This window comes from Crocodylus porosus, unplaced genomic scaffold, assembly GCF_001723895.1.
Source record: "Crocodylus porosus isolate Cpor-Errol unplaced genomic scaffold, CroPor_comp1, whole genome shotgun sequence".
Taxonomy (NCBI): domain Eukaryota; kingdom Metazoa; phylum Chordata; order Crocodylia; family Crocodylidae; genus Crocodylus; species Crocodylus porosus.
The window spans coordinates 152,701,634-152,773,291 of record NW_017728906.1 but is presented as its reverse complement, the minus strand read 5'-3'; the positions used below and the strand labels follow the sequence as shown (position 1 = coordinate 152,773,291).

Below are 71,658 nucleotides of genomic sequence, written 5' to 3'. Positions count from 1 at the left end.
GGCTCATTTGTGGGCCAAACCAAGCCCCAAATGCCAGGATCGGGCCATGGGGCCAGCTTTACCTCCTCCCTGCCTCAAGTGCTAGGACTGGGCCCCAAGGCCTGGCACCACCATGTGTGCTGGAATTGATTTACAAGGATGTGCCCCCTCTTATCCCCACAGGCTGGGATTGGGCCCTGGGGATTTGGCACCACTCCCTCCCACCTCACAGGGCTGCATTGGGTCCCAGGGGTCTGGTGCTGCCACCTCCCAGACCCTCACACTGGGATTGGGTATTGGGGCCCAGCACTGCCCCTACTCGGCCCTGTGTGCTGTGATCCATTGGACCATGGGGGGGCCCTGTGGGATGGATGACGTGGTGCTATGGGCTGGATTTGACCCATAGGCCAGAGGTTGAACACCCCTGGTTTAGTTCATCTATGCCTCAGATGAGATCCATGGAAATCACTAGTGGGAAATCTACTTCAGTAGACAGTTGAAGAGTGCATCCCAAATTACTCAAAATCAACCAAACGGGGGAGCTGAGTAGGATTGCATGCCCCCACCTAGAGCTGAGAATCAGATCCTTTTAGCTAAAAGTGTCCACTTGACCAGGGGAGAATCCTTTTTAGTTATGTCTGGTTATGACATTATTTCTTCTTTCCAGTCCAGAAGCAATATGCATCACATTTCTAGAACAGCTCAGGGTCAGAATCTAATCGTGTTTGTTGTTGAAGGGTAGATGGCAGTTCCCACAGTGTTATTAGGCAACCTATCTCTATTAGCAATAATAGGAATTACATATGCACAAAGATTTGACTGCTTTCATTTTTTAAATATTTGCCTTTTGCTACAGTTCAGTAACACTCCACTAGTGCTAGGTGATTGTCATTCTTATCTCAGATGACATGCTGGGATATAGGAAAAGAGCTGCTGGAACTTAAACTAGTGATACTGGAAATGTATATATGCCCAGGTCTCAAAGGGCTGAGATGTGAATATAACTCTTATCATCCTAAGTGAATTAATCTATTGGTTTATTGCCATTTCTCTTTCATTTAAAATAGATCTGAACATCAGATGTGGGTCAAAAACATTCCATTGAATCAACTGAAATTGGACTTATGTGGCTGATGGAATTAGGCTGAGGGTTATGTTTCTCATATTACCATAGATGTTCTTTATTTTACTGCCAAAATAAAAAGGCCAAAGAGTATTTCTTTCAGCAGTAGAAGTTATCCAGAAAACTAACTAAAGGCTTTAAGCTTGCCTGCTGCTGAGTCACAAAGGCTGGTTTGACTTGAGCAGAATTATTATATCTTCTCTTACCTTCTCCGTCTCTCCTAAAGCAGTGTGATTGAATGAGCTGCTATGCTGAGTTTATGTAGCACTGAAGATCAAAGTACAGACTGTAGAAATTAATGTTCTTTAAGTGACTTTTAGTCAACAAACTAACAAAAAATGTTCATTTGATTAAAAGATTGCAGCCAGCTCAAACCATCACCATCCCCCTTTAACTAAGATACAGTGAAAGAATTAGCTGTATATTCAACTCCTTTTTAGTTTGATCCTGTGAGTTGCTTTTAAACCAAAGGGTGTCAAAGGCCATTACCGCTTTAGTAAAGAGGCACCCAGTGCCTCCCAGGATGTGGCCCATTATTTTCAACAGTTTTGGGCATTATACCCTCAACATTAAAGGACAAAGTGACCATGGATAGAAATGAACAGCTCGTCTTAGAATGAAGGCATATTGAGCACATACATCTGATGATAGACCTTACGTTCTAGTTTGGCAGTAGCTTCGTAATGTATGAGAGGCAGGCACACTGTGAGACTCGCAAGTGCACTACTTCATGCTAAGCTCCTGTACATGTGCAAGCCGACAGTAATTGCTCCTGAACTGATGAACCACCCTTTGACAGGGAAAGGGGAACCACCCTTCACATGCATGTTACAGTTTGTCTCTGCAGAGAGTGGAGAAGCTGCAAACAAAGAGGGAGCCAAGAACTTGAGGGTAACATGGGCTGGCTTAGAAGCAGTGCCAGGTGGATGGGGCACAGGACAGAAGAATAGCTGTGAATACATTCTTTCCATTCTTTCCTCTTGTTCCTTTAGATCTTTGAGGACTACGAAAAATTGCTTCATTCTGAAAATTATGTAACAAAGAGACAATCTTTAAAGGTAATTATAAAATCACCAGACTCCTAACTTTTTTACTTAGCTCCATAGTGCGAAGTGTGTGTGTGTGTGTGTGTGAACGTGCATGCACCTGTCTCCATAACATGCAGAAGATGCTATAACAGGGTAACTGTGCGGACTTTGTTACAAAATAAATTACTTGAAGCAAATCTTAGTATTTTTGGATACTGGGAAATTCCATGCATCTATATTATGGCTAGCATTGGAGAGTCCCAGCTCCTGAATCCAAAGAATAAAGCTGGGGCAGCAAGTTTTTCTGAAACAAATGTTTCATCCTGTTTTTTTCCTCAAGGACACCTGAGCTTTTAGGGCATTTATAGATGTGCTTTGGGGACATTTTAATTAATGGAGCTCTGAGAGCCACACAAATTAGTGCCCAGAGCATCACGTGTATCAGCATCCCTGTGCTGAAAAATTTCTGTGGAGTTCTTTGAACTAAAGCTTGTCAAACGACCTTTAGTTTAAAGCACCCTGCTACCATTTTTCAACATAGGGATGCTGATACATATGACACTGAAGTCTGCTGGAGTGCAGTAATTACCGTGCAATTACAGCATGTCGGAGCAGCCTCCCTGCACATGTATGGAGGCCCTTAGAGCCTAGTTCAGGGTGCTCATGAGGGAATTTGGTATGTTCACCAGAATTCCCATTTCATCCATGGCACTGAAGCATCAAGCTGTTGAGTGCAACCCTCCTGACTGGAACCAAAGGGTGTGTTGCATGTTGAGCCATTGTTAACAATCCCTTGATTCAGGGGTGATCTCTACCATGGCTCGTTGGTGGGTCATGAGGTGATTTTACTGTCCAATCCTTGAGTCACAGATCTGCCTGCAGACATTGCAGGTCTTTCCATAGGGGAAAATAGGCTGTGGCCTGGGAATCCTTTCCTTTTCTCTCCTTTGTTCTCTGCATCAGGCCAGAGATATGTTAACTAAACTACCTTATGGGTGGCTGTACTACGCTTACTTCTATATCTGGCTTGGGCCAACTCTTAATACATACTCTAAGATGGCATCCATTTTTGCAGTATCTGAATGATCAGTGCTGTCACACTGTACCTCATTACATTAATTGCAAATTCAACTTGGGTTTGGTTTTTTTGAAAGGAAGCTATATTGAAACTCTTATGAGCAAAGGTGAAAATATGGTGCTTGCATCTGACATCAAAATACTGTGGATCTATAAAGTCTTGTTCCTTGTGAATGTTTCCACAGCTGCTGGGTGAATTGATTCTGGACCGACACAACTTTGCCATCATGACAAAATATATCAGCAAACCAGAGAACCTGAAGCTGATGATGAACCTGCTGCGAGATAAAAGCCCCAACATTCAGTTTGAGGCTTTTCATGTGTTCAAGGTAAATCAGCATAAGATGGAGAAAGAAAGACCTTTTTTCTTTTGTTCTCTCAGGTTGGGTATGAGGAACTTGGAGAAAAATGAGAGTTTATTCAAAAAACAATTCAAACCCTTGACAGTGCTTGTTTGGTCTTTTTTCTCTCACAGTTTGGTGCTGTCTAATGCAGGGTAATTTGAATCTGGCCTTAATGGTATGACGGGACCCTGACGTACCGATGAGTTGCATGTAACAGGTGGAAATATACATGGCTGCTTGCAAAAGGCCAAACTGTGCCTTGTTCAGCCTCTTTACTCCTGTCACAATGTAACCCGGGGTAAAGATGGGGAAGGTCAATCATTTTGAAGCTGTGTGTTCCTAGCTTATTTCAACACAGGCAGATCAGATCCCAGAGTGGTGGCGCTCGGAGGGAGGCTGCACAAGTGGTTTCAAAGCTTTACAAAGATGTGATGAGGCAGAGCCCAGAGTAGGCTTAATCCTTCTATTTCTGTTTGTCTTATGCATTACTTATTAATGCATGCATCCTTATAAGATTGTCTTAAAACTATTATCAGCCCAGTCATAAAAACTGCCTGCCCATGCTTTGCTGTGATTGATGATAATGAAAGAAATTTCACTTGCCTTGGGCAAATGGAGTAGAATTTATTACTATGCAGAGCTACCTTTAATTCAAAATTGGCTTATAAATATGCATAGTCCTATTTTCATAGTTTGCAAAATGTAAGTTGTAGTAGAGTGGGGTAAAGCCAATGCAGAAGGGGTATTCTCTTCTAAAAGATGTCTGTAGAATAGATTAGCATCATCAAGTGACAGACTCTTTCAAAACCCTTCCCTTGCCTTTAAATGTTTTTTTTTTAATTTTTTTTTCTAATTTTGCAGTGCTGGCATTCTAGTTTGTTTAAAAAAAAAACCAGACTTTGCATGGCACTCAGGTCTCCAGCCTGTGGCATGAAGGATGGCATGGCCTCTTCATTTTCTTCTGTTACATAAAGAAATCTCAGTGAAAGTCTCAAAATATTTTAAGTATTTCCTTTCCTGCAAGAATCAGCACAAGAGATTCAATTAATTGCTTCTGTAAGATATTATACTGTCCCTTCATTGGCTTACTGCTTAGACAACCAAGCTACTGTGAGTAGCTTATGCTCTGACTCCTTATCAGGAAGTGTGCAACTCAAAGATAAGCTGAGGAGAGCTAACCGAAACCACTTATAGTGTTTGAGACTTTGGACATAGTTGAGAGGGAAGAGAGGTTTCATCTCTCTTAGTTGCTTTTTCATATTCACAAAGGGCCACATTCTTATATATGAAAAACTGTCCCTAAATTAATCCATTAGGCCACTACATATACTACTGCAGATCCTTCTTTACTACTTAATTCTGTTGTGATGTTTCCAAGTCATGGCCAGAGGCATTGCAGTTGAGACTAGTTGATTTTATCTGAAAAGAGATGCCTCAGAGGCTTTGAAATGTGCTAGAGCTGTAACCATGTGGTTTTATTACTGTTGTCTTTGCTCTTCTTCCCTACTGCCACCCTCCATTTATTTTTTTTTAAATTAATCGTTTCCAGTGTTCATTTCAGAATGTAGATACTTTGGGCGGGGGGACAGGAGTCATGTCTGCTCTGTGTTTTGTGCAGCACCTAACACCCTGCGATCTGGTGCTAGGCAAAGCGAATAGGAAACACTTGTACCCATTCAAGTTAGAGGGCCAAATTTTGCCCTCTGATAAATTAGTCTGTTTGTTTAACAGTATCTGAAAGTAGTCGTTAAAGCTGAAGGCAATGCGTGCGATATCTATCTTCCAGGTATTCCATGGGAGTTGCCCCATGTGATTAAGCAGACTCTGATCAGTTGACATGACACATTTGTAAGTAGAAGTAAAATTCTACCTTCAACTTGAATTAAATTCCTTTCTCTAAGTAGCACTGTAAGATCTTGATGTATTCAGGGATCATTCTATGTTTACAAAACAATTACAGAATAAATGCTAGAGAAGTGCACTGTGAATTAAAAGCTTTGAAGAATAGTTCAGACAGAAGCATTTTGTCCTTAGAATTTCTTAATGCAGGGAAAAAAACACTGATGGAAACCAATCAAGGAAATCTCTGAATACCAACAAGAACATACGCTTAATGGAAAACTGTTACTGCCTTGTCCTAAGGCCCTTTCTGGCAAGTAAGGAGAATCATAGAAAATTAAGGTTAGAAGGGACCTCAGGATGTCATCTAGTCAAAGCAGGACCATGCCCAACTGGATCATCCCAGCCAAAGCTTTGTCTACTTGAGTCTTGAAAACCTCCAAGGATGAAGATTGCACCACCTCTCTGGGTAACCTGCTCCAGTGCTTTAACTATCCTCCTAGTTAGAAAATTCTTTCTAATATCAAACTTAAACTCCCTTGCTGCAACTTGAGATTGTTGCTCCTTGTTTTGTCATCTGCCATCACTGAGAACAACCTAGCTCCACTGTCTTTTGAACCCCACTTCAGGTAGCTGAAGGCTGCTATTAAATCCCCCCTCAGTCTTCTTGTCTCTAAACTAAATAAACCCAGTTCCCTCAGCCTGTCCTTTATAAGCCATGTCCCCCAACCCCCTCACCATTTTTGTTGCTCTCCACTGGACTCTCTCCTGTTTGTCCACATCTTTTCTGTAGTGGCAAGGCCCCAAACTGGACACAGTACTCCAGATGTGGCCTCAGCAGTGCTGAATATAGGGGAATAATCACTTCCCTTAGCCTTCTTGCCGACAAGGGCACACTGTTGGCTCATATCTGCTTATTGTCCACTGTAACTCCCAGGTCTGTTTCTGAAGAGCTGCTGCCCAAGCAGTCAGTCCCCAGCCTGCACTGGTGCATGGGATTGTTTCATCCTAAGTCCACGACTTTGCACTTGTCCTTGTTGAACCTCATGAGATTCCTTTTGCCCCAATCCTCCAATTTGTTTAGGTCACTCTGAATCCTAGCCCAGACCTCCAGCGTAACTACCTCTCCCCCCAGCTTGGTGTCATCTGCAGACTCGCTGAGAATGCACTTTGCCATCTTCCAGGTTGTTGATGAAGACATTGAACAAAACCAGCCCCTGGGGCACTCCACTTTATACCAGCTGACAACTAGACATTGAGCCATTGATTACCACTCTGAGCCCAATGCTCCAGCCAGTTTTCTACCCACCTTACAGTCCATTCGTCCAGTCCATACTTCCTTAGCTTACACACATCTGTGCTGTTTGAATTGGGGGAAGAATCTAGTCTTTCTGCCTTTGATTTTGGATAGTTTGAATGTAATGAAAATACCTATTCAGTTCTGGTTGAAATTACAGCAGACTGGCCATACTGACTTGAAATTGAAGATTTGCTGAGTAGCTGGTATTTGCTACTCACTTTGAGCTGCCAGGAGATTTGGGTTTGAATTACCTGACCTAGATGTTGCAGTTAGGCATATTTGAAATTAAAAAGAAAAAGTGTCTGTTTTGTAAGTATCCAAATTCCAGCTCTCCCATGCCCCAGCTGACCCTGAAAAAGGCATATGACTATCAGCTTTCTTCCCCAGTATCTAATTATTGAGGGTTTCAAGATACAGTCCTTTCACTGACCATGAACATCTATATTTTTAAAGATTTTACAGTCATGCTTTATGGCAGTTTAAAATACAGTTAACTCTTTGAGTCCTGGGGCCAGTTACAGTCACCCAGAGTGTCCAGTCTGGGGAACTGATGGCAAGTTATGAGCAGGGATCCTGGTTTTCTCAGATTAAAAAAAACAAAACAAAAAACCAACTTTCAGATATAAAAACGTAACCCAAAATCCACATTTTTCTGTGATTAAAATGAAACATCATATGTATGTATATGTGTGTGTGTGTGTGTATGTGTGTGTGTATATATATATGGTGTTTCATTTTTTTAATCACAGAAAAATATGGATTTTGGGTAGGTTACATTTTTATATCTGAAAGTTGGGGATTTTTTTACATCAGAGAAAACCAGAATCCCTGGTTATGAGTTCTCATTTTCCATACCTCTTCCTCCCTATGTCCTGACAACATGACTTCCTCTTCCCTCAGCATTTCCATCCTTCCCTTGATGTTTTCATGGACAGCATTGGGCCTATTCCCACCCTTAGCCTTCACTCAGTAGTCGGGCTAAAGGTCTAATTTTCTCACCTAAAAATCATGGGAAAATAGTCTCCAGATAAAATAGGCCATAGTTGTGCAGTAAGCATACTGGGCCTGGTAGAACTGCCCCCAAGCCACCTTTTGTGTAGTAAAAACTACCAGCAGAAGAATCAGTGATCACAATTCAAGGTTCAATATTTAAAAAGGCTTTTCAAATTCTGATAGTTAGTTTTTGACAACTGTATTTGTTACAATTATTAGTCCACCCTGGTATGTGATTTTTCTTCTTTGTTCTCTTATAGTCAATCGGGTGCATAGGGTGCTATATCCCATTGCCCACAATGCATATGTAAAATGAGTAACAGTGACCTTTCTTGGCTTTCATGTGAAACAATTAGATTATTTTGAAGAAAAATCCTATAGTGCAGGATCAGGATTATGTAATGTTTTTCTTAATTAGAGCTATAGCAAGATGCAGTTTAGTGCGTAAAACTGAAAATAGACCTTAGGTTCATTTTTCCATTCTCTTTCTTACACATTACCAAGCTTCCTCCTGCACCTTGCTCTGCAAGTGGTTTGACACAATTTAACAATACTGATAATTTCTACTCTGAGTAAAGATGAAGCTTAGTTCATGTGGATGCACTTGCATTATATGCTAACTGTAGAATTTGATGCTTTGGGTAGTAGAAGTTGTCTCATCTTAAGTGCATCTGTCATGGATCATGCCCTTTTCAGGCAAAGCTCTGCCTCATGACTCCAAGAAGAAACCTTGTTTGGTCTCCCTATCCTCAGAGGGCCCCCTGAAGCTAACTTTGGCATGGCTTGACAAGAGGAAAGCCTCTGGCTTCCTCAGTGATCCGTAGCACCACAACACAAGCTCACATCAGAACTGCAAGCTAGAAATCAGTCTCCTTAGCCTCTTTTATCACAGCATACCTGTGAACTTTTAGGCACGTCAGTAGCCTAAAATCCTCATGACTTATATGGGGAAACCATGAGTCTAAGCTGAGGCCTGGTGTAAGTCTGGTGTAAGTCTGTGTCTGCCGGATTTGGCCCATGTCCTCTATAAGCCTTTGAGAGTAGGCGGAAGGTTAGAGAGAGCTGCTGTCGTCAAGATTCTGTGACCTTCTCTAGTTTTAGCCTCCATGGCCAAGAGAACAAAGTGTTTCCAAAAGATTATTTGTGACCACAAGTGAACCTTTCAATGACACTCAGAGCAGTGTTCTCTTTGTCCCCTCTATGTTCCTATAAGGTAACCATGCACTGTCTTTTGTGTTGAGAACCAAGGTGAAACCCCAGAACACTCTACTTGGGTCGGTTTGAGATTATATAGCATATTAATTTGGATGAATAATATAGAACAGAACTGTTGGAAGGCTAGCAATTACATTGCAGAGCAACTCTTGAATTTCCAAATGTGTTTGGCGTTCCACGTGGGAATGAAACCAGAATCTTTCAAACGTTTTTCACAAAATGAAATTGTGTTGAAACATCTATTTTTGGATTGAAAACCCAAGCTTATGATTCATGTTTCTTTCTCCTCTGAAGTTACTAAAGAGCTCCGGATGACATCTTTCCTGATAAAATCACTTTTGAAACAAATGTCTCTTTGAAATGTTTTTTTGGCTCCAATTTAAATTTCATTTTGTCAAAAATATTCCAGTCAGCTTTCATATTGTTGCTTAGTTCAATGGATATACCTATATTTCTTCACGTGTCTTAAAGTGAACTAACAGAACTTTAAAAATCCTTGAAATAGTATGAATTATTAAGAGTTTTAATTGTAAGTATATGCAAAATTACTTTGTTTTAATATTGCGGGAGTGTAAGTGATTAGAAAAAACAGTCATTCGGTGTTATTTCTTTATAAGGCCACTATTTGAAAAACGTGGTTGGTAAGTTGAAACCAAGGCCATCTTCCCATAAAAGTGGAAGTCAAAGGTAATTTAAAATTTGAACTTTCTATCTCTCTATGCTGGTTTTGTGGGAGGAGAGATAAGGACCTATGCAGATTGAGATGAAGATACAGAATTCAGTTTAATTGGAGACATTATGCGCTGTGTAATCTTTGCCATGCTAATACCTATGGTGGACTATGACATTTATTAGTTTTTAAAACTGAGGCCTTTCAGGCTAGCTTCCTTTCATGTTTGTGTGTGTGTGTGTGTATAGATAAAATATGCATACTTGAGTTGTTTTGAAGGATGATTACTCAGCAGACTAGAATGTCAGGTCCTTATAACGTGTCTCCATTTAGGCACCCAAATCACTCGTAGGGTCTTAAAGTGTGGGGGAGTGTAAATCGATTGATATTGCACTCTTGTGATGAACACCCCATGACCAGCAAACAGAAAACTGATACAAGGTTTTCCAGGGTTGCTATGGTTCATGCTGAAGTTGTGTGTTTAATTCATGGTCCCAGTGGGTTGGGGCCCAGAGAGGGGACATATAACAGACACGCACCAGTAGGTTATGCTCTGGTAAACAATACATCTGTTTATGAAAACTGCAGGAAATAACATACCATTTGTAGAATATCATGTGTTCTTGTCTTGGAAGGAATGTTGTTTTTAAATGATCAAGGCAGTGGCTGAGTAAATTGTTGTCTGGAGCTCTTGGTGCACTCAGGGGGGCTGTGACTTGACTATATCTCTGATGAATAAATGTGTCTCTAATACGATACTGTATTTTGAGCTTCAGGCAAGGAAATTGCTGTTAGGAGTGGTTGCTCTGAAGGGGCGCTGCACTGACTCAGAAGTTTACAGGCAGTAGCCACTAAGGGTTTTTAGGGGTTAAAGACATGAATCTTCAGGAAAAAAGGACTAGATCTGTGCAAGGAGGCAGCTGGTGGCTATAGACCTGCAGCTTGGGATATGGTGAAGGCTGCCATAGTTCCTCCTTGTCTCTAGATTCCTGGCTGGCTTTCCTTGGGGTTGGAGGGTACATCTGCCCAGCAGTCAGTTCGGGCTCCTCCTCCACCACGCTGAGGAGCCTTTCTTTTCATGCTGTTCTTTGTGTGCTCTGTCTAATGCAATGCCCGTCTGATTGTCAGCAGATGTTTGTTTTTATTCTGGTTTGCCAGGTTGGGAGGGAACCTGGACAGTCTCCAGTCCTGTCTATCCTTAATTTCTTCTAGTTGAATACAGGGTGGCTGAGTTATTTATGTAGTTCCACAAAATATGACACAGTGTTTTGTTGACCCTCTATGGTAATCCCACTGGAAGCCAGATGCAAGAACTCTTCTTGCTGCTACCTTGTATTTTCCCTGATGTGGAATTAATGACTGATATTTACATAGGTCTAACACACTGGGATCTCTGGGAAGAACTTGTCACCACTGGCTTCTATACAGTCAGGTTAAGTTTTTTCTTTAGCTAGCTGGGGTGTAAGATGTTTTAAAGAAACATCATCACAGTAAGGAGAGGAGGGGAACAAATGGAGATTGCACTGGTCTTAGAAATTGTGTTAACATATTTTTCTTTCAGATCCTCGAAAGCTTCTGTACCTGCACAGTGAATAGTTACTACAAAGGAAAAATCCCAGCCTCTCACCTGGTTGACCCAGGAACAAGCCCCAGGGACTGGGCTGGCCGTGATTAGCACATGTGTGCATGTCATAATATCCCTCTGCTTCACCTCTTGGCTCTGTCCTTGTGAGCTCAGGGGAGGGGCCAGGAGCCTGCTCTTGTAAATTTCCATCCTCTGCCTGCTCACGAGAGCTGTTTATGTAGGGCAGAGGATGACGTTGGTTCCCAACCAAAACAAAGCCGGTTGGTCTAATTTTAGGTCTGGTTTAATATGGACATTATAACAAGGCTACAAGGCCCTTCCATTGTCCTGTTTGTTTCAGTTCTGTGACGTTTCATGTTGCAGGCTCTGGTAGGTAGAGGTAGCTGGGGGTTTGTAGCTAACACTCAGCAGCTGGGTTTCTGATCAAACTTTTTGTTGACAATAAGAGCAAAGTAAGGGGAAGTGTTACCAAAGACGAGTGTAATGTACCTCCTGCTGCTTTCCCACATATACATACATTCAGGGAAGGATTCCCTTTCCTGCTGTAGGCTCTTGGCATCACTAAGGGGCCCAAAGGCTTTTGAATCTTTCCAACTGCTGTAGGGCTAGCACAATCTGTTCTGTGCTCTCCTAGCAGCTCCTGGGGCATAGGTTTTTGTCAGGGACAGACAGGACTTAGTCATGGAGCAGCTGTGGCCAGCCCTTAGAGTACCTGAGAGGCTGTTCTGAAGCATTCTGGACCTTTAATGTCAGCTAGAACAGGTCACAGGATCAGGCATCTGCCACCAACAGCTTTGCAGCCTCTCCCCCAGCATTTCCCCATTGCAGTCAGTGGATGCATAGTCTATTGCATAGAATTAGATACCCCAGATGCAGCTAACTCAACAGAAAAGATTGAAGACACTGTTGTGGCTCTGACTATTTATCCTCTCTCTCTTTCTGTTTCTCTGTGTGTGTGGTTCTATTTGCATGTTAGGTTTTTGTGGCCAGCCCAAACAAAACGCAGCCTATTGTGGAGATCCTGTTGAAAAACCAGCCCAAGCTAATTGAGTTTCTAAGCAATTTCCAGAAAGAGCGGACGGACGATGAACAGTTCACCGATGAGAAGAACTACTTGATTAAACAGATCCGAGACTTGAAAAAGCCAGCACCATGAAGAGCTCCCTTAACTTTCCACTGTAGGCATTAATCTCATTTGCTCAATTTCTATACATGTTCTTTAAAAATCACAATAGTGCTTGAGAAGGCATTGCAAGTGCCTGTTTTTATTTTGAGTTGTTCACATAGATGTCAAGAGTATAGAGGTTTTACATGACAACTAAGAAAAATCTAGAATAATATATTATTTTTAATTAAGTCTCTAATTATTTATGTTGAGTTAGGCACTCTCTATATTAGAAGCTGGTAAAACAGGTTTTTATCCAAGAAGGGTAGACCTCTCTGCTTCGACTTTGATCAACAGACTTGAGCTGTCAGTCAGTGCAGACCAGGAGTTCTGAAGATTGTAGCTATCTTTGCCTTTGCACTTGTTGTTGTGACTTTTTTTAGGGGAGTATGCACATAAGACTGTGAAAGAGGGGGTTTGGCTAAGGATTAATTGGCATTTGTAGTGGATTTGCTAGCAAAAGCAACAGGGGATGGAGCCAAAACAAGAAGGTTCACATTTTCACTTTATTTTTATGTTCTCTCTTCTTTGGTTTCACTCTAGGTCAGAAATTTCCTATGTAGTCTGGGTACATGCGCCAGGTAACAAGTCAAGGACTTTGGCTGGGTCAGCACACACTCTCCGCTTTCCACTTCTCTGTCCATGGTTTAATCACCAGGGAAGTGTAGGCAGTCCCAAGCTCCAGTCTTGTAATAACACTGATTAGGAGCAGCCTTAGCTCTGCTGGTGGTTTGAATGGGAGGTGGGAGCAATGCAGCGTGGCCAAGGAGAGAGGTGTATTACCTAAGGTCTTCCTAATTCTGCTACCATTGAAATCAGTGAAAATCTTGCCATTGACTTCAGTGGCAACAGAACTAGTCATTATTCAGTGCTTCTTATTCAGAACCCAATCCTGCAAAGTGCTGAGTAGCTTCATTTCCCATTGGCTTCCACATGAGTGAAGACAGTCAATACTTCATAGGATTTAGCCCAAGAACTAAGTGCTAAGGGACGCCCAGGTAGAATGCTAGTTATACAAGCCAGAATGGGTACAGGTGCGTGCTTGGGAACCTCTGATGGAGACTCTGTAGTGATTCAATTTCTGCTCCTTCAGACATGCCTGCGCAGGACATACTTTGCCTATATCTTTCAGATCTGGGTTTCTAAAAGTCAGCTTCTGAGTATTTCTAGGTACCTAATGAGGTATAGCCTCAGTCTGAAATGTTGAGTGATTCCCAGCTCTCACTGAGTTGATGGAAGCTGCAGGAACTCTGGAAATCAAACTGCTTATTTAGATTCTTAGATGAGGCTTTTGAAGCCTAATTGGAGGGCCTGTGTTGGGAAATTTGCTTTTTGTGGTGAGCATGTTTCATCCTTGTTCATTTAGATGTGAATTCCATTTGTACACTGACCGTTTTGGAAGAGGAATCATTGCACTGTGATGTTTTCAGTTTAATAAAGCCTTGGGTCCAAAAAAGAGTTGTCTAAGTATACTTGCAGGTGTTTTGTCTTACAGGAAATGACAATATTATTTTGGTTTATTTGGATGAGGAGTTTGTGTGTGGGGAGAAAAAAGAGCTTTCAGTATTTTTTCTGCTAGCTTGAATGTAGGGTTTTTTTTCCTTTTTATTGAATGAGACCTTTAGTTGTCCAGCTGTAACTGCAAAGCAGCTGTGTCAGTAAAAGAAGGAACATCAAACAAGATTCTTTTTCCCCATAAAACTGTTGCATACAAGAGTGAGTGAGAATTTAATTTGTGTGTTTAGAAAAGGGATGAAACCGAACAACTAGATTGTGGACTCATCATTCATTTTCAGATGTCAGGTGTGTACAAAAAATGTGTATCGTTAGCCATCTGGAATTTTTAAATTATATTTACAAGCTATTAAAGGCATGATTACTAACGTCTGCTTTTTAATCATTTCTACCTCTTGGGCATTTCCCTCTTGTCTTTCTGAAAGATGCACTTCTGGCTCCATTCAGTGGTAAATTCTTTCTCACTCCTACACCAGCCATGATTTCTGCAGATGGAGGGAAACAGATGAGTACTTTCTCTAGATCCAGTGCGCTCTGCAGATGTCACTTCTGCAGCTTCTGCTGGCACAGGGCCTGATGGGCTCTGGCTGTGATCCAGTTTAGCCTTCCTGAGATATGCAGTGCCATGCCACATGACTGGTGTGGATTAATCACCGCACTTCATTGCTTTTGGCAAATCAGCAGTGAGGGGTGAGACCACCAGCGCCCCTTGGCCAGTCAGTTGTGGGGGGAAGGGAGCGCTGTCATAAGCCTATAAAAATGGCAGCTGCTGGTACAGTTGGCCCATGAAATTGCCTGTCTGCCACATCAATTTGGGTAGGTCCCTAATAATAATATAAGCCCAGGCATATCTCATGCAGAGGGGCCTGCTAAGTCTGCCAAGAGCCTAAAGCAAAACCTGTGAGGGATGAATGCTCCATCACTCTTAATAGTTTGTTATCTCTGAAATGTTGGACACTGGATGGGCCCATCACCATCATAGTTTTTAAAGGCCCTTCCTGCTCTTTCTATATCATGGCTCCAATACAGGGGTGGGAGTAGCACATGGCTCTGTGTATGTGTAGTGGAAGATGGAGCTGATAATACACCAGCCTGCCTACATTGGCCCAAAGTGGTGGGAGAAGCCACAGTCCACCCCAAATGGGTGTTGTTGAGCATATCAAGAGGTCAACTCTTAGATCCGCAGCCTCTGCAAGTAACAGTGCAACCAGCAGTAACACCCTAGGGAACTAGGATCATGGGGGCTTGTATGGGATGTGCTGAGAGTCTGAGGTTGCCTGAACACAGACCTGTATAGAACTGCACCCAGCCACCCTGTCACTGTGTACTGCACTTGCAGTTAGCTCTGTATTTTCAGTTTAGTAAATATCTCCAACATGTAAAGAACATTTCAGAATATTCTCTAAACTCAACTTTTTTTGCATTTTGTAGAAAAGAGAACGTACCAGAAACAGTAAAGCTGAAATTAGTCTCCAGAATAATATTTCACAGCAGGCTGGGGCACATTCCTCACTAGCTGAAAAATGAGATCTTTTTCTAATTCATCTTCTGGGTGAAGATGGAATTTTCCATTTCCTTTTGTGCATCAATCAGGGTTCTTCTCATTCTGTCTTTGCAAGAGCTCCCAGCAAGAAGTCACAGCTTCTCAAAGCAACTAAAATGAGTATCTGTTGTAACTGGCTGAGTGCAAGACTTAGATCTCAAATGTGAAGGGATGAAAAGAAGACGTGTAGTCAGAAGGAAGAAATAAACAGGAAAGAGGCTTGAATGGCAGAATCCAGATTCCAAATCCTACCCAAATTTCAGTGGTGTTGAATCTTGCAGGTTGCTCCATGCCAACTTCCAAAATACTCAAGTTCTGCACATATAAAGTTAATTTAATACAGCAGAGTTCCAGGAATTTATGAACCATTGTGAGTTGCCATAGCTTTTGGATTGTTGATTAAAATATGAAAAATCTGACTAAAATAGTCATCATGATGCCCTCCTCCTCCCTGAAAGGAGGAGTATGGTAGCCTATCCATCATTCATCCACATCAACAGCTGGGGAAACATCTGTAGGATGTGGAGCTTTGGCCTTTAGTGATTGTGAAATCTGGCACTGTCTAAACATTTCCATCTGAGTGCTACAACAAATAGTCCTTCCAGACGGAGAACAATTTTAGCTTAATGCTAAGGTCATGTACATGGCAGGTGAGAGTCTTGGTTTTCCATGTTTTCCACTGTTTTCTATTGCATATTTATTGGAATTGGAACAGGAACCCAGATCTCCACCTCACTTCCAGTGCCCTAAACAGTGGGCTATAGTTTCTCTTTCTCTGTGGCCGCGTTGAGTAGTTAATTCTTCCATGCACAGTGGAACACTCCAACAGGAGGGATTGAGAGCACTCTGCCTCAGCATACTCTATTACCTAAACCAAGGCTGTCTAACTGGTCATACGCAGGCCATATGGAGCCCAGGAATGGTTAAGTGGTGGCCTGCAGGGCTTGTTGGTGTGGGTCTGGACCCAAAGGATGAACACTGTTGCTGCTTGGCCTCTCTATCCTCTTGCCTTTTGCTGAGTTCAGGGTCTTTGGTTGCCCTTGGCAAAACAAAAAATCAGCTATTGGCAGGGGTGAGTGGTAGCAACATTCACCCCGAGCTCTGGAACCAAGCCAACGCAGTAGCTCTGGCAGCTGTACATACCAAGCTATCACCACCGGAGGTAGGTTATTTGGCCCAGAAGAAGACCTGTGGTCTGGATCCAGCCCCATGGGACCAGATGAAGTGGACACTCCTGACCTAGAGGATCAGGCACTCTTTAGGCCTGTGGGACATGTGCATTCAAATCCCATCAGACAAAGGAGATTTAACCTAGGTTGCTCATGTGCCGATTAGAGATTTTTGGGTTTAAAAAAATGCTGCTATTTATGCTTGACTTGGTCTGTTAGGTGTATTCAGAGCAGATAATAATAAAATCTTCTACAAATAACGTCAGATAGAAAAGGTAAAGCAGCAGTTTTGTGGGCTGCTCAGTGGAGATGGTGAGCTAGCAATGAAGCACACAAGGGGAGCTACTTAGAATCTACTCTGTCTCAGTCTTCACAAAGCTATAAACCATGTCCAGGCAATGAGCAAAGTTGCTATAAACAAAGAAGGGGACGGCCGCAAATCATGATAAGCAGGGATCCAGGTTTTCCGTTCCCCAAGGAAAAACGGAGAAAACCACCGATTCCCTGTTTTTATTGGAGAAAATGCAGATTTCTCTTTTTAGCAGAGAAATCCATGGATTCTCCGCTTTTGCAAAGAGCTCTTGCAGGCTGGTACAGCTCTAGCCTGCAAGAGCCAATTTGCAAAAAGGGCCGGAAACCCCCAGCCCTGGCTGGAGGGGGAAAGAGAGTGGAGAGAGCAGGGCCTGAGCCTCTGAGGCAGCCAAGACCTGGCTCAGGTCCACACTCACTCTTCGCCCCTGGAGCATGGAGGTAAGTGGCGCTTGGGGCAGGTCTAGGGAAGATAGCTGGGGGCTGAGGGAGTTGTGGGTGCTGCTGGCCCCAGGCACCACATCACATCTGGGAGCAGGGCCATGGGGTGAGGGCAGGCCTGTCCCTCTGCAAGGGGCTTAGCAGGGAAGCAATGCGGGGCACAGTGTGGTGGTGCCCACCATGTGCGTGCACACATGGCACCTGGCTGGCTGCCCAGGGGAGAGGGAGGCTGGCATGCGGCCAGAGCACAGCTCCGTGGCTGGCTCTGCAGCCACCGTGAGGGATGGGGGGGGGGGAGGGGGGGGGGGGAGCTTGGGCTTGGGCGTGGGCTCACATGCGGCACTGCTGCTTACCTGGAGGGCCGTGATGGTGGTGACAGCCGCTGCGTACAAAGCTTCCCGCTGCCACTGCGAAGCCATGCCCGGAGCTGTGCAGCTGGCTGCTGGGTAGCAGTGGCAGTGTGGTGGTGGCCAGGTGGCACGCAGCCATCCCTGCCACCACCCCGCACTGCGCCGCTGCTGCCAGCTGCACAGCTCCAAGTATGGCTCTGTGGCAGCAGCTGGGGGGGGGTTGTACACAGCGGCAGTCACTGCTGACACAGGTGTCCCAACAGGTAAGTGCCACCTGCTGCCACCCCATAGGGTGAAAGAGGAGCTGGAGTGACCGTGGGGTGCAGCAGGCAGCTGGTTCCTGGGCACCAAGGTGGAAGTAGCCCAATCACGGGCTGTCTCTGCCCTACCCAGAAGCTATGATGGTGGCGATGGCAGCCATAACACGGTGGCCATGACGGCCCAGGGCAGTGATGGGGGGCAGATGCCAGCATGGGCGCAGGGTAGGGCTGGGCCCGGAGATGGTCTGGATTTTGACTGATGGTCCCTTCCTCTTACCCCACTGGGCAGGCCTCAGGCAGCCCCAGTGAGGCAAGGAGCCAGGCTTGGGGCCTGCCCTCGGGGGTTGTGGTGCTGCAGGAGTCCCCCAGCCCTGGGGACACTGAGCTGGGAAGGACAGGCTGCATAGCCTGGGGTGGGGGTGTCTGGTGCACCCATCCCTGTGATCTCAGACCTCGCCACAGGGGCTGCTGTGGGGAAAGCATGTGTGTGTGCACATGCACATGTCCCAGATGTCTGGGTTTTGTGAGCGTGCAGCTGTGTTTCTGTGTCCTGGACACCTGGGCACTGTGTGTATCCGTGTCCTCGACACCTGGGTCCTATGCATGCATGTATACACACGTGTTGTGTGTGTGCGTGTATATGTGTGTCTGGAAGCCTGGATGATATAGAGAGAGATGGCAGCTCAGTGGGTCTGGGCACTGCAGGGCAACAGAGAGATGATGGGGACAGAGAGAGAGAAAGCAGGAACACAGGGATGGCGAGAGGTGGAGATGGTCTGAGATAGACGGCTAGATGATTGCTGTATGGATAGAGGGAGATAGAGATGATGGATGGATGGGTGGACAAGGTTATATGGTTGGTGTGTAGAGAGGAGTAAGGGATGGATGAATGGACAGGGGTTATGGATATGGATGGCTGGATGGACAGGTGAATGGGTGGATGGGGTTATGGAAATGGACAGATATCTAACTGGTTCATTGGCTGGATGGACAGATAATTAGATGAGATATGGATAGATGAATAGAAATATCTATGTAGATAGAGATTGAGAGAGATGGATAGAGATAGATGGATGGTCTGGTTCACTGGATGGATCGATGGACTGGTTTGAGGGATGGATGGAGATGGACAGATAGATGATAGATGTATGGATAGAGCTATCTAGGGAGATAGAGATAGATGGATAGAGAGAGAGAAGGCAATAGACATAAAGATGGATGGATAAAGAGAGACAGATACATATAGCTAAATGATATGTGGAGAGATGAATAGAAATATCAGGGTAGAGACAGAGATGGATAGAGAGGGAGAGGGATAGAGAGATAGATGAAGAGACAGATAGATGGATAGATGAAGACATAGATAGATGGGTATCTAGGCAGATAGATGGATGGCCAGAGATAAACATAGACAGAGGGACAGAGGTGATGGCTGCTGCATACAAAACCTCCTGCTGCGGCCACAGAGCCGTGCCCGGAGCTGTGCAGCCAGCAGCAGTGGCGCAGTGCAGGATGGTGGTGGGGATGGCTGTCTGCCTCCTGGCCACCACCACGCTGCTGCTGCTGCCCAGCGGCTGGCTGCACAGCTCCGGGCATGGCTCCGTGGCGGCAGTGGGAGGTTTTGTAGGCAGAGGCTGTCACCACCATTACGGTGGTAAGCAGCAGCAACACATATGAGCCCCCGCCCCCACCCCCTGTGCCTGCATTCCTCACTGTGGCTGCACAGCCAGCCGCGGAGCAGTGCTCCGGCCACATGCCAGCCTCCCTCTCCCCCTCCCCTGTGCAGGCAGCATGTGTGCGGCCCACACATGTCAGGCACCACCACACTGAGCCCTGCATCGCTTGCCTGCAAAGCCCCCTGCATAGGGGCTCCCCTGCCCTCACCCCCTGACTCTGCTCCCAGCTGCGGTGTGCCACCTGGGACCGGCAGCACCCCACACTCCCTCAGCCCCCACCCATCTTCCCCAGCGCTGCCCCACACCTGTCAAGCCCCACTTACCTCCAGGATCCAGAAGCGAAGGACATGGCTCCGTGGTGGCAGTGCTTGCGTGCATAGCCCCGCTCCCTCCCCCCTGCATGCAGCCACCACCACCCTGCACCGCCACAGCTGTGCAGCCAGTTGCAGGGCGTGCCGCTGCATGCAAGCCCCCTGTTTCACCCCCTGGCTGGGTGGCATGTATGTGGCCTGCACATGGTGGTTGCCACCACGCTGCTGTTGCTGTGCCCACAAAGCTGTGTGGGTGGCCATGGGATGGTGGCGCAGGGTGCAGTGGCAGATCTGCAGTGGTGGCCTTTGTGTGTGAACCTCCTGTTAGGCTGGCAGCATGAGTGTGGCCCACAGAGTGGCACACCTACCCTCACCCCCTGGACCTGCTCCTGGGAGTGGGCACAGGGGCACACTCCTCAGCACCTTCCCTTTCCCCTGCCCTGCCCCTTCCCCGCACACACACTTACCTGCTGGGGTAGGAGTCAGCATCTGCATGTCTGTGGGTCTAGGGGGCTGCTGCAAGGGGATCAGGAGGGCTGTTGAGACTATGGGGGGGAGTGTGGGGCACCAGCAGTACTGTGAGGGGCTTTGGGGAGCCTTTAATTTTTATCACAGATTTTAGGTTTTTACTTAGAGAGTGTGCAATTTTTAATCAGAGAAAACTGGGATCCCTGATGAAAAGTAACAAATGTGTTACAGAAGTGGTCATCGGCATGAATAAATATTTCAGCAGGGCCTGATGAAATCCTCTCCAGAATGCTGAAGGAACTAGTTGAAGAAATCTCTTTGGCACTGGCAATAACATCTTGAAAAGAGAAGTCCCAGAGAACTGGAAAGAGCTAAAATTGTGCCCAAGTTTAAACAGGGTGAAAATTACAGGGGAAGTACAGAATAGTCAGCCTGGCTTCCATACTTGAGAAGTTACTAGACCACATTATTTAAAAAATAAGCCATGTACATACTTGCAAGCTGCAGAGGTGATCACTAGTAGGTAGCATGGATTTGCTAAGCACTAGTATAACTGAGCGGTGGCAACTGGACCAGCAGCTTTAGGTGACACTTCTTTTTGGGGGGCGGGGATAGGAAAGGGTAAGAATAGTTGCTGCTGTGATCAGCACCATGGCAGCTAGTGCTACCCTTTACATCATGTCTGTAGGCATGAAACTGCCCTGCTACACTTCTGCTGCTGAGAACAAATCTTGCCAAACCAGGATGGATTTCCAGGGAGAATGTTAGGGAAAAAGAAGAGGTTTTTAGGCTAAAGAAACGCTGGTACAAGATCAAATGGCTAGAAGTTGGCTATAGATACATTTAAGCTGGAAATTGAAAGATTTCTAAATATCAGGGGATTGAAGTTTTGGGAATGGTCTTCCAAGCCAAATAGGAGTGGTGAGGGGCAAAGAATCCAAATTCCTTTAGGATTTAAGTGGCTTAATTGATGGAAGGAATAGTATGATGGGGTAAAGAGGTCTTTGGTCAACAATCAGCACCTGTAATACGTGGAAGTTAGCATTTGCAAGTCCCATTTGGGTTACAGAGGTCACTCTTGCAGTGTGGAAGATACCTGGTAAGCTCTTGCATTTGCTTGTTGCCAGTTGGGGCCAGAAGGCACGTTTTTCTGTGACGAATGGTACTGGCTTCTTGGGGGTGGTATGCACTTTTCTTTGAAGCACTGTGGGATGCTGACTATAGCTAAGGCTGGGGATTTTTTTGAATGAGGTACTATGATGCTTCTGCCTGAGGTTCCTGGCCATAGGGTTTTGTCTTCTGCTACCAAGTTTTTCCCTAGGTGAGACTTTCAAGGATTCTGGGAAGGTTTGCCTTTCACTGTAACACAGGGCTGGGTCCTCTTCTTAGGATCCTCTGAGCACATATTAACCCAGGAGTGTCAAAATCAAATCAGTTGGAGGGCTGCACTCCCTGCTTTTCAGGTGCTTGTGGGCTGCACTCCAGCTCTTGCCTGGGTAGCTCCAGTGGCACTGTGGGCAGAAATGTGTGTTCCTGAAGCACCCCTAGCACAAGTTTGGCCACTGCAGCTTCCCGTGGCAGCATCCTGTGCCCTTGTGAGAGCTAGGGTCTAAGTATTCACAGAGCACCATGGGCACAAGCCCTGTAAATGCAGCCAGGGCCCTAGTTCTGGTGCTGCAGTGGTGGGGTTTCCTGTGGTGGCAGCCTGTGCCCCCAGTGAGAGCTGGGGCACTGGCAGCCCCAGTGACACTGGCCAGAAGCTTCACCACTGCAGCCAGCAGAGTCCACAGGCCAGATGACCCAGTTGCACAGGCTGGATGTTTGACACCCCGTATTAACCAGTTACATCTGGTAGTGCCTTTGTCTTTCTTGCTTTTACCTATGCTATGCTGCAGTGGTGGTGCTCAGCCTACAGCCTGAGGGCCAGATCTGTCCCCCAAAGTGACTAGAACAGCAGGACAATGGGACAAGCTCCACAGGGAAGCTGTGTAGTCTCTGGAAACTTTCAAGAAGAGGCTGAATAGGCATCTGCCAGGGGTGTTTTAGAAACAACGATGCCTGCATCAGTGCAGGACTAGGGAATAGATGACCCTTGGGTTTCCTATGAAAGCTATGAGTCTGTTAGGATCTGTAGCGGTCAGTGTGACTGAATCCTAAATTTGTAGCTCCCAGTAGGTCTCAGGGTGAAATAACCCTGACTGCTGAGTAGTTCGGCCCTTGGATGGTTTGGGGCATTTCATAAGCTGACCCATAAGGGCTTATGGAATTTTAATGTTGGAAACTGGGATGACTTTAGGCGCCTCCAGGGTGAGAGACCAGCTGAGCAGGTGTTCTGAGGACATGATCTATATACCTGACGTGGCAGTAAGTTACCTTTGTCCTCAAAGGATCTAGCTCTAGTCACCTGCCCCTGAGTATCTTCACAGCTCCAGGCTGGTAGATTCTTGCTCCAATAGAGGCCTTAGATTTTTTAAAGCAGAACTTGAGTAGAGTTCAGGTGTGTATGTCACCAAAAGCAATTCATATGAACTTCTTTCAGTAGTAACAAAACTGAAGCACCTGGATGCATTAGACTCTTCTATTGTGTCTTGAAAATGTGCTCAGGTGCTTCAGCATAGGCTGCAGCAGGTGAATCTTTAGCTTGTGCATGCTGGGAGGATATGCCATCTGGCAACCTTGATGGGGATGGAGGGAGTGCTGCTGGTGTATTTTACCCAGTAGCTGTTTTAATGGAAAATGCAGGGGCCAGAACCTCTCTCCTAGGGGAGCACTCACTCATCTAATTCTCCTCTTATTCAAGCCCTGTGAATCAAAACAGGAGACCCTATTAAGTACTGAGGAACCAATGCTAATCCACCCCGCAAAGAAGAGACTTGTGTAGTCTGAGGGTAAAAACAGTCGTGTTTATCCTGGGTCTGATTGTCCTGGGCTTTGACTCGCATCAAAATAGGCATGGGACAATCATTTATGCAGACAGCTTGAATGACCATTTGAATTAGCTATAATTGTCCCAGGAAAAAGTGTGCTACCCCACAGGTTCTTAAAGAGGTACAATGGACTTGTACATCTGTAGGATCCCACAATTAAAAGGCTTTCTCCCAGAAGAAATCAGTTGTCTGTTTTTCGTGCAAGGAAGGGTAGCCTTTCTTGCTGCTTATGTTCACTAGGCCACAAAGTTAGACTTCTCTTTTGGCCTGAGGAGTCTCCCTCTCTCTTGGCTGAGCAGTCAGCTGATAAGATGCCTAACCCTGTGAGGGGCTAAACTGCTCAGCACTATCAGACCTACTTCATTCTGAGCCCTGCTGGGAGCTACAAACCAAGGATTCAGCCATACTTTGACATCTAAACAGCAATCCCATTTCAATGGGAGGAAGGAGACCCTAGCCATGTTTGGCAGTGAAAGCATGTTGCTGCAAAATATGTAAATATGAGGCAATGGATGCATCCTCAGGAGGATGTGGCCCCGGGTCTCTCTGTAGCCTACAATGTAATTGATTAATACAACCCAGGATTCATTCTAACTCCAGGCTTGTCACCATGTGAAGCATCTCATGAGCACAGGACTTCCCCTGGCTCACGCAGCGAGCCTGACTAGGAGCCAAAAGCAGAATCCAGAAGGCCTGACTCTCTCAGTTCTGTGCCTCAGCTGCATCCCTGTCCTTCCTTGCTCACTTTCCTGTTACCAGGAGTTTGAATGGGAAGAATTTCTGATAGTTTCATGTGTGAGCTCAGCAAAGCCATGACAACATAGGCCCAGCCTCCAACCATGATGACTCACAGCCACTGACTGTCTAGCTGGTTGGGGTGCTAGTCATCCACCTGGTACAACAGAAATCCCCTTTATGGAAATGCCTGGAGATTGTTTCAGTTTATTCCGCTGTTTTATTAGGATCAGAAATGTATAGTTTAGGTTAGCAAACTGGGAATAAGGAACCAACTTCAGCCTCATTTAGTGCTGTGCCTTTGAAGACACATAGGTCCTTATTCACTGAGTTTGTCACAGAGGGGGTATGGGGAGGGAATCAGTTCCTTGCAGGTTTTGTAGCCATGAAGTACCCTCTGGGCTCACCTCATGCAGATAAGCTGCAGTTAACCTACATAGGGTACACGATATGGCTGCTGGCCAGACAGGACACTGGGCAGGGAGGCTTTGCCAGCTGAAAGCAGAAACAAAGTTACTGAGAACAGCAAGTGTTTATGTTGGGCAGGAGTCATCTGGTTCCCCTGGCTGCTCTGCAGAAATGCAACTTAGTTGCTCTGCACCTCCTGAGGTAAGGGCCTGTTTTTTGTTTTTTCTTTCTTGTGGGGCTTTGCATCTGGTTAGCCCAGCTGTCTAGAGAGGGAAGAGCTAGATGCCTGGCCTTTGTTTCCTGGGGGTGGGAGGAAGAAGACACTGACGCTTAGTACCAGGCCCAGGGTAGTGCAGAGTGGCCTTTCACTGAGGCACTGTACTAGGTGCTGCAGTGCACATAGGAAAAAGGTTGAACAAGGTAAAGCTTGGAGTGGGACATGGAAGTCCACAGAGGATAGGAGGTACCTAATGCTCCCTCCCCCGCCTCTGCAGGCCCTTTATTTCCAAATGACTGGGTACCTTATCCTCACTCATACATTTCTCTGCTAGCACTAGCCCTGCTCTTCAGCTCACATAGGGGACACTGGCTGGGCAAGGTTTGCAAGTTAATTTTAAATATGCACTTTGCAGCTGCTCAAAGCTTTGTGCAGACATACACTTTGGGTGGAGGCAGGCACTGCAGCAGGAGGCAGGCCCAGCTGTGGCACTGTTGGTGCCCAATTTACACATGCCTAGAGAACAAATGGCATGCCAGCCACTTGCCAAAGCAGATACACAGGTGCCTCACTTGCTGTACGTGCACTAAGCAAGTGTATGCTGCACGTGCAGGAGTGGCTAACTCACTAAGCTGGTCTTGTGTGCTCCTTATATCACCATGAGGTTGGCTGAGGTGAAGGGAGCAACTTTCTACTTCAAGGCTGAGCGTAAGGAAAAGCTAGGCAGAGAAGATAGATGCTTAATGCCATAGGGTGTCAAGGTCAGACCTACAACTGAAGCGTAGGATTGCACAAAGCCTGGCCCTAAGCTGAGAGCAGTTACCCGCACTACCTCTCAGATAATCGAAGTAATGAGATGGTTTGGGTGAGCGCAGCAACTGCGAAACAGCAGCCCCCAGAGGAAGTCAAGGCTTTCGCAGAGGGATGGGTGTGAATCATCCTTCCTTCATGAAAAGCAAAAACAGACATCAGAGTTTAATTAAGTAATAACACAAGCCATTTATTCCAGAAGCAGCTAAAAGCCACTGGGAAGGTGAGTCCATCCAACCTCTTCAGGGCTTGGGTGGGACACTGTAACGGGGCTTCTCTGATAGACTGACTCATGCTGTCACAATCTCTCTGGTCACCAGAGGTTAAACAACTGCATCTGGTTAGTGTCACCAAACAGTCTAGGAAGACACCCACTGCAGAGGGACTCTGCTTGTCACTACTGCTGGGAGATGAAGAAGAATGCAATGCTGAATGGTATTTACTTAAAAAGATGACCACAGCCTCCCTGGTGCTCACTGAGCTGCTTTAAAGATTCAAGGCTTGACCCCATTTTGGTGAGGCAGGGGAGAGAGCGAGAGCTCCATGGATAGGAGTTTTCTCAACTTGCTTGTGGGAATTTCTCCAACAATGCTGATGACTTGTACAGGTAGAAAAGACTCTGAGACTTAAAAAAAACCCCACAAACCCCAAACTCAGCAGCAATGAGGAAAAAGGAGAGTTAATTTAGTTGGTGCCTCAGCAGGACTGATCACAAGCCACTCAGGCCTGCTGCCTGCTCTCCCGGTTCTTCACATACCTGCAGAACTATACTGTTACAATGGAGGCTCCTCCCATCACAGAGTTCACGGCCCAAACCTCAAGTTTCTTTTCCCCACACTTTTTAAATCAGTGCTGCTCCCTCCCTAGCCTGAGGAGCCATCGCAACACCTGTGCTGGTTCTGAGATGCCTTCACCCCAGATAAAAGCAAGGTTTCCTTTTGCAGTCCAGTTTCCAACCCAGCATAGCCATTTCTAAAACTAGCCAAGCCTGTCCTACTCAACTGTCCAGTCCCGTGTGCCTTTTCCATCTGGGCCCTGCTTACTTGTGAAACAGCAGTCTCACTGGGTCTCATTACCCAGGGGAGAGGAACCCCTCCCATTTCTCATTCATAAAACAAAGGACTAGAAGCCTCAAAATAATTAACACAAGAAATTTAAACTGTGCCACCTAATGTGCTGCAGAGAACAGTCCTGTCCCATCAGGAAAGGACATACTCATGCAGCTGGTTTCTTCTGTTTCTTATTCTTGTTTTTATATAACTTCTTCTTTGTGAATTCAGTTGATCTCCTCCATAGTATTTGTTCTGCTTCTTTTGCTTACCACCAGGAAATCTCTCGACCTAGTACCTGATGAGTAAAATGAAGCTTACATAAAAGAGCCTGAGTCATAATGGAAGGATTTTACTCAATTAAAATAGATTAGAAAAGGTGTGGAGGTAACAGAATTTTGACACTGCAAAGCAACAAAGACCTCTGGGGCCCATAGCTTAGTGTTCTTGCTCAGACCTCTGTTCCTGTCCTAGACACAACTCAAAGCATGTTTTAAGATTCAAGCAGGGCCCGTCACCTAAATTACATTAATTCCTGGATTACTCATTCCCTTTCTGGTCATCAGTTATGGGCTGTCTCAAGATTTCTGGCATTTGTGCTGATCAGCAAATGAATCTTTGTCCTTCACCATCTGTAATAGTGGAATTTTTGGAATAGCTGCTAGGTTAGTTATGATAAAGTAGATATCACACGCAAGCATGAACACATACGAGCCCACCTACCATGTAGGTATACCTCGAGCTGAGAACCATCAATGAAGGTGAGACTTTTCCCCAGACCTTTGGAGTCTGAACTTAAAAGTCAACACAGAACTACCAGTCTACTGTGCACTGATGCATTAGGAACTTGCTTGGTCATACTGTCCTCTGGTGGTGATCCTAAAACATTAGCATGCATCTTTGTTTCTAACTCACTGCCTTTTAGTAATTTTGCTAATTAATATGTGCTTCTTTTATACCTACTAAGAGAGGGTGGTGCCAGTTCGTTCTGAAATTTGCCAAGCAAGCCAGAGGAACAAGATTAATTCCTTCTTCCCCCTTTCCTGCATTCCCACACAAAATCAAGTGCACATATATACCGGGGGTAACAGAATTATACCCGAGAAGTGCCTGCAACCTAAAACAAACAAGTGGGTGCTGTCACTGGGCTTCAAATTGGTGGACATTTATTTAGCCCTTCAACAGGTACCCGTGGTAGGCTTTGTCCATCTGTGAACTTGCACTTACTAACATGTGACCAAATTGTGTTTTTTACATTACTTAGTGGCACTAGATGTTGTACTACTAGCTCCTTCCCATTCTCCCCTCTAAAACAAAACATAGATGGAGAACTTCTGTGCAAAAAAACTGTTTGCATGAATGACCCCCAAAGAAGAGCATACCTCCATTGCTTGGGTTTGCAGGGGGACTGTTAGGAAAGCTAAGGCAGATACAGAACTAGGGCTAGCATCAAGGACAACAAAGAGTCCTTTTTTAAATACATAGGGAGTTATGAAGAAGGTACTGGGTAACGTGGGGCCCCTGTGGGATATGCTTGGCAATTTGGTGGTTGCAGCAGAGGAAAAGGGAAACCTTTTTAACAATTTCTTTGCCTCCATTTTTTTTGTGCAGGGACTGCTCCCCACCGAGATTCAGGACAGACTCAGGAGAGATTCTGCCAGGTCTAGGATCAGGGAGCACTGAGTTAGGGAACTTCTGGAGGGGCTGGATATGTTCAAATCAGTAGGTCCAGACGCTCTCCACCCCAGCTGTTGGGGTGCATGGAGAGCCCGTGGCTGGAAGCCTGCATCAGCCACCATTTCCCAGCCACAGGGACACCTGGTGCATTCAGCTGGGAACCCCATCAGCTGAGGAGACACCCCCCCCCAGCTGCAGGAATCTCAATTTGCCAGTGCAAGGGGAGCCTGGGATTGTGATCCCAAGCTCCCCCTACCCTGGCAGTAAGGGTTGATGGGATTTCTCTCTCAATCCCTCAATCACACTTCCTGCCATGCATGTGTGGCATGGCAGGAGGAATGATTGTATGCACTGTGCATCAGATCCTACTGTGCCTTTACCTGCACTGCTGAGGGGCCCAAAGAGAAAATCATCTCTCAGGAGCTATTTAGATAGCTGTGACTAGTTGGGAGGAGGGTCTGCCTATGTTTCAGCCCCAGGCCACTTACAGATCCAGGCTCTAGGTTCCCCTCACCTGCATCTCCTCTCACTGAGTGGCCATTTTATATTGCCAGGACCACAGAGTAAATTGCTGCTTTTCTTTTTTATACTAGGAAGCTTTATTTTTATCCAGCCCTGAAAATATATTTAAAACATATGTAGGGCTAAGGTATCTTGTTCCTTTAAGTTTACTCTTTTTTGGATTTTGTTATGTAAATGTATTATATTCAACACTTCCTGCTGGGAACCATATTGTATATATTTTTCAAATTAAGCCAAAGCTGCTTCAATTCCTTCTTCTGAGTCACACTGCAGACTGCACAAGTTGGAAGAGAGAGATCAGCCCATGGGATCAGACAGGAGGGAAGAGATGGAGAAGGGGGAAAGAATATTAAGCTTTCTGAGGTACTGTCATGAATTAAATGGCAAGTATTCATAACTACTGGCATGGCAGGGGAGAACTATACAAAATCTATTGGATATATATGAACACACATGTAAATACCACTACATTTAGTCCTGGACTGACAATGTTTCAAGTTACATTTCATACTTACACCATTTATAAATTGATACCCTATTTCAACTTTATGACGTTAGTTTCAACTTTACAACGCTTGATCTGATGCACTGCCACGCCAGCGAACAAGTTTGCTGCATCTCCCTGAAGAACATCTGTCCAAACTTCCTTGGACATTTTCTTTAAAAAAACAGCCAAGACTCCAGAAAAACCTGCAGCCAAGACTCCTGAGAAGACTCCAGCCAAGAACCCTTCAAAAAGTCCAACAAAGAGCACTTCAAAAAGTCCAGCAAAGTCACCTCAAAGAAGTCCTTCCAAATCAGTATGATTGCTATTTACAATATAAATACATTAATGTAGCCATATTACTCATTTATAATTGATCGAGTACAAAATTCTGGGGTATTTTTGGTGAAAACAGGGCATTAGGCCTTGGCTCAGGAACCAATCCCCCATTTATAACATTGTTTCTTATGAGAAAATTGGTTCCGAGTTGCAACGTTTTGCCTTAAGATGCAGTTTTCAGGAACCAATTGTCATAAATTTGAGGACTGCTTGTACTACTAATCCACTAAAGTTTTGTCTGGACTCAGTACCCTCAGGATGAGACAAATGCCTCAATCTAGCCACAAGATGGTGACAGATTCAGGTTATAAGGGACAAACGAGGTCACTGATCCTCCTCTCTCTCTAAAAAAGAGTAAGCGGTGTTTATGTTTCAAAGCTGTTAATACTGTCTTTTGCAAGTCAAAGCTATTTAAATGCTTGAATCGTTTATTAGGAAGGGATATGCTTTGCTAGATGGTAGACACTGAAAAAAAGATAATTCCTTTGAACAGGTTCAAAATAACTGTTCTAACATTAAGAGACAGGATCAAAAAAGCTCAAATGTACAAATCTCATACTTTAATATAAAATGTAAAATTGTAATGCTTATTTAGTTTAAATATAGGATGAGCTAAAATTATATATATAACATTTGCATACAACAGAGAAGCTTCCTGGAATACATTCTCAAGGTAAGTGCTATAGGAGACTTCAGTAGGTTCCTGACATCTTTTTCTCATTAGATAAAGCATATAGCAGCATCTAAATGGGCTATGATTTGGGAAGCACAGACTGTGCACACTGTAGCTACAGAGGGTTCAGGCATATTGGTAGACCTTTTAATGGTAGACCTTTAATTGGTAGACCTTTAATCCTGTGCAAGACCAGACATACTTAAACCTAAGAGCCAGAGACTGAATAGGCAGGAACATTATGACAGAATGCTGTAAAAATGCAGGCCCCACACATTTTGTATTAACAGAGTTATAAAAACGTACCGCCCTTTTCACAACAAAACATTGTGCAAAAAAATCCATTTTTTCCCTTTTAAAAAGGTTTTTTTGAAAAAAATAAAGGCTTAATGTTTAGAGTAACTTCAAGAAGTACAAACACTCAGTGTGTTCTAGAAGTTTCTCCTTGCTGAAGTTTTCTTCATTTTAAGAAAGAACACAGATAAAATCTTTATTTCATGTACACACTGCTTGATGCCTTTTTTCCTGCTTATGTATGCTAATCACCATGCAGCATAGGAACCCTAGTCGCTTAAAGGAACTGTTAACTGCCAAAAGAACATGCACAATTGGTTTCCTTACAAATATCCTGCTAGCACTACAGGTTTTTTAAATCTATGTAAAACCTGAAGGAGCATCAGACCTTTACTGATTTTCTCTGTGCCTAAATTACAAGTCAGCACACTTCGTGGATGAAAAGGTAGATCAAATTATACTAACCTTGACAGTGTACTTTTAATATAGATAAATAGTTAAGTCTAAACACATTAGGTAACTTCACTTATCTTAGAACATTCTTTCCTTTTCTGAGACTTGCAAGTTGAAGTAGAACACCTATGATTAAACAAGAGAATCTGTTTTTCTTTAAATACTGTCCTACTACAGCTCTCAGAATGTTTAAGTTCCTTGCAGCAAAGTCTAATATTATGCACTGAAAAAATAAACTGTTTTTATAACAGGTCAAACTGTGCAAAGCTTATTTAGAAAAGTCTCCTGGTGATGATGACATTTATACGGTATCCAGAACAGCAGCTTAAGCTCCCAGCCTGAAACTGGATTTGTGCAGGCCTTAGTGAAGCCTTTAGGCTAGGGTACAGACAAAGAGAACTGTCTGTTCAGTTCAGAGCTCAAAACCTTGGTGGTTTATTCTAGTGCTTAAAAATGTACCCATACAATAATGCAATGACAGATCCACATCTCTTTATATCACAGACTTCCTTCTTTTGTGCAAATGCTTGGCATGGGGGTCCAAGGTCTCAACAGGGGTACTCTGCCACCCTTACCTCTCCCCGTACCATGCTCCCAATAAAGGTAGTCCTTAGAGCAGGGCCTGATGAGTGGTGTAGAGCCAGTCTGTGAGCCAGCGTGGACCCACAGACCCCGCCTCCCTAATCAGCATCCCTGATCCAGTGGCTGCACCAGCCAATCAGGGACCCATGCTGCATGCAGCATGAATCCTAGAGTGACTGGAATGGGTGCTGCATACAGTAATCTGGCTGGAGTGGCAGCCATGCTGCATGTGGTGGCTAGCCTGGAAGGGCTGCACCACACATGGTGCCCACTTTGGCAACTCTGGGATTGTGCCACATGCAGTGCCTGCTCCAGCCAGCCTGGGAACTGTGCTGCATGCAACCCACAAACACCACATGCAGCATAGTTCCCAGAACAGCTGCAGCAGGTACTGTGCATGGTGGACATCCCAGAGTGGGTGCCACATGTGGTGCAACCTGGCTAGGGTGGTCACTGTGTGCAGTGCAGTGGTTGCTCCAGCTGGATTGTGTTGCACATGATGCCCATTATGGCCACTCTGGGCTGGACCAGCTGCCAAATCTGATATGCTGGGGGAGGAAGAGGGAGAGGGCAGGGAGTCTGTGGGCCCAATCCAGCCTGCAGACCAGCTGTGCACCACAGAAGTACATTGTGCCCAGTGTGGATCTGATCATACATAGGGGTAGTACTGGGGGTAGGATGGTGGGGCTCTGCAGCCCTGATGTTTGACAGCTGTGCCTTAGAATAAAGCAGGCAGCGTGTGCTTTATGAACAGAAGTTGCAGCCTCCTTACTCAGTGAAATGAACTAACAGTATATGAAAGTTAGTCACACCCTCATGTTAGCAGCAGAGAAAGCTCCACCCAACATTCAGTTATTTGCCAGTTTCCAGAATATCTTTAAGATGTTAAAAACACACTGAAAGGAAATGGCAGCCCCTGCTATGCCACTAAGGTACCCAAACTATGTGGCCATGTAAGGCAACAAGAGCTGAGTAGTTGTGCAGGGCAGATGGGGAAGGCTTTAAGTCCATAAATGTAGAGTAAGCAGGCAGTGTAAACTTAAAAGGAATCATGGCCATACTTTGTACCACAGGATTCACAAGAAGTGACCAGAGCCTCCAGAACCAGACTGTAGAGGCTAGACCCAATCCCTTAAAAATCAAGAATGGGGCCCCCTCTGACAAACAATATAACAGTGACAGAAACGCTACATGAATGAAGGCTGTGTATATACTCTCTGGTCTCTCTTGTCTAATGGGTGCCAGCCTTTTGCCGAGGCCAAGAGAAAGCCATGAGGCTCTATGCATGAAGCCAACATGCAACTGTAGGGACAACAGAAGGGGAAAGTTCTGGAATAAATTTTAGAATATTCAGAGTCACTGGAAGGCAGAGGCGCTAGAGGCAGGGCTCTTTGCTTAATGTGTGTAGCTATAGTGGAGATTGCAATGCTGGAGCTGGGAAATGTGCTCCTCTCTTCCTAAGGGCACGTCTTTTGTATTCCTTTTTTAAGCCCTTGACTGCTGCAGCAGTCCAGTGTTCAGCAATACTGAGCAGGAGACTTGGCTTTCGATTCCCAAGAACTTACCCTTCCCAATGGTTCAAGAGCAGAATGAGGAGGAGGAGGAGCACAGACTAAAGGATTTGTGTACTCCTGTTACATGTGGAGGAAGCCACTTGCAAACTCCTAAAACCTCTCCCTTCTCCACTGGTACTAGGATATGCAAGTGGGAGCTGTGAAGGGAAAGACAATCTTGGAACCTTTATTACAAGTCATCTTTGAACCACAAACAGTCTGGATGTGGGGAGGATTACCACTGTGACCAAAATTAGTGGGGATGCCCTTATATTTTGGCACAGTATGCAAATGTCTGCCAGCTGGGAGTTACACAGTGTTCCTTCAAAGCCAATGAGATGAGTTTGCAAGTTCAGTCTATTTGCTAATATATGTTCCTTATTCCAGTGATAGTTATCTACAGTGTTAGTATCTAAAACTCCCCTATTATCTCACTGTTGTAAATCAATGCATCAAAAATGACATCAAGCAATCTAGTCACTTTCTAGCTAGTGAGTTTCCTACAGGAACCAATCTGCTCCTATGATATTATTTATGAAATTATGAACATTTTTCCTCTGCCACCTGACAAGTGAGCATCCTAGTGTATAATGTGCAAGGTACCGAGAGTCTCATCCAAGATCTGAAGTCTCACAAATGTACTTTCAGCTTTTGAGAAGTGATACACTGATTTCTGTTCAAGACCATTCAATTGAGGTACATTAAAAAAAAGATCCACAGAAAATGACATCAACGCAAGAGAATGTGGTCACAGAATAATAGCTCTGGCTGCTGATGACGATGGTAGAGGCACAGAGGAGAATAGGGCTGAGTCATTTATCAAGCAAGAACACTGTAATCCATTGACTTCATATTCAGTGTACCAGATAATTGAAAAGAACATACACGTTAGTAACTAATTCTATTTTACTGTCTCTGACCCGTGCTCTGTGGGACTTCCACAAGCACTTGAGTAATCAGGCTTTATTTCTGCAAAACTACATTCTGATTGCTCTGAGTTTTGAAACCAATTTCCTCAGTTCATGCCATGAGCCAACCAGATGTTATTTCACTAGATTCCTCTGTCCCAATGAGCAAAGAGATGATTCAGATCTGATGACTGGAAGCTCTCACTTCATAATGATCGGCCAAGCAATCTTAATAGTGGCCACCAAATTAGTTCTGTATGTAATATCTAAGCAGCATTTTCACAGGGAAAAAATCCTTTATAAATGTCTAAAATTAAAAACTATACAAAACATTTAAGACCTCATAAATAAACTTACTCTAAAATCATTTTTCCAACAATTAATAAATAAAATCCAACCTTACTTGACAGCACAAGCAGGCTGAATTATAAAAGTGCTTTAAGAGGCTTACAGAGACCTAATGTTTCTGCTTCCTGTGTAACTGATCAGTGGTTTCCAAGACACAGCTTCTTGCTTTGGTGCTGTGGGTCATCAAGCAATGTTGTTCTCTGTACACCATCTAAAACATAAGATATGTTACAATAATACTAAATTTATTTTTTTAAATGCTCAGATGCATCATGTGAGCCACTGTGTGGTTAAACAGATTTAAACCCTACAGCAGGTGAGAATTACTTACTTAAAGACTGCTGGTGATAGGCCGGTGTAAGTACTCTATACAGTCATTAGCACAGAGAGATGGACATATAAAAACTCCATGCCACTGTCTCTCCTTGTTACTTGCTTTAATGCAGGGTTTTGAATTCTGTTCAATGCTGTGCAGACTTTCCCTCTCTCATCTTCTCCAAGCCCCCAACTGAGGCATTTCAATGCTCTCCACACTTCTCCAGTTACCTGTTTATTTTCATATTACTGGATTGCAAAACTGTAATCAGTATGCAATCAGTATTTATCTACTCATTGACAGATAAATATTGCAGGCAGAAACAATCTCATGTGGATGACACTTCGGGATTCTCATACCTGGGCCTGGAAATGGGCAGCACCCTCAGTTTCAGCAAGGATTAGGGCTCACTAAGGAAGTCCTCTCTTTCCCTAGATGGAGGAGCACACTCCACTTAAGCAACAGCCATGGCAAGGGAAGTGCACTAAGAAAATGGCCCAGAATAGAGGAATAGTTAAAAACTCAAGGACACCACTTTGGAGGAACAGACATTAGGAAAATGGTCTGGTTGTCAAACACAGAGAGCCCTGGGACCTCTACCCAACTGCAGTTGAAAACAGTTTGACCACTGGTAAATACAGGGCCAAAAAGTTTCTTGCATTCTGTAATGGCTATTGGACACAGATGTCATATCCTTATAATACAGCCTCAGAACTCCTGAGGAAAAAAGCTGAAGAGGAGACAGCTTCAAAAATATATCAAGTTTCACATCAAGGTCACTCCATAACCACAGCTTAGTCATCACTCTGCCATTACAGTGCAAAAATCAATCAAGAGTCTTCATTATAAATCTAGTATGGATGGGCCAACATGTTCCCAGTTACTTGTTGGAAGATATCCAATATGTACCTTGAGCATTATATGCGTTTCATTTCTGTTTTACAGTTTTCAACCCTGTGGCTGAGAAGGGCTCTGAGGGCTTAGTGGCATTTCATGCAAAAAGGGCCATATTATGACATTAATTTAATCCCACTCTGGAAAAGTGACCATTGCCTTTGGTACATCTCTTCAGTTTGATTGGGTGTGTGGCAAACACCATACTGAAAGATTTGAGTCTGAGCTACCATTAAAAGTAACAGAAACTAGTTATAAAAGGAAATAATATTATTTAAAAAAAATTATAGGGTTTGTGGTTCACCAAAGACAGTAGCTGGACTTTTCAAAACCATGCACAGCTTCAGAGTCTAGATCCCGCAGAAAAAAAAAGGTAGTACTGAAATGTTCCTAGTCACTTTTCAAAAATCCCATCCAGTAGCTTGGCTTAATAAAATTGGCATATTTTGTGTTTTAATAATAGCAGTAATCTTCCTTTATAATGGTTGGGTGTAAGAGTGTGAGTGTGTGCCTGGGCACGCCTTTTTAAAAAAAATGCATGAGTTTGTACTTACCATTGAGGTATCCATTTACAAAATTAAATATGTAGATTGTCCTTATCACAGTTTGACAGGTGACCAAGAAAAATACCAATTCTTGCAGGAATTCAGGATTTTTAAATGTAGTTGTATTTATTACATTCATCTTATTCAAACAAGGTACTAAAAATACTTACTTTCTCTGGCAGCAGATTCTTGGACCTCTTGATCACTAGCATGAGACGGATTTAGTTGCCACTGCCAAAAAAAAGAAACAACCAAAAAACTACATTTATTTCAGAAGAAAAACATGCTGTGTGAAAGCAGCAGCCTAACACATGACTTTAAGAGGAACATCTTTCCTGAAACAATATAGTCACAAATTTTATTTATTTATTTATTTTTTAAAAGCAAAAACCTACTGCACCATAAGAGATGTCCAAGCATAAACTGTACCCAGGAGAAGAAACCAATACACAGACACTGGGGGAAAACTACAGGAACTGGAACACAGAGACTGAGTATTCAGCCCCCACCTCCCAATGCATCTTCCATCCCTTACTCTATTCACCATAGTTAGGCTGCTGACCATATGGAAATCCCAGAAATCCAGGATGCTGCCCTCCCTCTCCCCTCTGCACTCTCACAAGTCAGCAGAGGCAAGGTTGCATGCTGGGCAGGCAGTGGTGCCTGCCTGCCCAGCCTGCAAGTTGCTCTGCACCACTCTGACTCCTGGCCAGACTGTGCCTCACACCCCTACATTTCTGGGATGCACTTATAATTCTCAGCAGCTGACTGGGACCAGCATCTGATATCTGGGACTGTCCCAGTTAAAATGGGACATATGGTCACCCTAACCATTGTGCCACCAAGAATGGCCTCTCACAGAGTCTCTTTCCAGTGGTTGCAATCCTACTTCATATTCTCAGTGAAGGAAGGTGATGGTTTGCAGAAGAAAGGGAGAACACATTACACGGTACGGCTAAGGTCATTTCATAGATTACACAGTATCTAAAGAGGAACTTGCAAGTTTGTGGGAAGAAGATATCATGTGAAGTGAACACTTCCAATCCTATCCTTTGCCTGCCTTATCTCACTCTGCAGAGTACACTTCCATGTAGAGGGACTCTATGGGATAAAACAGTCTTTTTCATGGCTGTTTCTCACTCCCTTTCGCATGTGAACCTGCCCTGGCTTCTCTCCCTGACAGTGGTATGATGACTAGGTTCAACAGCAAAACTAACAACGTGTAAAAGCCAATGTGGTACAAGTAATATTATATTTTTTCTTGACACTACAGTTACCAGAAATACTGTATTTTGCAGAGAGGGTCAAGGAAGAGTCCATCACACAACTTATATACTTGCAAAGACTCTATTTTAAAGAACTAGTGCCACCTGGGAATATTTAGAGTCAATCTTCCAGTCAAAAGAGGGCAGGACAAGATCCTGTTTGGAACTTGTCAAAGCTGGTTCCCAGATGGTGGACTTTTCCTCTTTTTCACAGGTTATGAATTGCAGAGTGTTTCTGCTCAAAACACCCTCTGAAACTTTATCTCCCCTAGTAGTTTTCCTATCACTGGTTTCACACTAGAACAGGGCTGGTTTAAACCCTAGTATAGACAGAACATAGGCAATTGCCACATCACGGAACACTGATGAAACAAGGACTGTACAAAATAAGGGTAAATTTGTTTTAGCCTCTCTGCAAGCACTCCTGCCATTCCTGCCTGCTTGGTATTAAAATGCTGTAGGTTCAGCTACTTACTGTAAACTTGCTAACACCCTCAAGTTCACCAAACTTCATGTATGATATGTCTGCTTTCTTTCTTCCAACATCTACATCTCCTGCATAGATTTGCTTGATCCCAGCACCTTTGATTAGAGGCACACATTCATCACATGGACATTTTGTCACAAAAATCATGCTTTCCTCTTCTGGTTTTATATCTTGACACCTACAAGTAGTCAGAGACATTCCAAAATTAAAAACTTAGCAATAGTAACTGGACTAGAGAATAGAAATGCTAATCATGGTATAATATGCTCTAAGAGGCAGGAGGTTATCCCTATCAAAGACCATGGGAAGAAGGTGGAAATGTATGGCATTTTTAGAGGTGTGTGAGACGCAGTGCCAGGCACTCTTCAAAGCACCCAGTGCTGCATCGCATGCGTTTGTATAAACAGCAAAATGCACGTTAGCACTGAGAAAATAGAGGCTTTGCGCTTTTGAACTAACACACATCGAAGGTGTTTTAGTTCAAAAGTGTACCACAGCCATTTCCCCAGTGCTGATATGCATTTTGCCATTTACGCAAATGTATGCAACACAGAGCCAGGCATGTCAGCTCGTATGTGGAGCAGACTCGATTAATTGAGTCTGCTCTGATGTGCTGGATCTCTGACACATTGCAGTACAAAAAGGTATGTATATAAATGCCCTATGAGGGGAATGGGCCTTCTGGGCCATTGAGTCTAGTCACTAGCATTCACAGGCAACCATTTATTCAAGGAGTCCTCAGAATCATCACTTCAAATCCACCTACAATGTACAACCTACAATGTACCAAATGTAAAAAAGCAGGGAAGATGAAGGCACTGAACAGCAATGACAGATGTAAATGGTTAATATATTAATTTAGAAAAGGATAATATATACCTAGAAAAGGAGCATGCCACAAACTAAAGAGGAAAAAAACAACAACCACAAACACAAAGTCTTTGCTAATCTGACTTAAGGGAAAAAAATTCTGGGCCCCAGATTTAGTGCTCAGTATGACCCTAAGCAGAGGAAAAAGACCCTCCCACCCAGGAAACTCTCTGAATCATCTAAGTACCGGTGGGAGCATCAGCATACCTTAAGTCAAAAATCCCCAGTCTTCGCTGTGGCCAACATCCCAATGATTCAAAAGAAAAAAACCCTCCCTACTCCTTCCACACCAGAAGCAAAGTGTATTCAAGAATTTCATAGTTGATAGTGTGGGAAGAGACCTGAGCAGATCATCAAGTCCAACCCCCTGCCACAGGCAGGAAAGAGTGCTGGGATCAAATGACCCCAGCAAGGCGACTGAAGATCCCCAAGGTAGGAGCGAGCACCATTTCTCTTGGAAGTTGCTTCCAGATCCTAGCCACACTGACTGTGAAGTAGTGCCACCTGATGTCTAGCCTGAACCTACTCTCGCTCAACTTGTGGCCGTTATTCCTAGTTATTCTGGGTAGTGCTCAGGGGAACAGGGCCTCTCCCATTCCCCACTGGTCCCCCTGGTAAGTTTATAGATGGCCACCAGATCCTCTCTCAGCTTTCTCTTGTGGAGGCTGAACAAGTTCAGGTCCCGTAGTCTCTCCTCATAGGACCTGTCCTGCTGCCCCCTGATCATACGAGTGGCCCTCCTCTGGACCCTCCTCCATGTTCTCCACATCCCTCCTGAAGTGTGGCGTCCAGAACTGGATGCAGTACTCCAATTGTGGCCTGACCAATGTTGCACAGAGGGGGAGGATCACCTCCTTGGTCGTGCTCGTGATGCATCCTGCGGATGCATGACAAGCTGCAGTTAGCCTTTCTGATCGTGTCCTCACATTGGCGGCCCATGTTCATCTTGGAATCAATAAATGACTCCAGGATCCTTTTCTGCCTCTGTGCTGACGAGAAGGGAGTTCCTCAGCCTACAGGTATGCTGCTGGTTCTTCCTCCCTAGGTGCAGTACCTTGCACTTGTCAGTTTTGAATCCCATCCTATTCTCATCTGCGCACCCCTGTAACCAGTCCAGATCTAGTTGTAGCCTGTCCCCCACTTCTACCGTGCTCACCTCTCCCCACATCTTAGTGTCGTCCACGAATTTGAACAAGGTGCTTTTCACCCCCTCGTCCAAGTCACTGATAAAGATGTTGAACAGCACAGGCCCGAAGGACCGAGCCCTGGGGGACTCCACTGCCCACATCCTTCCAGGTCGAAAATGACCTGTCCACCACCACTCTCTGGATGCTGCCCTCTAGCCAATTTGCCACCCATTTGACCGTGTAGGCATCAAAGTTGTGTAGTTTTTTTAATGAGAACGGAGTGAGGGACAGTGTCAAAGGCCTTCCTAAAGTCCAGAAAGACTATGTCCACCGTAACACCTGCGTCTGAGGATTTTGTGACCTGATCGTAAAAGGCCACCAGGTTGTTCTGACAAGACCTGCCTCTAATGAACCCATATTGGTTGCCCCTGAGCATCATCTCCCCTGCCGGTCTCTCGCAGATGTGCTCTTGGATAATTCTCTAAAAGAGCTTCTCCAGAGGACTGAGGTAAGACTAACGGGCCGATAGATACCTGGGTCCTCCCTTTTTTGAAAATTGGAACCACATTGGCCTTTTCCAGTCCTCTGGCACCACACCAGAGCACCACAACTGCTCGTAAAGCTGTGCCAGGGGTCCCTTGCTAATTCCCTCAGCACCCTGGGGTGGAGATCATCTGAACCTGCTGATTTAAACATGTCCAGCTCCACCAGACGCCCCAAATGACAACCTGGAAAAGCCTTAAAGCATGGGAATGCCAGACACCTAGAGACCCCAACATGAGGACTGAAAATACAAAATTCCACATACTGTATGTGCTGTATGTTGACCAAAGACCTCCCTACCCCATCATGCTATCCCTTCCATAAATGTATCCAGTTAAATCTTAAAGCAATTTAGGTTCTTTGCCCCTGTTCCTACTTGACTTGGAAAACCACCCCAAAACTTTGATAGTCAGGAATCTAATTTCCAATATACATGCTTGTAACCATTGATCTTGTACCACTGTTTTTCAGCCTAACATCTGTTCGTCTTCCCTAATATTGTCTCTGCAAATCTATTTGTAAAGGGTATATGTCCTCTCCATCTCCATTTTGTTAAGCTAACCAAGCCAACATCCTTAATCTTCTTTAATAAGAAAAATGTCTCAATTTCTTCAGCCATTTGAATAGCCTACTTTGTACCTGTACCAATTCAAATAAATTTTTTGAACACAGGTGACCAATACAGCACACAGCATTGGCTTTGGCCTTACAAAAGCCATGTACAATAATACTAGTAATATCTTGTCTTTATTGAATATACCCTGCCTAAAATAGTGCTAGCCTTTTTCACTGCTGCCTCACACTAGTAGCTCACGGTCATCCTACATCTGACCAGTGCACCTAGATCCCTCTCCTCTGTTATATCTAGTTTGTTCACCCCTGCCTTATAGCTGAAGACCTTGTCATTGTTCCCCAAGTACGTGACTTTGCACTTCATACTGTTACGCTCTTCCAGTGCTCCATTCCACAAAATTATCTACATCTTTCTGTATACTAATCCTGTCTTCTTTTATATTGGAATACCTCTACCTTACTGTCATTCTCAAATTTCATGAGGATACATCTAGTTTCAGTATCAAAGTCACTGACAAGCAAGATAGGTCTTAAGACTGATCCCTGAGGAACACCACTAGTAACAACTCTCATCAGATAACTTTAATTTGGATTTAACTTGCCAGCCATGAATGAAAGAAACTGCATGTGCCATTGTTAAAGAATTTCAACAAGAATTTCGTTTGCCATTCTCTAGTATTTCAAGTTAGAACAAGGGTATGACAGGAACCAGAGAGAGAGAGAGGGGTGTGATGTTAATGGTGTCCACCATATACAAGAAGAAATATTAATTTAAACAGCAAGTGCAGCTGACAATGGTGAAGAATTCACAGACTCTACTGTGCCTATGTACATCCCAATTTTACAGAGTGAGTGTGTGTGTGTGTGTGTGTGTGTATAATTACATAGGTGTAAGTCAGAGTTTGACCATACAAAACACCTTCAATACATCACAGTACTGAGCTCTGCACCCATCTTCAGATCATTTCTGAACTTCCTCATTATTTTTCAGTGACAAAACAAAACCATTACCTGAATGTTAAGGCATTCTGCTCAGCATGCACAATGTATCTGAACTTTCTGATTTCGCGATCTTTTTGTTTATCATCCATATGAGGAAAATCAGCATATTCAGATCCAACAGGAAAGGCATTATAACCACAGCCTATGAAATACATAGCTCCTGTTCCATCACAACTTCTCTGCAAGAGAGTAAGCAAACCATCAAGTTTGGTTTAATATTCAATTAAACATCTGCAAAGTATCAAAAAAATGTTTTTATATTTAGTAAAGTAACCATGTCTGATCAGTTCATGCCAATTTGTACCAACTATAAGAGTGATCAACTTTTTCTAACATTGTATTTTTGTAGGGGTTTGCTATAAAGATAGCATCAAGGCACCAGATAGGCACCTTATAAACCATATGATGTAATAAGACCTCAATGGCTGCTTCCTCCTCTAAGAAATACGGATAGTGGCAGTAATGATTAAGTTATTAGGCCATATTAAAATATATAAGAACGAAAAAGGACAACATTTTGCACCCTGCCATTTTATAAAGATGAATTTTAAGTCCAGCATATTGATATGTTAAAAAAAATAGCGGTTGACACTAGAAGTGCCCAGTACATTGATATGTATCTGATGATCATCAGCTTCTAGCAGTCAAATGATGTTAAATATGTACCAGGGTATACTAGCCCCCGAGGGAAATTTGACTACTTATCTTGATGCACTAAGAGTAATAAAAAATAAAAACAACAACAAAACAAAATAGAAACAACTTAAAATAATTCAAGCATAGAAGAGTAAATGAGAGTAAAAATACTTAGCATTTATATAGGACCCTCCATGGAGCAACTGATTTGTAAGGATGCAAGAGCTCTGTGAATACAGTTCTGGTGGCAGTCTTGATCTGTTCTGCAGTACACCAGTCAATAAATCATTGTGGCTCTCAGAAAGCATCTTGTGCCAGCAAAGAATGCTAGATCCCTGGTCCTCAACCTTTTTAGACTCAATGCACCCCTAAACAGGCTTGGGACACTACTTGAAAAATGCCAGCTCTTAGCTTTCACTCATTTTTTAAATCAAAAAATAATAAAGCAAGTCTTCTGTTGCAAAGAACTCAAAAGGACCACAACAAGTCTGAATGCTTTTGACACTATGGATTCCTATTTGAATTCTCCAGGTTTATCTTGTGAACCATTTTTGCACACTTAACAGTGCAAACATTGTGTGCGCACCTTATGGCACCCTTGAAGGGATCTCTAGGCACCTTGGTAGAGAATCATCATCATGGGTGATTGGTGCTGCCTTAGTTGAGGGGGAACATGTGCGCCCCCCCTCCCCCTGTCAGGGGCCAATGCTGCAACAGCCAATCGCTGCAGCCGCTTTTGGGAGTGGCTGCAGCGATCGGCCAGCGCTTGTGGGGGGGGGGGGCAGAGCACCAGCGCTCTCGCCTGCCCCCCCCGCCCATTGCCTAAGTGGCGAGTCCATGCGCCCCCATGCACCCCCTACGCGTTGCCACTGATCATCATGCTAGATCCAGAAAAGCAAGCTGAAACAGGAGAAATACGTTTTTGATTCAGCTGTTTGCTGCAAAATTCCTTCTAGAAACCTAAACAAACAGGTTCAGCATTACAGCAGAGCTTTGTAGGAGAATGTGTCAGACAAACCCACACTCTCTGGATATTCTAAAGGAAACCTGAATAGTGATTCTGTTTAAGAGGCACCTCCTGTCAGATTAGTAATACCAACAAAACATTTTAGCAAGAATGCCTGAAAAACTATTATGATGTTTCTATGAAATCTAACAAAGATGAGAAGGGAGGCCAAACCACTAATTCAAGTGGCTAATTCACCTTGATAGCCTAATAATCAGCTAACATTTAATTTAGGGTTAATAGAAAGTATACATAATACCGTTTTTCTATAACACTATGCATGAACTTCTCTTTCACCAAGCAATTTAACCAATGTTAAGAAAATAAAAAAGCACAAAATGCCAGTGAGAAAAAGGGACAGCTTTCCATACTTACAGATTTTCCTTCTGCCCAAATCACAGCTCCAACTCCTGTTTTGTGATCCTCTAAAACACAAAATGTATTATAAGTGGCAAAGTACTTTCTAATCTATATAGCTATATAAATGAAGTGCATGTTTGTCTGTCTGTCTGTATGTTCGTTTATAACTCGAGAATGGCTGGTCCCATTTACTCTACACCTTCCAAAAATCACTGAATACCACCCGAAGAAAATTTTAGGTGGGTTATTTTTCACTTGACTCTTTTTGGGGCTTCCATTGACTGGGATTACTTTGATTCTCAGATAACAAACTGGTATCCCTCCATTTTGGATGCAGTGAATTCAATTCAATTGTCATTACTATATTGATGCTTGCGGGTTTTTTTCAACTCAGTTGTCATTATTATACTGACGCTTGCCTTTTTTTGATCCACGTTAAATATTAAGTGTTAAACATGTTGTACCATGTTCTTTAAAAATAAACAATTTTTTTTACCTAAATATGTTATACTGAGTTCTTTGAAAATAAACAAACACTGTAATTACAAAGATAACCCAGGCAAAGAATGGGTACTTCAGCGAGTTATTAATAAAATAAATTAAAATAAAATAAATTGGGAGAAGGTCCAGAGGAGGGCCACTTGTATGGTTGAGGGCTTCTGTGGCCAGCCCTATGAGAAACCTGAAGGCTGACGGACCTGAACCTCTTCAGTCTCCCCAAGAGGGGGGATCTTGTGGCTGCCTACAACCTTATCAGGGGGCCAGCAGCAGGGACTCGGGGAAAGTCTGTTCACCAGGGCCCCCCTTGGAGTCACCAGGAACAACGGCCACAAACTGGGGGAGGATAGGTTTAGGTTAGATGTTAGGAAGAACTACTTCCTAACATCTAACTTGTAAGCGTGGCCAGAGCCTGGAACAGGCTTCCCAGAGAGGTGGTACTCTCACCTTCCCTGGAAATCTTCAAGAGGAGACTGGATGGGCACTTGGCTGGGGTCTGATGACCCCCGCCACCTCCAGTGCCCATTCCTGCCCATGGCAGGGGGTTGGACTAGATGATCTGTCTAGGTCCCTTCCGACTCATTGATTCTGTAAACCTCACAGCACTCCTGAGAGGCATTATCCACATTACGCAGTTAAGGAAAACAAGGAGTAAAGATTAAGAAACCGGCCAAAGATACAGAGGTCTATGGCACAACTTAATGGTGAAAGCAGGAACAGAACTTGGATTTCCTGACTTGATCCTGTTCCTTGAGACCAAAGCCAACCATCCTTCTGTTTGGCCATTTAATATTGTAGCGTGGGGAACTATAAATATTGGTCTCTTTTGACAGCTGCTATAAAGAAATACTTGCTAAAATCCATAGATGTCAGTGGCTTTGGGAATTCAGACCACTGCAGCAGAACATTTTAATGGATGGCAGAAACTCACTGGGAAACTCTTAAGAGAGTAAATAATCAAAACAAGTTTAATTAAGAAGCAAATGTTTTAAAAGCCAGGTAGAGAATCAAACTTGAATTCATCAGCCTTTTGCAGGGCCTTTCTTTCATGCTACACAGGAATGTCTGAATGAAACTTTCCTTTTGCAGTGCTTGTTATCTTAGACCAGGGTGGGTGATTATTTGGGCCCCCGAACCACATAGGGAGTTTTGATGAGCTGTTGCAGGCTGGAAAAGCAACCCTCTCAGCCCCGCACAACAACTCATCAAAACTCCCTAAGTGACTCTGCTCCATCCCCGGCTGGGTGGCTAGCATGAGGCTGTGGGCAGATGGGAAGCCACATCTGGGAGTGGGACAGGAAGCCAGGCATGGCCAGGACTGTGGGGCAGTGCAGTGCAGGGCTGGGGCAGAGCCGTGATCTGCTCCCTGCATGCCCCTGTGATAGGTGCTGGTTGTGGGCAGGGGCATGCAGGGAGCAGATCATGGCTCTAACCTAGGCCCCAGTCCCACATTGTTACCACCTTGTGATCTTTGGGTCTCCATGGAAGACCCGCACAGCAAGGAACGCAGCCAGGAGGATGGAATGGAGCCACAGATGGGCTGGATCTTGGGGTGGTAACAGCATGGGGCTGGGGCCTGGGGCAGAGCTGCAACTCACTTTCTGCATGACCCTGCCTGTGGAACCTGTGCCCATCACAAGGACATGCGGGCAGCAGATTGTGGCTGTGCCCTGGGCCTGGCCCCACATTTCACCACCCTGAGATCCAAGCCCTGGCCCCACCTGCCCATCCTGATCCCAACACCACTCCCCACCTGGCTGCAGCCTCAACCCAGCCACCTGGCTGTGCACCTTGCCCATGTAGGGTCCCACCCTGGCAGTGGGTGAGGGGTGGAAGGGCTGGGGTCCTTGGGCAGTAGGGCTGGGTCCAGCAGTGGCAGAAGCTGGAAGGAGCTGCCATCGCCAGGGTTGCTGGAAGCAATTCTGGCTACCACGCTACCCCAGCCCCGCTGAGTGCCTGGGGGTGGCAGGACTGGCCGCATGCACCACAGACCAGGCTGCCCCTGCACCTGGGCTGGGCAGGACTGAGGGACTCGCCATGGGCCAGACAAAATCTCTGAGCAGGCCAGATCTATCCCATGAGCCATATTTTGCCCACCCCTGTCTTAGATGGTGCTGTTGGAGAAAATTTAGGTTGGAGATTTGGAGGAACTGTCTATCTGTGAGGGTGGCTAAATACTTGAACAGGCTACCTAGAGAAACAGTGGATTCACCACCCTTGAAGTTTTCAAGAGCAGGTTAGACAGTTGTACGTTAATCAGTGCACAGCGCTGCTAATTTGCAGTGCTGGGGCAAAATTTGCTACCAGGTTCTCTCTGTAGAAAAAAATTCCCAGAAAAAAAAAAAAAAACAACCCACACCAAAGTAGCGAGTGCTGTGCCAGGACAAATGCAGAGACGGGGGAGCAGGCAGCCTGCTCTCCCATCTCCATGTGCTGCGGAGCCCCCCCGTGGTGAAGTATCCTGTGCCCCAGCCAGCCACTCCCTGCCTGGCTGGGGTGCAGCATACCTCAAGACAGGGGAGAAGGCAGTCCTGGGCTGGCTGCTGCCCTGTCTCCACATGCCTCAGCACAGAGGCTTCACTGTGGAGCCCCCATGTTGAGGCACACTGCACCCCATGCAGCTGGCTGGGGCACAGTCTACCTTGGTATGGGAGAGCAGTAAGCTTGCTCCTGTTTCGAGGCACACTGCACACAAGCCAGCTGCTCTGTGGCTGGCTGGGTCGCAGTGTGCCTCAGTGTAGGGGCTCTGCAATGAAGCTCCCATGCTGAGGCACACAGAGAGAGGGGAGCAGCCAGCCTCAGGCTGCCTGGTCGCTTGTCTTGAAGCACCCTGTGCCCCAGCCAGGTAGGGAGTGTCTGGCTGGGGGACAGGGTGCCTCAGCGTAGGGACTCTGCAGCACTCAGAGATGGGGGAGCAGGTAGCCAGCCCCATCTCCATGTGCCACTCCTTGGCCAGACAGAGAACAGGGTGCCTCAGCACAGGGGATGGCTTAGTGCAGGGGATGTCCCAGCCAGCCCCCCTGCAGCACATGGAGCAGGGGGACATGTCCCGCTGTAAAGCACACAAGCAGAAGTGTGCACTGTGGCTACTATTTGTAGGGGAGTCCCCTGTGGTTCAGTGGTAGAATCCTTGTCTACCACATAGGTAGACCTGGGATTGACTCCTAGATGCTTACAGCCATGGGGGCACCAAACATCTGAACTCAGCCTGATCTTTGGATTCTGCCTCAGTGGCCCAAAGGGATGATGGAAGATCTGGGCAGCCTCCACTCCTCCAAAAATTCCTGCCCAGACAAAAGCATCAAAGGTCTGGGTGGCCCTCATGCATACACCATGATCTAGGAGGACTGCGGCTGCGGCTCCCTCACCTCCGTCGTCTCACTGCCTTGAGATCATTCAATTGCTATATAATTAAATGTGCCCATCATTCTTCAATTTCAGAAATCAGTGCAGAGGTACAAGAAGGGGTGACAGCAGTAGCACTTGCTGACAATTTTTGTTTACTACCCTGACTTACTGAAGAGCCTTTGCTTCTGCAGAGGTGCTCCCAGAACTACTCCTAAGACAGGGAGGAAGGAATTCCCTCTGCTATTCAGGAGGCACTTTCAGGTCTCACTTTGAGAATATTTAGGAATAAGACAAAAGGAAATGTTAAAAATCTTTCTGCATCCAATAACACGCAAATGACAGAAACAGGTCTCATTCCAGGAAGCAGTCAAAATCGGCTTGAGGGTAAGCAGGTCAAACGCTCAATAGCGAGGAGAATTACACCTGCTTAAGTCAGTACCACATTTGGATTCAGGGACTAGTGCTTTATTTGTAGAAGAAAGGTGGGCATTTCCTTTCCTCTAACTGCTATGCAGGTCTGTACAGAAAATCCATTATAGAGACCTCCCCAAGGTCTGTTGCTGGCAATCCTTTCATTTGCAAGAGAAGGTGGATATTGCAGCCTATGACGTAGATGGTTTGCAATGCCTTGTGTGACTGAATAGTCCAATCCAAGATTTGCATGACCTGTGGCAGTGGTTGCAAATGTATGTGTCATGGTTGGATGGTTTGGGAGCTGCTTGCTTTTTATGGACTTGTTTCTCCTCAAGCTGTTGGAGCCAATTCCTGTCATAGACTTCAATTGTCCCTGGTGGAGACAATGACACCACTTGTTCCCATCATTCCTGGTGGACACCATGATGCCACTTGTTCCAACCACTCGCCAAGGTTTCCCTTGGCCAGGATCAATTCCAAATGCCTTCATATCTCACTTACATGTGTATTCATAGCAAAGCTTGGAACAACCTGTTGTTCTTGTTCCCTCTGGTAGTTCGCTGTATAGCATGTCCTTGGATATACATGCATCTTCCAATCTGCTCAGATGGCCTAGCCAGTGCAGTCATCTCTGAGTAAGGCTATCACACTTGGTAAATTTGCCCTTTGAAGAACCTCCGAGTTGTAGTTTTATCTTGCCATTTGATGTTGAATATATGGCATAAACAGAGCAGGGAGAACCCGCTTAACCTTTTCTTTTAAAGGTCTACATTATTGTTTATTGAATACAGTAAAACACTACTTAAATCAGGACCACATCCTCAAGAATGCCACATGGCTTCCAGATGTCCACAAATATAGCAGTGTATACAAAATATACTTTAGGGCGTTTAGTGCTTGCAGAAGGATGGAGGGAACATAGAGGGTTATGAGGTATGATGTCCAGCAGGAAGACTAGTTTGGGCTTTTTGAAGCCAACCTTTTATATAGAAGAAGCAAAACTGATGCTGAGCTTAAATAGACTCTACAGGAGTTATTGGGAGAGACAAGGACTAGGAGAGCACCCTAGTTTAAAAATGATAGGACTTTACAAAAAACAAACAAAACAAACAAACAAACAAACAAGGTGTCTTTTATCCAAGGAATATTCTCTCCTAGACCTAAGGGCCATTTAGGAGGGTAATATTCTCCTAATGTGTAAGACAGCTCTGGAATAATACTGTAAATATATTTCCTATATAAATACACACACACACACGCAATACTAAAATGCTGTCACAGTGCTATTCAATCACCTGCTCCGCTTGGCAGGTACAAGGTATTTATACAAAGATACTTGCAGAGGCTCTATTAGTCTAAATATTGTATCTGCTGAGACAGCAATCATGCACAGTGGATGACAAGGCTATATAAGTATCATGCATGTGTAATACCTGCACTTTGATAATTCCTTCTATCTTAGCAGCTCACAGCCTTTTGCAAATATTAATACACAGCCTCATGAAGTAACCACTTGTCATCTCCTTTGTACAGTTGTAGAAACCGAAACACATAGCACTTAAGTGATTTGCCCAAGGTCACATACAGTAAGTGTTTGGAACATAACCAGAGTCCCCAGTTCAGTCCTACGATTCTCACAAGACCTGCTTTCCTCCCATTAATGAAACAACTCACCTGTTCGGTATGCCAGTAACCTAGCTTGTATCATACAGTGCCTTGCAATTTCTTGGGGCAAGCTTTGATGGTACATTTCACGTGTCTGCTGGGATCCATTACAGTAAAATCCAAAGTGTTCGAAGGCTGGAACACTGGCAGCTACTGTGGCCAAAAGCAGGATAAGATCTTTCATATTTTGTCTAAGATTGCTAAAATATGGATTTTCACAGAGATTCTCCAGCCCTATAGTCCTCAGTATTTGCTTGTGCCTTTCTTCATTTGAAATTAGGAATAAACTTTCATACTCTTTTATTCTTTCTTGCCTACATTCAGCATAAAAATCAGTATTTAACCCTGGTTGAGTTTTTGCAATTTTTTGAATGAAGTCACACTTGCAAGAGGTTTCTTCTACAAACTGCACCATATAGTACACCAAAGGTTGAAGCAAGACACACACACGAACTCGACTATTTGACTTCAGTCTTTCCACTGCTTTGGCATCCAGCTTTGCATCTTCAGTAGTGGTAGGGTTGGACACTTCAATTTGCAAGCTGACTTCAGGATCTGCAGGCCAATATGAAATTTTGTTCACTCCAGCTGGAACAAAAGATACACCCCATTAGAAGGAAGTATGAATCCAGTGGAGTATGCACGTTTTCTTATCCTCAGACTACAACATTAACCTAAGGCACTACCTTTTAACCCACTTAGAAAACGGAATGAAAGTTGTTCTGTGCATGCGAGTAATGGATGTGCTGGCAAATCTTGGGGAGGTTAGCAAAAACAAGGTGATTTAAGTTATGCTTCTGATCATGTTACACAGTTCTCTACCAACCAAAAGGCTAAGTTACCCCCATCTGTGACAGATGGAAACTGAATGTTTTCTACAAGTGTAAGCATCTCAGAGCAGGACTCTCTTCATTTCTGTATATTTTATGATGTAACCATATTACTAGAACATGACAAAGCAGCCACTGATAATAATGCTAATTCTCATAGGGAAACACAGCTCTACATGAACGACCAGTCTCCACCTTAGGGATGAATATATGAATCTATTAACATTCAAATGGACCTTCTAGGAAGTATAACAGGTAAAAGAGCAGAAAGTTAATTACTTAGGCTGGAAATTGACCAGGATGTCAGGTTTAAGAGCATCACAACAGCATCCACGGCCAGGACCTCATTTTAGATCTTACTCAAGAATATGAACCTCATAGTTCCACCTAACTTCAGGACAGTCAGGATCACATTAAAAACCATGTTAGTTGACAGCTGCTATTTAGGCAGAACGTACCCATTTAAAACAAACTGAGCGATTCAGAAAAACCTTCCTAAATGTTTAGGCACTTGAGAAGTCCCCAAGTACCATAAATTTCTGCTGAAAACTGATGTTTGTGCCTGAAGTCTAAGCATAGTACATGCTCAGAAATGTTACCATCTTGACTGAGCTAAGGGCATGCAGGCCTAAACCAAGCCCGAGGTCACTTAGGATTCACAAAGAGTATGTTTATTAATGCCTCCCTAGTGCTTTTGGAGGCAGGAGATGCCATCAGGACAATTTTACCATCTCATTTATGAGGTTGGTATGTACAAGGAGATCCAGGTAAGACTGGGGAGGATGGAGAGGAAGAGAATTTCTCAGTGACAGACTCAGGAGACATGAAGGAACTAGTAGAGACTGGTCACAACCCTGAAAGGCTTCAATCTGGTAGGCATACTTTGGGCATGTCATACCTAAAAGAATGGGGAGTAGCCATATTTTTTGCCCAGCGCCCAGAAGTTAAGATACTTGCATTTCTTTCCACACAGCAGGCTAGCCCCAACCAGGGAGATAAAGAGCACCTCTACCCCCACCCTATAACCTAAAGCTTAGGCCAGGGGCGGGCAATTATTTCAGCTGGAGGGCCACTTAATGAGTTTTGGTGAGCTGTTGAGGACTGCAGGGGTGGCCCTGCTCCTTGACAGGTGCCCTGCCCCTTGGTCACCATCTTGGGACCAGAAGCCCTGCCCCATAACCTCTGACCTTTTACACCAGAAGTACTCCCAGGTACCCCTTGCCCCCTGGAAGTACTCCTTTTGGGAGGGGAGGGTTGCCATTTGGGAACCAGAAACCACCCCCCCCAAACAAAACAAAACAAAACCCAAAAAAACAAATTACACACTAAAAGTGAAACACCTACTATAACGTATTTTAATTTTGTTACAAAATGTATTTTTGTTACAATTTGTGTGTGCATACTGTATATAGAGATGATTATAAAACTCAAAAATAAAGTATTATTCTTGTATACTGTGTGGGGCAGGATGGGGTTGGGGGTTTGTGTGTATGGGGGCAGGCTGTGGGGGAGGGTAGGGGGACCCCCCCGCCCTCCCACATTCCCTCAACTCCAGCAGTGGCAGCAGCACCAGCAGGCAGCGGGTGCTCAGGGCCCATGCAGACATTGCCACCTGGCAGTGCATGGCTCTGGCCAGCGTTGTACTTGGTGGCAAGAAGTGCAGTTCAGTCAGCCTGCCTCTACTGTGTGGGGCTCCAAGTAGTGGACATTCAGCTCCTGGCACTCATAGGCCACCAGGGGAAGTCCTGCGCAATGGAGCAGTCTGCCATCCCCACCCCTGCTGTGTTGGTAGAAGCAGGCCAGCTGGACTGTGCTCCTTGCCACTAAATGCAGTGCTGGCTTGCACTGTGCACCACTGGGCAGCAGCACCTGCATGGGCTCCGAGTTTCCGCTGCCTGCTGGTGCTGCTACTGCCGGTGTTGGGAGCTGCACATCATGAGAGGGAGTCTGTGGCGGGTCTGCACACCTTCTCTCACCTTCCCTTACACCCACCCCTTGCACAACTAAGCTCTGCATTCCCACCGCCTCCCTGGTACAGACTCTGCATTGCTGCCAGCCCCATGCTCTGCACCTCCAACCCTTTCCCCATTGCTTCCCTACCTGCTGCCCAGAGTGCGCAGAACAACAGGGAAGCCAAGCAGGCCCCCTGACAGCTCAGTGGCAGCAGCAGCCCTGCCTAGAAGCTGCTTACTGGCTAGACTGGGCACTTCCACCCATGAAGGTGGGAGCAAGGCACATGGGCAGGGTGAGGTACAATTAGTTGGTGGGCCCGTGGACCAGATGAAATTGCCTGCTGAGCCAGATCTGGCCCGCAGGCTGTATTTTGCCTGCCCTTGGTTTAGGGCATTTTGTTGGGAGTTGAATGATGGGGACTTCAATCTCCGCAAGCTGAGGAGGGCTCAGAACCCTGGTTTCTAACTTCTTCTACAAGGCCTCAGACTCTTAGCCAGCAAGCAAATGTTGATCTTCTCCTCCCTACCCCTATTAAACAGTGGGCTGTACTGCCTCAGGACTTCAGCGATTACATTAAGATAGGGAGTCCTGGATACAAATTAGGAGATGTGCTTAACTTGGGGTTGTAAGGAATCTCCTAGCTTCTGCCTAAATTTGATGGGATTTCAAGACACTCTACCCCCACCCTACAACCAAACTTCTTTTTGGCCATCTGTGTTGTACTGTTCAGAGTGCTGGCTGTTGTAAATCCCTATCCAAAGTGCTTGTCTCTCTCCAGCCCAGGTACAGAGATCTTGAATGTCCAGCTCAGGTTTCTGAATTTCAGTTCTGGAGGGACATACCTAGATATTAGGCAAAATGATCTCAACTGCTTCACTGAGGTAAATTTTTTTTTTAAATCTGGCCCCAAGACATTGCTGGCTCAGTAGGAATTACTACTGAATCATCAACTCTAGAACTGAAACACTTAGTAATTGCTCCCCTAATTAAAGGAGACAAACATTCACACATACAAATGGGACAATTCAAACAGCTTTCTCTGGACAGTAAATCAAACAATATTTGCCCCATCTGTACCATAACCATTAACTTACCATTTACAATCATTTTTAAACAAGTAGAACATGGTTTTCTGGAAAAATAAAGGTCACAGTTTTTAAGTCTTGATCCATGTTTAATAAGAGCAATTTGACCAGCATGCAATTCTGCACTGGAGCAATGTAGACCAACAATCTTCATGTTTTTTACTACAACAAGACCAGCCTTCTTTACCTGCATTGGAAAGAAAAAAGCATGCACTATATAAATTATTTGAGACAGAAACTGTAGCGAGTACATAGCTCAGTCGCATGGTGTTCCACATAGCAGGGATTTGCCTACCTTCCCATTTGCGCTTCTTTGTATTTGGGGTCCGAGTAATCTGATGAGGGTAGAAACAGATTTCTCAGTACCATTTTAGACACTGACACTCAAATACAGACTGTAAATGAAGAATGTCTAGTAAATACTACATTTACAGACATTTGTATTCTTCACATGAAATTTCAGGGGAAGATCAGCCTATAAGAGAGTCAGTACAATTTAGTAAATTTGTTTCAGTCAATCTGCCTGGGTAAGGTTCATCTCGCAGTCACAGAAGCTAAAAAGGCTGTTAAAGGTGAATGTGTGAAATCTAGCTTCCAATGCTAGTCACTGCCCACAGTGCCACAAGCTTTAGGGGGTCATTTTATGATATGGGAGATTTAATGTAGTTCAGCCCTCTTAAATCAGATTATCAAGGACGAGAAGAAGGTTTGGAAGAGAATAGTTCTCTCCTCATTGCTACAGAATTAGGAAAAATCCTTTTGTATTATGCAAGGAAGATCTGGTGCTTTTGCATCCTCAAGACTTAGGAGGGGAAACAGGGAAAAAGAAGGGACAGCTCAGAAAAATGAGATTTGTCTAATAAGCCTATCATATATTCTAACAGCAGTGACAACTGAAAGCAGATCACAGGTGCCTTAGATTTATGAGGGGTGTAGGTTGTAGCCGTGTTGGTCTAAGGACACAGGCAGACGAGGTTCTTTGGATAAATCCAATATCAAATTTACCCAAAGAATCTGGTCTGCCTTAGATTTATGAGGCAAATTTGGTTCTCATAAACTTCATAGATAAAACTGTACCAAAGTCTCAGATGCAACCTGGGTATCTGCCCTCCTGGACTTAATCACTTGATGTTTGAATCTGGACTTGAATTTTGTAAGGTGTTCCATCAATTGTCTGAATACTGTACACAACAGTGGTTCCCACATTTTTTGACTAGTACACCCCTGTCAATTTATCACAGATGCACCATCTTATCAAAATTAATTGAAACAAAGGGTCTACTGCAATCTACAGACTACAGTGTGGAAACCTCTGTCTTAAATCAGTTTAAGGAAATCTGAATCTTGAGGTAACCCGGAACTGTAAGATTTGGGTCAGATTACTATTCATTAGCTTTCTGGTCTTTTTCCTGTCCTAGATGATACGTGGGTTGCATTTTATTTATTTTCTTCTGTTTTCAAATTGGGCAATGCAGTTTCCTCTTCAAGCAGTTTAACTGAAGAAACAATATTTTTATTTGAATAAAGTTTTACTACTCTAAAAGACTTCTCTTATGTGCTGTTAGTTGGTATATAGGCATGGTTTATATAAAAAGATTATTTTAAAGAGCATAAAACAATTCATAAATATCACAAAGAGGACAAAAAAAACAAAAAAAAAAATCATAAAAGGACCACTTGAAGCAACCCTATAATAGCAAGTTCATAAAAATCATTTCCAACTGGAGACACCCAAACATTTTCCAATTAATCAGGAGAATAGTTGTATTAGTTATGTACCTTTTTTCCCCCACTACCATCAACATATTCAAGCTTTAAGGCTAGAAAACACAGGACAAATATATATATTGTAAATATATGTCTAAGAACCTCTCTACTGAGTTTTCAATAGCTATCCAAGGAAGTTTGAGATTTAAAAAGAGAAAGATTGCTCTACTGACAAGATCATACTTTCAAGATCCATTTGGGTGAGCCATTGCTGCACGGCAGGAGGAGCCATGAATATTTCCTTTTAACAAGACAGAATATTTTTTTCTGTCTACTATAACAGAGAAGTTGCATTTTCTTTTTCACTGTTAGAACAATGAGGCAGTGGACTAGACTGCCTAGGGAAGTTGTGGACTCTCCATCATTGGACGTGTTCAATAGGTTGGACAGGCACTGGTCAGAGAGGATCTACCAAGGGTATTTCCTATGCTTCTGGACTTTGCTGGTTGCTACATGGGGCTAGGGGGAAAATTCACCCCCCTTCCCTTCGCTCCTATGTCAGAGGTTTTTCATAGTTTCATAGTTGGTAGGGTCAGAAGGGACATGAACAGATCATCAAGTCCGACCCCCTGCTGTGGCAGGAAAGAGTACTGGGATCAAATTACCTCGGCAAGGTGTTCATCTAGCCTTGTTTTAAAGACCCCCAGGGTAGAAGCCAGCACCACGTCTCTTGGCAGTTGGTTCCAGATCTTAGCCGCCCTGACAATGAAGTAGCACCTCCTGATATCTAGCCTCAATCTACCCTCTGCCAGCTTATGACCATTATTTCTCATCACTCCTGGTAGTGCTCAGGGGAACGGGAACTTCCCCAGTGCCTGCTGGTCCCCTCTGACAAGTTTGTAACAGACCACTAGATCCCCCCTCAGACTTCTCTTGTGGAGGCTGAACAGGTTCAGGCCCCTTAGTCTTTCCTTGTAGGGCCTGTCCTGCTGCCCCCTGATCATGCGGGTGGCCCTCCTCTGGACCCTCTCCATGCTGTCCACATCCCTCCTGAATTGCAGTGCCAAGAACTGGACATAGTACTCCAGCTGCGGCCTGACCAGTGCCACATAGAGGGCGAGAATCACCTCCTTGGACCTACCTGAGATGCATCTGTGGATGCATGACAAGGTATGGTTGGCCTTCCTGACTGCATCCCCACTGTGTCGGCCCATGTTCATACTGGCCTCAATGACTCCAAGATCCTTCTCTGCCTCTGCACTGACAAGAGGGAGCTCCCCAGCATGTAGGTCTGATGCTGGTTCTTCCTCCCCAGGTGCAGTACCTTGCACTTATCAGTGCTGAAACACATCCTGTTCTCATCCGCCCACCCCTGTAGCTTCTCCAGATCTGATTACAGCCTATTCCTTCCTTCTAGCATGCCCACTTCACCCTGTTCAAATATGCAGATGACATAAGATGTAGGGTGCATTTTAACCCTTTGTCCAAGTCGCTGATGAAGATGTTGAACAGTGTGGACCCAAGGACCAAGCCCTGCGGAACCCCACTGCCCACATCCCTCCAGGTCGAATAAGACCCGTCCACCACCACTCTCTGCGTGTGGCCTTCTAGCCAGTTAGTGACCCATCCGACTGTGTAGGCATCGACACCAGTCTCCTAGTTTTTTAATGAGGCATTAAAAATGCCTTTTCTCCAGAGGCATTGCATGTTGGATGCAGCCAAGGCTGGGGAATTTGACTGAGGTATTGCCAATGCTTCAGCTGGGACTTAAATCTCAAATTCATGGCTAGGGGGTCTTGCCCTTCCACTCAGGGTCAGACTGATGGCCATACTGAGGGTCAGGAAGGAATTTTTACCCTATGGTCAGACTGATATGGATTGTGGTAGTCTTTGCCTTCCTCTGTAGAGAGGGGCATGGACCTCTTTCTGGAAACCTCTTTTGAGTGTATACCAACAACGTTTTACAGAAGCAGGATATTGACCACCATGGTTCCCCCCCGCCACAGTTTCCCTGTGGCAGGTTTGCATATTATGTTTTGTGTTGTGTCAGGGTTGACTGTGTAGTTTTGTTAAGAGGTTAGACAACGGATGTGTGTGGGATGTTTTGGAAAGGGATGGTTCTGCCTCTGGCAGGGGGCTGGACTAGATAACCTATGGAGGTCCCCTCCAACCTTACTTCTCTATGATTATCTATCTTAGCCCATAGGGCTGAGAATGACCTCCTAATACAAGTTAAGCACCTGGATTAAAGTGCATGTAATTCTCGAAAAACTATCACATGGTTACCCTAGCATCCCATTTGCTGAAAAAGCTTTGTGGTATATCTGTAGTCCCACAGAACCCTTGGAGTTTCAGCTCCATTTTTTCCTGAACAATGGTTTGCCTCATTTCTTTCTTATTTGTTAAAAGACAACCAGCAAATACCAATATGTGCATCAATAAAAGTGCAAACTCAGTCTGCTGTGTATTCAGAATTCTCTGTTACTCCTCTGACTTGTTTATCAACTCCAGTCCATCTGGCATTTCAGTTTTTTCTGTTCTAATATGCTCCTTAATATTTCAAGCAGAACAGCACACACAATAATGCCCCAACTTTAACAATGCTCTGATATAAATAGAAAACTAATCTGTTACTACACTTAAGTTCAAGTGATGAATAGGCAGCATTCTTAAACTGTTCCTCTCCAAGTTCTACTTGTATAGTAGAGCGAGCTACGTGAGTGGAATTTTCATAGTTTTTAAAAAGTAACTGGAAAAAGTTTGTCGGCTATAACTTAGTCTGAGAAAATGCTTGCCACGTGTGTGAAATAATCACACAACCATCTAGCTAAATTTACAGCATAAACTATTAGCATCTTTTCAGAAAGGCTGACTGAACTACAAACAATACATATTTTACCTGTGATTTCTTTAGATGTGCAACTGAAGGAAAGAGTTCCATCCAGAGACTGAATAAAGTGAAAAGGTTGACTTTAGAAAGCCTTGGTGTTTGACCTGCAATCAAAAAAGTCATTTACTGATAAACTTAGGTTTCAAGACACTTATTTAGGTATAGAGTTGGAATTCAATATTTAGTATACATTAGAAGCAAGAGTTGCTAAAGCAACTCTTCAGCTTAAATTTTTTGCTCAAGTCACAGACTAAGCTTTTATAAACCAAAGACTAATATTAAAATGTTACTGTGAATTGCTCTATAGAAAATTTAAATTGTGTTGCAATAGTACATACTTAGTATGGTATAATGTTTCCAAATGTATACATGTGCAATTCAAAATGCTTATTTCTAGGAGTGATAAGAAGTGGTTAAGAACAGGGTCAAGTAAAAAACAAAACAAAACAGTTCTACATAGTCATTTTGAAAGTGAATACAATTACAACTCAAAAGTGAGCCATTTCAACTAATTATAAAGAGACAGGCAATAAAATTTAAATGTTGAGGAACCCATTTTTAATAATTCCCCTCTGTTTTAATATCCTGAGCTTCACAGAAAGCATCTTCCATGAAATCTTTACATGGGGTATAGTTCACACAAGGTGGGGTGGGAGTGGGTGACAAACCAGAACTTAATTTCACAGTGGCTACCTTCAGCACTAATGTCTGAACACATCCCTTCACTAACAGCAAATGCACAGATCGCTATGGTTTGCTAATACTGCTATTAAAGGAAAGAAAGTGGAGCTTTGGCAGAAAATATGATAACCAGCAAATAAGTTACAAGATAAAAAGATATTCCAATGTACATCACAGCCAAGGTAGAGACTAGCAGTGGGGCCATGCAAAATTTTGCCAGCAGTTTCGTTTTGACGTTGTTTCGACTTGTTCTGAGCTCAAAACAGCAAAATTGAAATGATACAGAGAGCTTCGAAACAGCCTCGAAACAAAATGAAGCAAGTAGGAATGCTTTGAGTTTCAAAGCTCAAGCTGAGCTTGCTTGCAGGGAAACAGAAACTAAAGTGAGGAGAGGGAGGGAGAAGAGGGGGGAAGGAGTGCTCTCATTATTGACTGTGTTGCTGCCCAGTGACTGCCATCCTTTCCTGAGGTCTCTTCCAATCCCAGTGCTCTGTGGGAGGGATGGAAAAAACTGCATAAAAGGCAGCATTGTTTGAACCGCCTTGCTTTCTGCCTTGGTGTCAGTTGAGTGAGGGTGCACCCTAACACACACAGTATCACCTAGCCATGTCATGAGTGTTGCCTGTCAGCAACTAGAGGTGCAGGGCTCCAGAACCCAGACTCCCCCTGCACCTATCTCCTTGACAACTGGGAGGCTTCATGGCCGCAGCAGAGCCTAGCAGGCCTGCAGTTTTCACTCCCCTGTGCCACAGGACAGACACAGTCCCACAAGCACCCATGCCATGAGTTTTGCCTGTCAGCAGCTAGAAGTGCAGGGTCCCAGAACCCAGAAGCCCTCCACCTATCTTCTTGACAGCTGGCAGGCTTCACGGCCTCAGCAGGGGCTAGCAGGCCTGCAGCTTTCACCCTGCTGCGCCTTAACACAGTGTTACCCACGTCACGAGTTTTGCTTGTCCACAGCTTGAGGTGCAGTTTCCCTGAAACCCCGGAATCTATCTCCTTGCAACTTGGCAGGCTTCATGCCCTCAAAAGGGGCTGCAAGTTTCATTTAAATAAAGCCAAAAATGACAAAGTTATAGGCTCTTTCGAGCTTCCCCATTATAGCCTATGGGCAAAACGTTGAAACAGAGTCAAAACAGCAACACTGTTTTGACAAAACAAAATGGAACAGCGGTTTCCAATTGAAATGAAATTCGAAATGAAATGCTGTTTTGTTGAAACATTAAAATGTAAGTCGAAACGGAACGGTGCTGTTTCGCATAGCCCTAACTAGCAGATCTTTCCCTGCTATTACGGTATTTTACCAGCTAACTGATACTACTCAGAACTTTCTGGATTCTCATTTGATCTATTGATCCAACTGCAGAAAGCCAGTTCCATACAATATGAACGGGCAACACTTTGCACTGTAGTTCATAGAGGTTCTCTCACCTGCAGACAATGAACAGGAAAGGTGCACTGAGCTGTACTTAATGTGCATCAACATATTAGGAAGGCTGAAATAATACTCAGCAGCCTGTTTCCAGGAAAAGTGCCTGGCCCTCGAAGCAGAGATGACAGAGCGGAAGAAGGAAAGGGGGAGGCCTGCAGCCTGCTCTCCCTGAGGAAACACCTACCACAGATTGTGGCTCAAAGATGGGTTTCTTCAATCACCTCAAGACCCATCAACAAGTCATGATAGGGACCATACTCGAATCCAGTGACTGCCCCTGCTGCTGATACAATCTGGAACCCACACCCCACACCCAGCAGCGCCCAACCTTTTGTTGCCTGAAGCACCAGCTAAGCAGTGCTCAGCCCATCTGTGGGCTGGATTGGGCGCTGGTCCTGGTTACGGGTTGGCACCATCCAGCTGCGTGGAAAGGTGCGGGGGAGGGGGAGCGGGCAGGGCCACAGGGAAAACGAGCTTGGTCGGGCCCTGTGGGGGTGGGAGCGTGGCCTAGCCAGGATCCAGGAGTGGGGAGCAGCGGCGTGGACGGTCCGGTGGGACCCGGGGCTTGGGCAGGGGACGACCACGGAATGCTGCCCTCAGGGACCCCCACCTCAACCTTGCCGCCCACCCGCGCGCAGGCCGATGGAGGCGGAGCCAGCCGGGCGGGGACGCACAATACGCCCGAGGGCCGCCCCCGCCGCCCGGCCCGAAGCACAAGGAGCTGCGCGACCGCCGTGGAGGGAGGGGGGAGGGACTGACCTGCGGCGCTGTCGGTCTGGGTGCCCGCCGTGCTCGCCGCCCGCCCATCGCCCGCGCTTTGCATCTGCCCCGGCTGCGTCCCGCCGCACATGACAGCGGCCCCGCCCCCGCCAACCGGCGCCGCTACGTCAGCGCCCGGAACCGATAGGGCTCCGCAGCCCAACTGGCAAGTCGTGGGGAGGGGGCGGGGCCGGCAGCGCCTACAGACATAAGGGAGTGGGCGGGGCGCGGGGCGGGGCCTGCTGCGCTAGGGTGAGCGCTCTGCCCCTGCCCCTGCCCTTGGTTAGCAAATACCCTTCGCCGGCGGATGTTCGTGTGCGTTTCTGCTCATACTCCTGCTCCTGCCCCCAGCGGGTCTAAGCTGTGCTGGCGGCACGGCCTGCCCAGGCCATTACGAGTCTTAGGAGCAGAAGCCGGGAGCGCGCAGCGAGTCAGACTACATAAGTCTTGATGACTGCAGCTGGGAAAGGGGCCCTCAGGCTGCGGAGCCCCCGGGTGATGGGGCCTGGCCCTGAGCAGTGCTGCTGAAACCTGGCTTGACGGGGGCGGGGGGAAACGAAAATGTGAACTCTCGGCCTTTACTGTCTCCAGGCAGTGGAGGACTGTGCGTGTGGCGGCAGTTTACAGCCTACTTACTGTAGCCCTGCACCAGTGTGCAGGCTCTGGTCCCCGTGGTACTGTGACCCTCATTCCAGGCCCTATCACATCTTCAGATTCAAGCTGGATAGAAACCAGCTGTAGAGTCGATTCAAGGACTAGCTTCATAGCTGGTTGGCTCTTTTTATAGCCAGATAAGGCATTTTTAGGGTGTGATACCTAATTACTTGGCACCAGTCTAAATTTATTGCACCAGTTAATTGCATAATATATATCTGGTGTGGCAGGTGCCTCTGGTGTAGCCTTTCTCTGCCCACCTGTGTGAGTGTGCAGGGGTCAGAGGCTTGGGGGTTCTCACTTCTGTCTGCACTGCTCGTAGAACTGCTTTACTGTTCACAAGTGAAGTGTACAGTTATGAAGGGCAGGGGTAGCAGGTCTTTATGCCCACAAGCTACCTGCCCAAAACCATGTCATCTGTAGGCACGCAAATGTTAGGCCCTGAGAGTTACACAAAGGTCACTGATGGGTCAGCACACCATGCCTAGGGAGAGACATTCAAAAAGCCTGAGCCTGAATTGATTCAATCTTTGCAGGTTAGTCTAACCTGGCTAGGCTAAATCATTTTGTAACTCTACACTCATCCCCTCTGGACTGAAAAAATGCTGGCACATGCCTGCAGTGGCTCAGGCAAGCAGACAGGGGGTGCTAGAGTAGCCTTTCCCTTCTGCAGGTATCAGCTCCATTACCAGTGCTTAGTGCCCCGTCACAAAACAAAGCCTTGCTTATTAGTTCAAGCTCTTCTTAACAGCTTTTTCCAAAGGAAGGAATGCAGGGCCATTATCAGCTCAGCTGTAGATTAGCCCTAAGCAGACACTGTCCTATCTACCTTACACAGCATTAGCTAGTACTCCACAAGCTGGCTACGGGCTGTGGTGTGGGAGAGAGGAGGAAGGGATCTCTGCTTAAGCAGTGAGTGGTAAGAGGGACGGCGTGGGGGCACGGGAAAGTCAGCAGACATTGCTGTGCCTGCAAGTTTCTATCTGAGCTGCAGCCAGGGAGCAAAGGGGATCTCCCTTGTAGATGGGATGTCTGCATTGAGTTTTAGATGCACTTGGCCCAGCCCAGAGCATGATGGGATGCTGGAGGAGTCTGATTTAACTTAAAACAGCAAGGGGTCTAGGATAGACATTGCATAAACCAATCTGACCCAAATCAGTTAAGTCTGACAGTACATTTAACCAGGTTTATCTCAAATCAGTTCCAGCCATTTTCAGACTGGTTTATGTGCATTGAATGTCTGTTCTGTTACAGGTTTAAACCAGTTTCTGATCATTTAAGCTGGCTTATGTGTAAGGTCTACACAGACCTGCAGCAGGCTGGGCCTCAGTTTTGGCACAGAGAGATTGTGTGTGGAAAAACAGGAAAGACTGGATGGGAGGGTCTATAATGGTTTTTTGGGTGGCTTTACAGTTTGGCTTTTTGGTCCAGGTCAAATGTAAGGTAAGGAAGGCATTTGAACTCCCAGGCCTGAAGGTTTGGGACTTGTACATAGGATGCCAGCGTGGATATGCAGAGCACCTGAACTCCCAAACCTGTTAGTCTGGGTCATGTGCATAGGATGCTGGCCCAGTTGAAGATATATGGCCCATGGATACTTAGAGAAAGAGTTACTGAGCTTTGCTCATTTGGATTTGGAATTTAATTGGCTTTTGGATTTGGACTGAGACAGGAATAAATCCGTTTCACAAACTCCGCTTGTGAGTTTAAATCTCTCAAGTGGGCTCAGAGAGAAGCCTGATGTACTCACTACAGCTAAAAAAGCTGAGCTCTGATTCTGCTTTTGAAATTGATCAGGATCTAAGAGAGTTGAGGTTGCAAAAGGATGAACAGTGGCAATCAGTGCTGCACTAGTGCAGCAGCCATTCCCCTTCAGTGGATTGTGGACAACTCTAAAGTAGGCCCCTTATTCAGCACTTTTTACTTTAGGCTAGTGTAGGTGGTACAGCCTCTGGACCAGACTAGAGACAGAGGCCTCAGGAGAAGGGCTTTCCTACTTTGCATCTGCCACTGCTAGCTGATGCAGATAGTAAAGCCTCAGGCCTTCTTTCTTAATGGACTGGGGTAGCTGATAGCTTGCCTGGGTTGGTTTGCCAGTGACTGAGACTACTAAGTGTTTCAGGTAATGTTTAAAGTTAAGGTTTTCTTTAAAGTTGTCTGTTTGTTCCCTTTTCCCCTGTAATAAACCATGCTTTTTATATAATTTTGGTTGCAGGTGGGGAAATGTGTTCACTTTCTGGAATACCCAGTTAAAATTTATTTTCCCAGGTCCCTGAGTGGGGGCTTAAGCCAGATTTAGAAAATGTGTATTAAACCCCTAAATTTGAACCGGTCCGTTATTATTTCTGTCAAGTGCCTGGAAAAAAGGTTACATTATAGTTGTGCTTTTGCTCTGTATGCTGTAGCAAGCACCGGGCAAGGTTAGTTCAATCTGCTCCGCAATTTGTCAAAACAAAAGCAAACCACTTGGAATTTTTTTCTAACAACATGCATCATGGCTGCAGGCTAGGTGCACATCTCCTTTCCTGTCCCTGAGTGCATCCATACAAATATCAGACCTAGAGCTTCCACCATGTATAAGATTGAACCCTGATGGTCTTCTGATTAAGTGGATCTGGGCTCTGGTACCCAGTCTATCAACTGTGTTTGTCCAGGCAAGACTTACTGGATTTGCTATCTGCAGTTCTTCCGGCTGGGAGTCTGCAGTCTGTAGTGAATACTGGAATCAGTCAGTCATCTGGACTCAAACTACTGTTTGTTCATAACAACAGGAGGAGAGAGGATTTTAAACAACAAACAGTATGTAGGTGTGTCTGTCCTACCTAGAGTGTTAGACTTAGACTTATCTTAGCTAAATCTCAGCTCAGTGGACTCTGAGGCCTAAAAAGCCATTGTCTGTTTTAACTGTTTCCACAGAAATTGAGCCAGTCCTCAAGACCTATTGGGCAAGACCCAGAAAGCAAGCGTTGAGCTTCTGCATCCAAATGAATAGTTCTTGCAGTCTCTATAAGTAGGGCAGATAGGGTTTGCCTTCTCCCGCCTGACACTCCTGCTATTGGATTAGCTCAAATATACATCTACAGCAAACATCACAGCATATACCAGTCAGAAGTAATCACAGATTACTTCAAATGCCCATCCCAGCATGCTACCAGTTTCCAACGTCAGGATACAAAACTATGGACTGATCTGGTGCAATCCTAGCCCCACTGATGTCAATGGGAATACTGGCTAAAGGCAGGGTAGATTTGCACCTCTACAGACTAACTACATCTCTGATTTATAGCATAAGCTTTCTTAAACAGAGGGCTTACTTCATCAGATGCTGTGAAGGGACTGCAGGAAGCAGAGATGCTAAGCAGAAAGCAGTGATTAGAATACAAGGGGTTGGGAAGGTGGAGGAAAAAAGAGAGGGCATTGCTTGGAGGGGCAAGGTGGGTGGGAGAGGGGGAAAAAAAACAACAAGTGGGATGTAGGGATCCCATTGAGGGATGTAGGATTTATAAAAGCTAATCCAGGTAATGGGATAAGAATCTGTAGTCTCAATTTTGATCATACTTAATGCAATCCCGTCGGATGATTTCTGATTCCTCAATATCCCTTTCAAGTTCATTTTTAAGGTTTTGTTGTCTAAAACCAGCCATTGTGAGGTCAGTGATGGAATGTCCAAGGAGGTCAAAGTGTTCTGCCACAGGTGTGTCTGTCTGGAATTGATGTCCAGCTGGTGTTCATCCATAATTACATGTAGGGATCTGCCTGTCCAATGTAGGTAGCACAGGGGCACTGTAGGCAGATGATGGTATATATGATATTGGCAGAGGTGCGGGTAAATTAACCTTGTATGTTATCATCCATAGTATTTCATCTAGTGATAACGCAGTCTATGTTGATGAGGGGCATGGCTAGCACCTGGGTCTGGCACAACTCCTTTGGTGAGAATAGGAGTTAGGTAGTCTGCTGCTGGAGAGGTGTTGTTTGAAGTTGGGGGACTGCATGTAAACCAAGACAGGTTTGTCCCCTGTAGCTACCTTGAGAGAGTCATCATTTTCCAGGAGAGGTTGGAGGTCATTAATGATATGCTTGAGCTGTTCAAGCTAGGGTTTTTAGGTGACAACCAAAACAAAGGAATTCTGTTGTCCTTGTCTTGGGGTTGGTATTCTAGCAGTTCAGAGCAGGGTCTGAATCTGGCTCTGTTGATTTGAGTGGCTGTAGTATTAGGATTGTATTGTAACTCTAGGAATCTCTGATCCAGATCCTTAAGGTGTTCATCCCAGTCAGTGGGATCAAGGCAGACACAGTTGTAACATAGTGGAAATTCTGCCATTGGCTTCATTTTACTGATTCCATTTACATTCAAACATCTCTAGTACGTTTTCTTTTACTCAAGTTACTATAGCCTTTCTCGAGCATATACCTTAAAGATGATTGTATACACATCTAGATTTTATATTTATAGTAAAAAAATGGTTCAAAGCAGTTTAAGACTACTTGTCCATATGTTCACAACACTTTGCTCCACAAATCTAATTTTCTCTGTCACAGGACTATATCGATAAACATCTTTACTTTCTCATAGGATGAGGAAACTTTTTGCATCCTCAACAAACAAGCATTCTGCAACACTTTTCTCCCCCCTGCGAAGTGGAATTCCCTCTGCCCTTGCCCCAAACATACACTCGGAAGAAACAGATGTCAGCAGGAACCATGTAAGAATCCTTGTTTGTAATATGAAGGCACTGATCATCCAGGCAAATAATCCAGCTTTCCATGGATGTCTTGGTAGCTGATGAGTTTGCTTATGGATATCAGGACATTTACAGTTTTGGAGTTTCATCTGCTGCCTGCTCACTCAGACAGAAAGACTAGAGGGAACTGTGAGCTGAAACTCATGGTGCCTTAGCCCTTCAGTTTTCCCCACATCTGAGATGTGGGTTATTGCCTTTCACAACAGTTTTCCTAGGCTTCTCAAGTTTCTATTACTCTTTCACCTGATGCTTGCTAAAAACTGCTGAAGTCTCTGAGTGTGTTTTCTGTAATGATAGGAAGGCCCACTAGAGGGAACTGTATCTTAATTTCTGAAGTAGAAGAAAGCCAGCTCTTTTTTTTTTTTTTTTTTTTTGAGAGGTAGTTAGCTGTGTTGCTCTAATAATGGGTCACAGCCTGATTGCAGCCTGTGCCCTGACTTCAGTAGAAGCTGTGTATAAATTGTGGGTCTTTAAGTGAGCCCTAGGTTTGCCAAGCCTAATATTTCTGGGCATGAGACAGTTTTTCTGTTTCTAGCCAGTCCATCTTATCTCTTGTCTCAGGCCTGGTTTGTGTCAGCATAGCTATGTCTGTGGAGTTTGTGAAAAAAAATCCCACCTCTAAATGACATAGCTATGCAAAAATGCCATTTATTTATTTCAGAGAATTGATATAAGCATTCCTGGCCTGAGCTGCTTTTCTTTTCTTTGCTTTTTTTTCATTGGTATATGCTATGTCTCCATTATGCAGGTTTGTGCTTTTGCTGTACCAGTATAGCTAAACCAAAACCCCAGCTTCCTGGCTAGAGGGTCTCGCTTATCTGCTTGAGTTCCCTGATTTGGTGTTAGTAAGGGATTTTTTCCCTAAATCAAATCGTCACAGACATGGGGGGGGGAGGGGAAGAGGGATAGTTTGCTTTCCTCTGTGGTGTGGGGTATGGTCTTTTTCCTAGGATTTTTCTGAGTATAGACTAACCAACTACTACTCTGAAGAACAAGGTATTAGCAGAACCCTTATCTCCTTTGCATATTACAGGGTGTTATTGGTGTTTCTGGTGTTGTCTTGTGTGTAGAGTTGTGAAGTTACAATTTGGGGGATTCCTTGGGTATATGGTTGCCTTTGCGTGCACAGGACTGGACTCAATGGTCCAGGAGACCCCTTCCTAGTATGGACAAGGTCATGGAATCTGCTTCTTTTTCTCTCTGTACAAACCTATGAACCCCCATTGTATAACCTACTCAAAAGAGATTTTTGTTCAGCCAAACAGCAGCATGACACATTTAATACTGTGCTGAGAATATAGCCCTAAAGTAAACTGATTTCTGCATTTTTAATTAACCATTTAAGTAATATTACATATGGATTATACAAGTCTCATACAGTGAGTTTCTTTTCAAAGCAGTTTCTATGCACTGTGTTCCATAAATGAGCGATCACATTTTTATTGAGTCATAAACATCACAGTTAAATTCATCTGGAGTGTGACTGGCTATTAATACTGATAGCTCTCTTAAGCATCAGGCACTAGAGAAGTCAATAGCTGTGTTGTTTATTTTAGGAGGTGGGTCAAAAGATCATCACATGGATAAAGATCTTTTGGCAGTTTTTAATTAGTGGTAGTAGTTCCTATAAGGGGAGCAAGTATTTAACCTGAAGAAGTTCATTTGGGTTCTTTTATGACTAAGTTTACTTCTGATGGCTAATCAACACTTGTAGCTTTTTGGCCTCCTTAATGATGCTCCTCCATCATAAGCAATCTTCTGCCTTAAGTACCATCAGGTTTCTTATGTTGTTCATCAGCTGTTGGCAAGGCCCACCTCAAGGACGTTATCCTGCCGGTTGATAATTATAGAAAATGTTGATGTTTCTGGATTCTTCCATTCTCACCATATGGCCAATACATGGTAAATGCTGTGTGTGCATCACATTTGTAATGGACAGCCAGGAGTAGGACTTACAGTGAGCAGCGAGAAGACCAAATATATGACTGATTTTATCTATGTAAATTTAGGAATTTTATAATATATTGTACATCTTGGGCTGTAGGTTACCCATAGAAAAGTCAATAATAATGAGGGAATAAGTTAGATCCCAGACCTGAATGGTACAAGAAGTGTTTGAATCTGCCTCTTCTTTCCTAAAGTACATTCAGAGTTGTCAAAATATAAATTAGGTACAGATCCTGCTCCCATGGAAACCAGTGGGAGCATTATCATTGACTTCATGGGAGCACAGAAAGGGCTTTCATGCTAAAATAGAAAAGTTACATGAGAATTCACTGCAGCAAATGAGCAGTTACTTGTCTGCTTAGCTTTTATGCTCTCATTAGTAACATGGTGTAACAAGACAGATGGGTACTGAGGGCAGGTGTAACACACAAGGGGCGAGCTGTCACTGTGTTGCTGGCATGATTGTGCAGCTGAGGTGGCAGCTGTTTTTTTTTTTTCTGTTCCCACCCACCGAGTGGGCACTTGGTTGCCCTACCCTAGTTATGCACTGAACATAAAGAAGGTCAATATTTGATGTGATTTTTTTTAATAAGTCTACAAAGTTGCATACCTAATTCTACATTCCTGTTGTACTTAGTATACATACTGAAGCAAATAAGAAATGCAAAATCAAGGCTAAAAATACAGGGCCTCATAAGAACCGCCACAATCTTTTTAATGTCTCTGTAAGAGAAACTAGGGAAGCTTCAAGGACCTGGTGAGTATAGCTCATAGGGGGATAAGGATAGGGATAATATTGTGGTAAGCAGGTTAATACAGGGATTGGGGAAAGGAGCAGACTGAGGGGCTTGCAAAAGGAACGTGGAGGATAGGATTAGGATTATGTTTAGGGTTCTGGGAGGCATTTTGGCTCTGGAGGCCATTGGAATAAGGAAGCTTGATTTCTTTTCATATGTTAACATGTGCTTGAATGGAACAAACCTAACTCTTAATATTTGACATGTGACACAAGGAATGAGTCACAGTTATAGCACAGTAAAGTATCACCATCTACATGTGTGCAGCAATTATGGTGCAGAGACTAATTTACTGTGGTGCCAGATAGTCCCAGCCCCTTGTCCCTATCTGCTGGTGGGGCAGCTAGCAGTGAGCCCATGGCTGGGTGAGAATCTCCCAGCACCCACCCTGCTGTTGTGGAGCTGGAGCTAGGAGATAAGGATCTCTCAGCCCCTCCCCACCCCAATCACAAGGGCAAAGCAGGGGCTGGAGGATAAGGATCTCTCAGCCCCCACTCCCTGATCACAATGTGGGGGGAGGGGGACACGGACTCCAGCTCCCTGCTGCCAGGGTGGGGGGGACATAATCCCCACTAGGGCTCTGGTGGCAGAGCCTGTCCTGGGAGCAGGCAGCTCCTGGGGGCAGGGAACAATCTCCCACGCCCTGGAGGCCAGCTGACAGGAAACAGATTTGCTCCTGGTCAGGCATTTACAGGAGTGCTACTGTGATTACTACTGCAGTTAGTAAATAGCAAGTAAATTTGCTACTTACATTTGCAGGTAGCAGATTTACTCGTAATTAGTGAGGTTTACTGTGCAGTAAACTACTTTGCAGTAAAGTGTCTCCTGTAAATGCACCTACACCCTGTCACAATTAGTGCAGATCTTTCCAATCCTATCTTCCCCCAAAATCGTTAATGTAGCCTGATTTAGTTAGGGTTTCCATTCCTTGTTTGGTGACTGGCACAACAAAATATTTAGAAAAGTAGTAATCTTTCACAGAGGGGTATTACTTCTTCACTGGCTGTTGTGGTAAGGAACCCAAGTTTAATTTAACAAGACTGCTTTTGTTGTAGTTTTTATTCTCACCGTCCTTGGGATTTCAGTGTTTAGTGTGGTATTTGCAATCCTGACAGCTGAAATAGAAAAATTCTCAACAATCAGCCCACTCACCCATGCCTGCACCAAATTCAATGTGGTAATTCATTTCAGTTCCAGTGGGACGTGTCATGGGAGGCTCATGAGAGTGCTGTATTATCACTCTGGGGAACTGCAGTCAGCTTGGAATTGGTTGGTTACAACATGTACCAACCAAGAGTTTGGTTTTAGAGTTCAGTGGTAACTGGCCCTTGAAATAATTAGCTACCTAGCTAGCACAGAAAGCTTCACAGGCAGTTGATCCCAGAAAGTTATTATCCACAATAGATTGCCAAGTTTCTATCATTTTAACGTGGGTAAGAATCAATGCATCTGCTGTTATATTTTTCTTTCTGGTCTTATAATGGATTATGAATTTGTGCTCTGATAGTTTATTCAACTTTCACCACAGGCATCTAGTTGGATTATCATTTGTTAATAACTTCTGAAAGGCTTGGTGGTCTGTATAAACTGAACAGTTTACCTACAACCTAACAGCAATCTGTCTTTGGACTTTCTACCATTCAAAGATAATCTGACACTGTGGTGGCTTGCTTAATGACTCTGACACTTTTTTGGGCTTCCAAATGCCATGGCGTGTCAACCCTCTTTTGGCATCTGCATATTCAAGAATAAATCTTAAAACCATTGTCATATGTAAAAACAACTGGATTAAATGACTAGTGGTTTTAAAGATGGCATGTATAGGAGATTCAGGCATGATTGCTTGAAATACTTTACGTATGAGTATGCAGAAATTCATGTAGTAGTGTGATCAAGAGTGCCACAAGTGGTATGGGCAGCCTCTGTGTGTGGCACGTGGTAGATCATGGAAGGGTCATGCAGCACAATAGCAGATAGGGCAGGAAACAGAAGGCAAAGCAGAAGATCCGGCAGGGACCACGGAGTAGGGAGCAGAAAGCCGGGCAGCAGATCAGAGGAAGGGGATGTGAGTGATGCTCGGAAGGTAGCAGGGCTAATTTGTAGCACACTTGCCAAAAAAGTTTGGTGCCCACTGACATAAGCCATAAGTTCTCTCATTGGCACCTGCTTTCTTTAGCAGAATGTTTGCTTCAAAGAAGTGTGCTTCCCATGCATAACTTGTCTCTTGCTTCTAAAAGTACAGAGTAGGCAACTGCCTGCCTGTACCACAGGGTAAGAGCCTGGCCTGGAG

The 71,658-nt window shown here is 44.7% G+C and overlaps 2 protein-coding genes across 12 annotated transcripts in view; one reads left to right on the top strand and one right to left on the bottom strand.

Annotated features, from left to right (window-relative positions):
- Window positions 1-14,201, top strand: part of CAB39L (calcium binding protein 39 like) — a 112,190-nt gene extending 97,989 nt beyond the window's left edge. For 8 of the 9 annotated variants that reach the window (XM_019529954.1, XM_019529959.1, XM_019529956.1 and 5 more), the window contains 3 exons: window positions 2,095-2,160; window positions 3,393-3,536; window positions 12,130-14,201. In XM_019529954.1, coding sequence (XP_019385499.1) covers window positions 2,095-2,160; window positions 3,393-3,536; window positions 12,130-12,309 — 390 coding nt within the window. In that variant the 3' untranslated portion in view covers window positions 12,310-14,201. The remainder of the gene's footprint in view (window positions 1-2,094; window positions 2,161-3,392; window positions 3,537-12,129) is intronic. The other variant, XM_019529960.1, reaches the window with a different exon arrangement.
- A 16,376-nt stretch (window positions 14,202-30,577) lies between these two features.
- Window positions 30,578-61,416, bottom strand: CDADC1 (cytidine and dCMP deaminase domain containing 1). Of its 3 annotated transcripts, none has more exons than XM_019529948.1 (9): window positions 61,226-61,416; window positions 58,363-58,457; window positions 53,766-53,943; window positions 49,898-50,476; window positions 43,979-44,028; window positions 41,971-42,140; window positions 37,835-38,024; window positions 36,265-36,325; window positions 30,578-35,139 (listed from the first exon to the last, which is right to left on the bottom strand). In XM_019529948.1, the coding sequence occupies exons 1-9, from the start codon at window positions 61,314-61,316 to the stop codon at window positions 35,087-35,089; spliced, it is 1,467 nt and encodes a 488-aa protein (XP_019385493.1). In that variant the 5' UTR covers window positions 61,317-61,416; the 3' UTR covers window positions 30,578-35,086. The 3 variants fall into 3 exon arrangements, with proteins under 3 accessions (XP_019385493.1, XP_019385492.1, XP_019385494.1); XM_019529947.1 differs by having other exon boundaries at window positions 30,578-34,550; XM_019529949.1 differs by lacking the exon at window positions 61,226-61,416 and adding an exon at window positions 58,692-58,820 and having other exon boundaries at window positions 30,578-34,550.
- Between the last annotated feature and the right edge of the window lie 10,242 nt (window positions 61,417-71,658).

Excerpts from the sequence above, each read along its gene's own strand:
- CDADC1 (XM_019529947.1), bottom strand. The coding sequence starts at position 61,316 with ATGTGCGGCGGGACGCAGCCGGGGCAGATGCAAAGCGCGGGCGATGGG. Across the intron at positions 53,944-58,362 it reads CACATCTAAAGAAATCACAG|GTAAAGAAGGCTGGTCTTGT; the intron begins GTAAAATATGTA and ends TTTCCAATGCAG. Across the intron at positions 42,141-43,978 it reads TTTGGGCAGAAGGAAAATCT|AGAAGTTGTGATGGAACAGG; the intron begins GTAAGTATGGAA and ends ACTCTCTTGCAG.